We start from the raw sequence: 72089 nt of genomic DNA on the forward strand, positions 1-72089 counted from the left end.
TAAGTCTCTGGTTGTATCCATTTGATCTAAAGTCAAATTTAAGCCCAATGTTTCTTTGTTGATTTTATGTCTCAATATTATGTCTAGTGCTGTGAGTGGGGTGTTAAAGTCCCCCAGTATTAGTTTATTGCTGTCTATCTATTTGTTTGGTTCTAGTAATATTTGTCTTATGTATTTGGCTGTTCCAATTTGGAGTATAAATATATTTAGGATTGCTATGTTCTCTTAGTGAATTGATTCCTTTATTGTTACACAATGACCTTGTCTTTTTGCTGTTTTTGATTTAAAGTCTTTTGTCTGCTATAAGTATAGCTACTCCTACTTGCTTTTGATTTCCATTTGCAAGGAATATCTTTTTCTGCCTTTTTATTTTCAGTCTATGGGTGTTTTACAGGTCCGATGAGTTTCTCACAAGCAGAATAAAGTTGGATGATGCTTTTTAAATTTATTCTGCCATTCTATTTCTTTTAAGTAGAGTATTTACTGCATTTATGTTCGAGGTTAATTCTGATATGTGAGGATTTGTTCCTGTTATATTGTTAATTATTATCTACTTGTTTTATAAATTCTTTGTTTCTTTCTTTTTCTGTTTGTTGTTTGGGTCTGGTGGAATTCTGTTATGTTCCCATTTGATTCACTTTCTCTTTTGTGTGATTGTTTTATAAGACCTGTGAAATTTATACTTTCGTGGGTTTTTATGATGGCTAATATTGACCTTTCATTTCCATGTTTAAGACTCTTTTGAGCATTTCTTGTAGGACAAGTCTAGCAGTGACTAATTCTGTCATCATTTGCTTACCTAGGAAAGAATTTATGTCTCCTTCATTTATGGAGCTTTTTCTAGCTTAACTGAGACACAAAGAAAAAGAACAAGATGGAAGCACTTGCTCAAACAACTCTCAATTTAATGAGTGTATAATCATCACAAGTCAGATAAATATACCAATAGAAGAGAATAGAATTCTTGTGACAAAGATAGTATGCAGAGCAATAGAAAGAGAACTGTCTTTAATAAATTATATTATGAAAATATGTAAAAAAAGAATTTTATTCCAACCTTATATTATACACAAAATAAAGATCAACTTAGGTTGTAGATTTTTTTATGCCTTTTTTTTTTTTCCAGAAATCTTCTACTTCATGGTCATAAAAATATTCCTTTTTAATTATCTCCTGGAAACTTTATGGTTCTCCTTTTCTAACTATAGACCTGTCTTCAACCTCTTATGCTGCTATTACAAAATATTTTAGACTGGGTAATGTATAAATAATAGACATTTATTTCTCATAGTTTTGGATGGTGGGAAGTCCAAGATCAAAGTGCCAGCAAATTTATTGTCTGGTAAGGATTAACTTTCTGCTTCTAAGATGGAGCCTTATTTCTACATCTTCCAGAGAGCTCAAACACTGTATCCTTGCATGATGATAGTATAAAATGGCAAAAGGAACTAGCTAGTTTATAAGAGCACTAATACCATTCATAAGGACAGGACCTTGCCACCTAATCATCTCTCAAAGACCCCATTTTCTAATGTCATCATTATGGTGATTAAATTTCAACATAGGGATTTTGGATGGATACATATGTTAAAACCATAGCAAATACCAATATACCAATAGTGAAAAGTATCTTCTTGACCTTAGGATAGGGAAAGATTTTTAAAAACACACACATCCATGTGTGTACACAAACTAAACCAAAATAACAATAACCAAAAAATAAATTTGATAAATTATAATTTATTAAAATAAATAAATCCTGTTTTCAAAAACATTATTAAGAGAGTAAAAGATAATGTCAAGAAGTGAAGAAAACATTTGCAACAAATGCAAATGCAAAAGACTGATATCCATAATATATAAATAATTGCAAATCAAAAGAAGAAAACAGAAAATGAGATAGAAAGAAGGGCAAAATACTTCAAAGTTGCATTTCATAAAATAATTTATACAATTGGCCCACAAACAAAAGAAAAGCTGCTCAATTTAATTTGAAATCAGTAAAATGTTAATTAAAATTATAATGAAACATGTTATACACCCACCAGATTAAAAAAATCGAAAGCCCAACAATATCAAATGTTGGCAAAGATGTGGAGCAACAGGAACTGTCACGTGTACCTAGTAAGAGTGTATTTGACACAAACACCTTGGAAAAGAGTTTGGCACTATGTAGTAAAGTGAAAGAACTCCTTTCTATATATTGTAACACAGCTATTGCAGTTCTTGTGTTGTTCACTGTGAAGAAATATATGTAAACTGAGAGTAATTCAAGTCCATTAACAGTAGCATGAATAAACAAATTTTGGTATATTCATGCAGTTGGACACTATAGAGCAATGAAAAGTAACAAGTTAAATTTATTCACAGCACATCTTACATAATGCTGGATAAAAAAACGTGAAACATAAAGAATACATCATGATTCCATTTACACAGAGTTTGAAAACAGGAGAAAAACTGGAATATATTAGGATTCATGTATAAATCTTGAATCTTCAGAAAGAAGGTTTAGAGTGGTGATCACAATAGACATCAAAATAATGGTTACTTCTAGTGCAGAGTATGATCACAAAAGGAACATCAAAGAAACTTTGGATGCCTAAAATTTCAATTTTGTATGTTAGTGGCGGTTACATTAATGTATATTTTTAATTTATTCATTCATCCGTTATGTACTTTTAGTATATGTTGTACTTTACAGTTATGCAGACCTATATGGGAAAACCATTCCAGACAAAAGCTTTCTTACTAACCTGCTTTCTAGGACTCAGAAAAGGTCTTATTCACTGCAATTGTCCTGCATTATCTGAACTATTAATCTCCTCCCTTTTATTCAATCATCACCACTTCCATAGTTGTCTTTTCTTAGAGAAAACTGTCTATCTATCTCTGTCCATCTGTCTATCTATCTATCCATCTATACATCTTTCTATCTATCTATCTTCCACCCTCTTACTGAATATCACCTTTTAGATGATCTCCAAAAGCAAAAGTTCAAAACAATTCAATCACTTCTCCCTGAATCTACTTTCCTTACTAGATGCTCCTCAATCTTATTTTACCTTTATATGTTCTTGGTTAATAAAGAGCCTGATCTAAGCAGAGCCAAGCAGATTCTTTCCCTGGGATATTCATGAATTAGGACTAAGATAAGAAGATTAGATCTTTTAGATGGGTGGATGTCAAAGGTGGTAAAATTTAGGTATGCTCAGTAACTATGTTTCCTATCCTAGAGGAAGCTAGTCTGCAGGACAAGAGAGCTAAGCTAACATAAAGAGAAAAGAAGGCAGGGCATAGTGGCTCATACCTGTAATCCCAGCATTTTGGGAGGCTGAGGCGGGCAGATCACCTGAGGTCATGTGTTCCAGACCGGCCTGGCCAACATGGTGAAACCCCATCTCTACTAAATACAAAAATTAGCCACGCATGGTGGTGCACACCTGTAGTACCAGCTATTTGGAAAGCTGAGGCAGGAGAATCACTTGAACCCAGCAAGCAGAGGTTGCAGTGAGCTGAGATCACCCCACTGCACTCCAGACTGGATGACAGAGTGAGACTCCATCTCAAAAAAACAAAGAGAGAGAAAAGAAGCCATAACAGATAGCAAAATAGACTCCTACAATAGTCAAGTCCTACAGTCTAGCTGTCTGTAAGATCCAGCTTCTTGCTTTCCCTTTACAAAGATCTTTGAGTGATCTTTCTACTGAAGCCAATTTAACTCGCATTTTTAAATAATAAATAAAACTCTACTTAGAGGATCTAGGTAACCTTGTCTAATGTACACTCTTCAAGGTATATGGCAATGACCAAGAGATATCTGCACTGACAATAAATTACTATAATGTACCTATAAAACAATGATTGTTTTATAATTTATACACAGTTCACGTCTGATACATCCATCAAATTAACATTGAATGTTTTAGATTGAAAAACTACATGTAATGTTTGACCTATTCAATTAAGTATATAATATTTAAAATGCATGTTTCAGTTTGATTACAGGACCTAAATAATGTTAATTCACTTAAGATAATCTATCTAAAAATCGCCTAACATTGTTTGCCTTTATATTAATTTCAACAATTTTATCAAAAGCAGGAAATAGAGTTTTCTTTTTCTTAGTACCATTTTAATGTGTAAATAAAATACATACTTCATTGCAATATTTTAAAAGTTCAGTAAAGCAAAATATGAGGTAATAGGTCAGATTTTAAAAGAAATAAAAAGAAAATAACATCTCTTTAAGAAATACAAAATAGACTTCAGAATGTATGCCCATCCACATCATATCATCTTATGCAGATCTATGTGCTCTCTAATATTTACTTAAAATGAACAATCTCCATGGCAGCCAGTGGATCAAAGGATACATGAGCTGACTGTGAAGTGTGGATGTTTGTATTTCTTACACTAAAATTGATTATGTAATAACTACAATCAATAATGGAATTCTCTTGTTTTAACCTGAATATATGTAGAATGACAGAATATTAAACGTGCATTTTGCAGACTATAGTTGATAATGTCAATGTTATTTTTTCATATATTTCTTTTCCTCTTCTAGCCTGACACTTTACTTTGGTAATTTTAAAATGAAGGTTAACAAAAATAAAGCCAATGAGATTTTCTTAAGTTGGGTGTGTGAGGCAGAATAATGGCTCCAAAAGAAGCCCACACACTACTCTCTGGAACCTGTAAAGATATTTTATCTTACCTAGCCAAAGAGACCTTGCAGATTTGACAAAGTCTGTACATCTTAATGTACAGACATTAAGATAGAGAAATTATCCTGGATTATTTGGGTGGGCCCAGTGGAATTATAATCGTGTGTTTCTCAGCAATGGGAGTACATGCTGAGAAATGTGTCATTAAACAATTTCATCATTGTGCTAATATCACAGCATGTACTTACACAAACTGAGATGGCACAGCCCACTGCACGACTAGGACATTTCGTAAAGCCTATTGCTCCTAGGTTACAAATCTGAACGGCATGTTGTTTTACTGAATTCTGTAGGCAATTGTAACACAGTGGTATTTGTATATCTAAACATATCTCAACATAGAAAAGATGCAGTAAAAGTATGGTATTATAATCTTATGGGACCACTGGCATATATGTGGTCTGTCATTGGCTGTAATATTATGCGGCAATAGCTGTACATGAGTCCTTAAAAGCAGAAATCCTTTCCCAGCTGAGGTCAGAAGAGATGATGATAGAAGTCTCTAAGATGCTACATTGCTGGCTTTGAAGGTGGAGGAAGGGGACACGAGCAAAGGAATTCAGGTGGAAGATAACGGGGAAGCAGGCACCTCTTACATGGCCAGAGAAGGAGGAAGAGGAGAGAGAATCAGGGGCTACACACTTTTAAACAACCAGAATCTCATGAGAACTCATTCACAGTTACAAGAACAGCAGGAGGAATGTCTGCCCCCAATATCTAATCACCTCCCACCAGGCCCCTCCTCCAATACTGGGGATCACAATTCTGCATGAGATTTGGATGGAGACACAGAGCCAAACCACATCATAGGTTTTATAGCAGCAATAGGAAACATATAACCTAGGTATGACATTGGTATGACTTCATAAAGAATGACAGGAACCAATTAAAGGAAAGGAAAAGAAGAGCCCCACACTCGGTCATCCTTACTGCAAAAAAAAAAAAAAAAAAAAAAAAAAAAAAAATGTAATTTGACGTATCTGAATAAAGCACACATCCCTTCAAAACAGTGGTGGGCCCAGCCAAAGTATTAGCAAGTTACCATCAGCACCCAAGACTCAAGGAGTACTTCAAGAGATTCGTGAGACTTTATGTCCCCTGCCAAACTCTGTTAATACCACATTAGTCTTCCTTCAACTCATAAGCGACACTGAATTATAATTCAGTGTGAAAACAAGCCCAAGCATGCATATATTCCTTAAAGAGCCTACTCAGTCAGTTAAACAGAACATTTATTTTTCCTAACATTTTTTGGGTGTGTATATATTTACATATATTTTTCATAATAGGAAAAACTTTTCCTCAAAATAACATTTTTTTTTTTCTTTTCTGAAGGACTTTTCTTCTCAAGTGGCTGTTAGGAAAGGGAGAGGAGCGAAGATTAAACACTTTCACATTCATTATTACGTTTGAATATAAAATGGCTTTTAAGTAAAGACGTTTTATTTTCTAAAATTAAGCAATGGGTGTTTAACAGATTTTATGAATAATATCTGACAGAACTCTTGGCTTTCTCAGAACAGTACAAGCAAACTTTGCATTCTGGAACATCACTTTAAAAAGAAGAAAACAGGTGCTAGTATAATAAACCATGCTCTAAAAATGGATGAAATTGAATCTTCTAAACAAATAATAACATATTTATTGATACAAATTTTGTTTACATTTACAGCAAAGGAAATCCTAATTGGTTTTCTTTATTGATTTTTAACACTTTGTAGCTACATATTAACTTATCTCAACAATTCTCAACATGTAGACCCATAAGCATCCCTGAGATCTTTTCAAAAGGTCCGTGAGGTCCTCTCATTTCAATAACATTTCTATGTGAGGCAAGATGTTCTTCATATACCTCAATCTAAACAAATTTCCCAAAAGACTGAATGCAGAAGCAGATATGCTACCTGGTTCTTCAGTTTTGATGGACATTAAAAAAATTACAAAAATGTAAAATGATGCCCCTCTTCTCATTAATTATTTTAACCTTACAAAAAGGTAAAATGATGTCACTCTTCTCATTAATTATTTTAACCTTAGAAATATAGTTACTTTCTTAAAGATAGTATTTATTTCGATATTTAGTAGTTTATTAGTGCTATTTTTAAGTGAATTAACACATACGTACATTTCAAACTTTTCAGTGTTGATTTCTAGTATCTATTGATATGATCCACATACATGAAAAACTGTTTGAAGTCCTCAAAATTTTGAAGAGTTCAAGGGGTTCCTGAGTACAAGAAACTTGAAAACCACTGTTTAACCTCAGTAATCCTCTCAAATCTCTGAGGAGATAGGGAATGAGGTCAAAGGTCGGGGAGGTGGACGGGAGTGTTGAATAAAGTTTATTCTATGAAACATCAGCATGTAAAGGTGTGCAAGATGATCCACTGTACAGTAAGATGAAAATAATAACATTTCAGTAATGTATATTTTATATCATCCTTTATTTAATTTCTATATTAATGTAGTTTTGTAACATACGTAATAAATGTAGAAATAAGAATTAAATATATTGAAGAAAGTCAAAAATATTTTACTCCTAGGGCTCATAATTTTGAAACTTGGAGACTACTGATTTTAGAAACTGTTAGATTACTTTGTCTACAGTGGATAGAGTGCTGAGCAAAAAACTTTCGAAAAGCTTTTTTTAGTGTGAGGACTCTGATATTAAACACACACACACACACACACACACACACACACACACACACACCCCAAACAAACATAAACTATTTAATGAAGCAAACAAAAATCCAAACAGGGCTCTATCAAAAAAGAGAGATTTTTGTATAAAATGTCAAATGTGTTGTTCTCCATTTTAAATTATTGAAGGAAATATCCCATGTGGAAGGGCCATTTCTTCATAAAGACTTCCTGATAGCCAGAGTTCCATCAGCTAACTTTTCCTATTTTCCAAATTAGCCCAGGATAATTCAATGTTATATCTACTTACTCCGTTTTGGGAAAAGTGAGACTGTTAGCTGTTACTGTATTAACGTACAAATTTCAAAGGAAATTGAGAAGTAATTTCTAAACAGGTAACGTCTTTCATAGAAATTGAAGTAAATGCTTATAAGTTTTAACAATGGTATATTTACTTCTTCTTTACTTTTATAATCTGACTTTAATCTACATTATCTTTGTATCTCCCAATACCCCAGAGCACATATCCTCTGATCCCATCTAGTTCTCTATCCTCCTATACTTTTAAACATATACCTTTAAACATTCACCTTTAAACATATACCTTTAAACCACATACCTTTAAACCATATACCTTTAAACATATACCTTTAAACATTTATAGATTTTGACCATTCTCTCAAGAAATTAGAAACTGGTATGAAGAAAAAACATTGTCACAAGTAACCAGTATGAAAAGAAGATAATGATAAATGTCCCAAGAAAGATGCAAAGAATGCACTCGTGATAGAGATTGACAGTTACCCACACAACATCCATGCTTCTTAATACCAGACCCCAGTTTTATGATAGCCGGCAAAGTTCTCAACCAACTTTGTAGCTAGGTATGGCTTTGTTATTTGTTACTAAGTTCACTTGCTGCTGATGTCGCCATGTGATGCTCTGGTTAAAAGCCAAGGTTGTTGAGCTGAATTCCTTGGAAAGCTCTTTACAGAAATGCATCCGTTTTGTTCTTTCCTTCCTATCTCCTGCTGTCTGAAACTTGAACAAGGTGGTTACAGCTCCAGCAAACCACCTTGGATAGTGAAACAATCTAAAATGAAAGCCAGGAAGGAGCAGAAAAATAAAAGGAGCCTAAGTCCTTTATGATTGTGGAGTCTATGTACATGTCTTAGAATATTAGGAAGAGGAGGCAAGGAGAAGAAATTCTGTCATAAAAAGTTGAACCTGATCCTAAACAATGTGATACTTTTGGACTTTTTTTTTTTAAGAGGGAAAAAAAAGGAATATGTCCATTAGGTGTTTTTAGTAGCATTTGAACTAAACCTAGAAGATTAAACGGGATTTTGTCATCTGGTCATACTACAGAAATTCATTAAGGAGAAGATTCCAAAAAGGAAATTATATACACAGTATACAAAATTTATTGGAAAAAAGCATGGCAACTCCTTCCTGAGCCTCTGCACACACCCACTTAATTAAAAGATTATGACCCTTCATATATAAATCTCCCCTATCTAAGGCCTAGTTCAAATCCAGCTTTGGAGTCTGCCCACTTTGGTATGTTTGGTAGTAACTACCGTAGGACAAAAGTCCCCCTCACTCACAGTCTATCCTACATCATTTGCTGTTCCAAGATTTTTTTACGTCTTGTCTCACAAGATGATAGGCTTTCTGATGTCAGAGAGTGATCTTTAAATTCCTGATGATGTTTATAGTTTTTACACATCTTATAGGCTTAATCATCAAAATGTGTAATTTTAAATTCTCTCCCAAGTGTGTTTAGAGTGGTCTGGCTTGATTTGCTGACCATTTAGCTAGAAAATGTATAAATATATAAATATCAATTCTATAGTGTCTGATAGCTTACAAAGGATTTTATGTCCATTGTTTTACATAGTTTTACAACAAGTTTGTGAATTAGACATCCCCCATGCAATTTTTATTCAATAAAATATGAGCTAGGCTTAAGGCTCACTAGGAGAGTAACACTAAGCCTGTAAATTATTACAATACCATGGAGAAGTGCTAACATGGAAGCCAGGACAAGGTTCCAGAAGGCTTAACTGACTGAGAACATTGAGCAGCTTTCTGATGGGGAGGGCCTAAGAGCTCCAAAGAGGGAGCGATAAGTGAATGGAGTTGTAAAGAAAAAAAAAGTATCTGGAAGTCAGAAAGAAAGGGCATTGCAGACAGACCAAACAGCATGTGTACAGCACATAGACCTAAGACAGCATGGCCCATTTCAGGAATAACAAATAATTTTGTGTAACTGAAGGAGTTAACCAAACTCTGGAGTTAGCTAGAGACTAAAATACAAAAGACATTGTACACTAGCTACAGCATTTCTCTTTTATCTTGCAAGCAAAAAGAGTGCTTAAAAAGAATTTTAAGCAAGAGACCTCAGATTTACAATCTGGAAAGATAATTCTAAATGCAGTGTCACAAACTATCAAGAAAAAAGTAGCAGAGCAAAGTAATGCTGAGTTTCCAACCACAGAGATGCATAATTCTGAACCTGATTTTCTATTTTTAAAAATGCACTTAGGTGTTAGCAATACAATTAAATGCAGAAACGTAAATAAAATTTTTCAGGATTTTGAAACAGCTGTCTTCTTGCCCCTCAGAAAAGAAAGAAGAGATTCTACAATTCACAAAATGCCAGGATCTTTGACAAGTGACATATATTTCCTAATTTTTATTTTTGATATTATTGTCCTGTTTATTTGTCTTTATGCTCCCCCATTAAAACTGAGAGTTAACTGTTTACTACTTACACATTGACCAAAAAAGTTTACATTTTCTTTCTCAATTGCTCTTTTCTTATTTCTTCCATAAAGAATGTAAAAATTGGACTTGTATCCATTTTAAAAGCCATGAGCAATACTTTAGGCAGAAGCAATATTAATCAAATGTGAAAATGTATTTCACTATTTTTTAATCCAGGAGAAATTTAATGTATTTTATTACCTTCACTCGTAAAAACAACTTAATATACCATGAGAATTTATTCAAGACTGGATAAAATGAATTAACTGTCTAAATAAGGCAGAAGACAAGGTAGAGCTTAGGTATTTCCTTTGCCAACAACTGTTTCTAAGCTAACATGCTAATGTACTTTTTGGAAAAATGCCAAAGATGATACTATGGATCTTTGTTTTTTTCTTTCTCTCTACTCATATGTTTCTAAAAATAATATACCATGAATATATAGATTAAGTCTCTTTTTGCTTTATAAAAAAAAGGGATAGATCGCTGTAGGTATGTTAGGAACCTGAGGATGAATTGCAACTCTCCTCTTAGCTGGTTGTGACCTTGAGCAAGAAGCGTTACCACAAAGGGCCTGTTCTTCAACAGCAAAATGCAAATAATGGTAAATAAAACACAGGATTATATTAAGGATTAAAGAATATACTAAGTTTACCGGTGCCTGGCATAGAGTAAGTGTTCAATATGTAGAACTTTACTGTTATTAATATTTCTATTAATATGCTTTGAAATTATTTACTCTGCCTGGTGGGATGTGAGGCCATCCCTGTTGGGGAGAAATATCTGTCAATTCATTACTTCATTTGTCAAAATTATTTTTTAAGGAGGCACGATGTCATAGTAGTTAAGATATCTGCTTTTCTAAATTCTCATCCCTGATTTTTTATACAGATTTGTTACTTTAAGCTTCAAATTTAGTTTAAGGTGGTCTTAGATTGCAACTACCCATTGATATATAAGCAAATTGTCTCACAAAAAGAGATGCCTAGACTTTAAACTTGGGGTAATATCCAAAAATGATTTTTCAAGGGCAATGAAAATCAAATGTAATCAAACATGAGAAAAGAAAAAGAAAAAAATTATGAATAACAAAGACAACTTCATGTATTGACATTATCACAGATTAAAAAATGACTATGTTACTATAAAGAAACAGCTACAAGCTCAAAAACACCAGTAGGATATGGAAAGCTAGAAAAAGTGACATAGACTAAAAAAAAATCAAATATAGTTTGAAGAAATAAAAATTATAATAAAATATAATGAAATAAAATGAATCAAAAACAAAATAATTATAAGATTCAATACAATAAAGTATACAAAATAAAATAAAAGTATACAAAATAAAATAAAATAATTCTCGGTGGACATATTTGGCAGCAAACCAGGCATAGTAGTAAAGTAGTAGTAAAGTAGCAGATCTGAAGACAGATCTGAAGAAAATGTCCAGAGTGCTACAAATTGAGATAAAAACCATGGCAAACACAGAAGAGAAGGTAAGAGACAAGAAGGGTGTAGGAAAAAGTCCCAGGAGGATGTGACAGTATTTCTAATATTTCACGTACCTAACCACAAGGCCTCAAAAAAAAGCAAATATTGACAGTACCAAAAGGAGGGGCAAATTAATAGACTGGAAAGTTGTAGTATATCTCTCTTAGTTGGCACAATAAATAGAAAAAAAATAAGTAAGGGTACAGAAGATTTAAAAATATGATGAACAAACCTGATGTATGGACATTATACTTCAATTGCACAATAATATTTTTTTAAACACACATGGGACACTTAGAAAATTTACTGTATATTGTGCCATAAAGTACATGTCAATAAATATCAAGGGATTGAAATCACACAGAAAATAAGAAAGGGGCATAAGGAAGCTTCTGGAGTTTAAGCATTATTTTGTAGCTTACTTTAGATGGTAGTAACATGAAATTTATGATACTTTGTTGTTATATAGCTACATTTTATGCACATTTTTGTATATAATTTATGTTTCACAATATTTTTAGAATAAATAAGAACCATGCAACTAAACCCTCTGATTACAATGCATTAATATAAAAATTCAAACCTAGAAAATTTCTCAAATCTTCAGAACTCACAGAACATATTTTTAAATATCACGTGGGTGAAAGAAATATTATAAAAGTAATTACAAAATATTTTGATGTTAAATAAATGCTATAAAGAAAAACATATATAATAAATTTAAAGAAGCATGTAAAATAATATTAGTATGAAATGTATGTATTAGAAAAGAGAAATGTTGTAAGTATACTAAACACGAATCTAAAGTGGTTAGAAAAATAATCACAAAATAAAGCCAAAGAAATGTGGAGTAAGAAAATGGAGACAAATGCAGAAATTAATAAAATGTTTAAGACTAAAATACAGAAGACCAACAGAGCCAAGTTGTGTGTGTGAAATGACAAATCCTGTGGTAAGACTGATCAAGGAGACAGAGAGAAAGTGATGGAAACAGGAAGGGAGGGAAAGAGAATTTCGGGGACAAACAGGAAAAAGCACTGCAGATGCTGCAGACATAAAACAGACAAAAAGATATATTACAAATAAATTTATAGATAAATTCCTAGAAAAATGTGTCTCTAACAAAATTTGACTCAAAAAGAAGTGGAAAACCCAAATAATCCTTTAAAAAATTGAATCAAGTGCTAAAAAATTCTCCCATAAGGAAAACTACAGGCCCAGATAGCTTTATGAATGTTTACCAAGCAATCAATACAGAAAAATCATATATTGCTTTGGAGTGGAGTGAATTTTGCACACACACACGCCCAGCAACGCCACTACCACAAATTCCTTTGTTGAAGCCCTAGCTCCAAGTGTGATGGTATTTGGAGATTGGATCTTTGAGAAATATAGTATTAGGTTTAGATGAGGTCATGAGAGTAGGGTCCTCATGGTGGTATTATATACTAAAGATTATGATGAGTTTGCTCACCGGAGTCTCTGCCCCCTCTTCCACTGTCTTACTCTTATGCTTGTGCTTACTCTCTCTCTACCCCCCACCCACCCCAGTTCTCTCTGCATATGTGAGGACACAGAGAGAAAGTGGCTCCCATCTGCCAGTTTGGAAGAGAGCCTTCACCAGAACCCAACCATACGGGAACCCTAATTTAGGATTTCCAGCTTCGAGAATTCCAAGAAAATAAATTTCTGTTGCTTAAACCACCCAGTCTATGATATTTTGTTACAGAAGCTAAAACAAATAAAGACAGATTTATATACATTCTTTAAGAAAACAAACATGTTATAATTCTCAAGTCATTTTAAAATAAACTTAATACTAAATATGAAAGACAGCATGGGGAAGGAAAATTAAAAGCTAGTTTCACAGTCTCATTCAGAATATAAAAGTTTGAAAAAGTTAGCAAATCTTATATGAAGAACATAATATATTGTGACCAACTTGATTTTATCTCAAAACTAAATGTAGGCTTAACATTTAAAAAAATCAATTAATGTAATTCACTCCAACATCAACAGAGAAAAGGAAATAAACATATTATCAACTTACTGTAAATAGAGAAAGCACTGATAAAATTTAAAATTCATTGATGATAAACATTTATACCATGCTAGAAACAGAAATGAGCTTTCTTACCTGACAAGGTTATCTTACAAAAAACACCTATAGCAAACACCATATTAAATGGTGAAACTTTGAAAGCTTTCCCTTTGAAATGAGGAAAAAGGTAAAAATATCTATAGTCAAAACATCTATTCAATAAGAGAAAACAGTGAAGAAATGAGGAAATCAGTTTCAATAATTCCTATGTTACTGTAATTATACAAACTTTTTAGGGTGCATAGGAAAATATTTCAGCATCCTTATAAAGGTAAGGCGTAGTTCAAAATGCAATTTTAGGAACTGGATACGCTAGTCACAGAAAAATATTTCGTTTTCTTTTGCCATTCAAGCTGAAGTAAAATCTGAAAGGTATGTGATAAATCTCTGAAAGAATGAAATATAAATATTTATTTATCCAAATAGTTGTTGAGTACTATACTGTGTGAGGCTGGTAGATTCTGGGAATCCAGACAGGCAAAGCATAGACTCTGTCCTTTAGAACTTTACTGTCTATTGGACAAAATGGGCAAGTAAAATAATAACAATAATAACACTAAATTTTGAAAGGGAGAAGTTATTGGATCATTGATAATAATTCCAGGGGTCATGGAGGGAATATATGCCTAGTAAGGACCTATTTCTTAAAGATCTATCACTTTAATTTTGATGAATTAAATATGAGAGATAGAGATAGGAAATTTCCCATACTCTTATCATGTAAAGATGTTATTTTATCATGTGTCTGTTGGCTGTATGAATGTCTTCTTTTGAGAAATGTCTGTTCATATCCTTTGCCCACTTTTGGATGGGGTTGTTTGTTTTTTTCTTGTAAATTTGTTTGAGTTTTTTGTAGGTTCTGGATATTAGCCCTTTGTCAGATGAGTAGATTGCAAAAATTTTCTCCCATTCTGTAGGTTGCCTGCTCACTCTGATGGTAGTTTCTTTTGCTGTGCAGAAGCTCTTTAGTTTGATGAGATCCCATTTAGAAATGCAAATCAAAACCACAATGAGATACCATCTCACACCAGTTAGAATGGCGATCATTCAAAAGTCAGGAAACAACAGGTGCTGGAGAGGATGTGGAGAAATAGGAACACTTTTACACTGTTGGTGGGATTGTAAACTAGTTCAACCATTATGGAAAACAGTATGGCGATTCCTCAAGGATCTAGAACTAGATGTACCATATAACCCAGCCATCCCATTACTGGGTATATACCCAAAGGATTATAAATTATGCTGCTATAAGGACACATGCACACGTATGTTTATTGCGGCACTATTCACAATAGCAAAGACTTGGAATCAACCCAAATGTCCATCAGTGACAGATTGGATTAAGAAAATGTGGCACATATACACCATGGAATACTATGCAGCCATAAAAAAGGATGAGTTTGTGTCCTTTGTAGGGACATGGATGCAGCTGGAAACCATCATTCTTAGCAAACTATCACAAGAACAGAAAACCAAACACCGCATGTTCTCTCTCGTAGGTGGGAACTGAACAATGAGATCACTTGGACTCGGGAAGGGGAACATCACACACCGGGGCCTATCATGGGGAGGGGGGAGGGGGGAGGGATTGCATTGGGAGTTATACCTGATGTAAATGACGAGTTGATGGGTGCAGCACACCAACATGGCACAAGTATACATATGTAGCAAACCTGCACGTTGTGCACATGTACCCTACAACTTGAAGTTTAATAATAATAAATAAATTAAAAAAAAAAAAAAGATGTTATTTTATCCATGGAACATTCAAGATCTCATTAACTGTAAGGCAATTCTTTTTTACATGTAAGAAAACCTAAGTTCAGAGAATTTATTATGCTATGTAGCACAAGGCAAAAACTAATAAATGCTTAGCAAGAGTTAAGTGCAAGTCTAACACCGAAGTTTATGCACATATGCACATTCATGTAAATGAAACTGTGTAGCTAGCAGCTCAAAAATTTTATTCTACTAAGGCTAGATAACGATTGACAAAAAGTTATATATGTACATATATACACATATATGTGAGCTAATGTAATAATTATTAACAATAATTTCACAAGCAAGAACACTTGAGGAAAAATTACATTAGGGAATATTTACAATGAAAACGCATATGCAACTTCCATTTCTGTTAGTGGCAACTTAATTTAGACATACTTTTCCACTGAAGATAACTAAAAAAAACTCAGATGAAACATTTTTAAATCTCTTTTTAAAGTTTTAAATATAAGAAGTAGTTACCATTCCAAGATTCAGAGAAGTTAGTATGGCCCTTGGATTGTCTTCACTCTATATTTGCCAAAACTGAAGAGGTAGGTAATAAATCGAGTAGTTCTTTTTGTGAACACTCAGGACTACAGACAAAAGTTAAAGTACAGAGCTAATGAAGGGTGGTGCATTAGGACTTTTTTTTTTGTATTGCTATAAAGAAATATCTGAGACTAGATAACTTATAAATAAAGAGGTTTAATTAGCTCATAGTTCTGCAGGATGTACAAGAAGCGTGATGCTGGCATTTGCTTCTCGTGAGGACTCAGGACACTTACGATTATGGTGCAAGGTGTTCAGGGAGCAGGTACAACACATGGCAAGAGCAGAGTCAGAGATAGAGTGGGGAGATGCAGTACACTTTTAAACAGCCATGTCTCACAAGAACTCACTCACCATCATGAGGACAGTACCAAGCTATTCATGAGGGACCCACCCTCATGATCCAAACTTCTCCCACAGGGCCCCACCTACAAAATTGGGAATTACATTTCAACATGAGATTTGGAAGGGACCAATATCCTAACAATATCATCAGGACATTTGGATAAACTAATGCCCACTAAGCTACCACTCAAGAGTTGCATTCTAGGAGTTACTTTGCACCTGAAGTAAGCCATTTTTGCAATTAACTGATGCCTGGCTTCAAGTCATTTCTGCATATCGGAATATATGAAACTCTGAATTTGGATTAAGGTGGTCATGGATTGCCAGTATTCCCATGTGCCAGGAAAAAGTAAATCCTTTTAAAAAGAACATATCAACCACAAACTTTTTCTACAAATAATTTTTCAAATGCAATGACCAGCATAAAACAGACGATTGCCAAGACATACATAAAGACATAAAACTGGCATACCTACTTCTCTTGTTATTTCTAAAACCAGAAGGAAGGCACAATGGAAAAAATAAAAGCACAAAAGTGCATCATAAGTTTTACTGGTAATTGGATTTATACTGAAAAATTAAATTACCATTGGCAAAAAAAAAAAAAAAATGCACAAAGCATATTATCCAAGGCCTCCAGACAGAATACCTCATAGCTTTAAATAGTAAGCATAATACTCTAAGTTTCTTGGTTATATATCACCACTAAAGAGTCCTGAAATATGTTATTATCATTATATTTCTATCAGAAAAACAGTCTCTGTCTCCAAGTAAAACAATGTTTCTGTTAAAAATGTACAGTTTTCCAAATGAAGTATGAAGATTTCCCTTACATTCCAAAGAAACTACAAAGAAATCAAAGTTTATATAAGCATTCCATATATGGATGTAATCGGTGGACACATGATAAAAGTTTTAGAGAACTATTCTTCCACTTACTTTATGAGATAAGATAGATACTTAGCATGGAATTTCTTTGTGATGAAGATTTTGTGATTAATATTATATCTAGCTTTTGCTAAATAATAATGGAAACTTATTTTGTTTTCTATTATAAGTAACTTCACTTATCTTTGATCTATGGAAATAGCATATTGAAGTCAATATAATATGAAGTGAAATCATTCATCAGTTTCCATGGTAAACTATTTTTTAAACAAAAAGAAAAAGCAAGAGAAAAATCCTGGATAGTTTATTTTCTAAGTGACTAAGAAATAAAAGCTACCCATTAGTCAGACAAGAGAATGACCCAAACAATTTCATCTTCTGTTAATTCAGGTTAATTAACCTTGTGTTATTTCAGCTCATTCAAATTACATGTCAATTAATCAACTGAGTTTTTACAAATCATAGATTTTTTTTTTTGCTAGTTAACTAACAAATGCCAATCAGAAGAATCACTGATTTACAGAGCCCTTAAGTCCTTAAATTTCTTATATCATTCCACCCACATTACAATTAACTTTCTTTTTTATTTTTATTATTATTTTTGAGATGTGATCTCACTCTGTCGCCAGACTGGAGTGCAATGGTGCAATCTCAGCTCACTGCAACTTCTGCCTCCCGAGTTCAAGCGATTTTCTTGCCTCAGCCTCCCAAGTAGTTGGGATTACCGTCGCGTGCCACCATGCCCGGCTAATTTTTGTATTACAAGTGGAGACAGGGTTTCACCATGTTGGCCAAGCTAGTCTTGAACTCCTGACTTCAAGTAATCCACCCTCCTCGGCCTCCCAAAGTGCTGGGATTACAGACGTGAGCCACCACGACCAGCCGACAATTAACTTTCTTTCAACTCAAAGATCTCTGTTTATAAACGCCTGTTGTTTCAATCCCAATATCAAAGCCTCTATGTTGTCCTGTTTTCATTCAAAGCGTGTCATCAATCTTTTCATCAAGGACACACTATAAGTGGTGCAACCTATTTAGAAGGAAGTGACTGTGGTATAAATGGAAAAAGGTACATTATCAGAACAGAAATAATTAGTAAAAAAATTAGTGAAAAGAATCTGGAGAAGTTTTGTCAACAAAACATGAGAAATTTTTTAAATAGCCCAGAAATACTAAAACATAAATTACTCAATATTGTTATTACCTCATGAGTAACTATTTACCTAAAATTGATTTATTTTCATGCTGAAGTAGAATTTCTCTCCAAAGAAGTTGACATAAAACAAGATAAAATTTAAATTTACAGAATACTAAGTGTTTTACTTTTTCCTGAAAAATTATACAGTACTTATTTTGCCTAGCAAAGTTAGGGGCAGAATTCTTGGTCTACTCAAGACATTTTTTATTTCTTTTTCAACTTTTAGATTTGGTGGTAAATGTGTGAGTTTGTTACCTGGGTATATTGTGTGATGCTGAGGTTTGGGGGACAAATGATCCTGTCACCCAGGTACTGAGAATAGAACCCAACAGTTTTTCAACCCTTGCCTCCCTCCCTCCTTTTCCCTTGTAGTAGTCCCCAGTGTCTATTGTTGCCCTCTTCGTGTTCATGAGTACCTGATGTTTAGCTCCCATTTATAGGTGAGAACATGCAGTATTTGGTTTTATGTTCCTGTGTCAATTTGCTTAGGATAATGGCCTCTAGCTGCATTCATGTTGCTGCTTTAAAGGACATGATTTTCACAATACTTTTATTTATTTATTTATTTATTTTGAGACAGAGTTTTGCTCTTGTCTCACAGGCTAGAATGCAATGGCATGATCTCGGCTCACTGCAACCTCTGCCTCCTGGGTTCAAATGATTCTCCTGCCTCAACCTCCCAAATAGCTGGGATTACAGGTGCCCACAACCACACCAGGCTAAATTTTTTGTATCTTTTAGTAGAGACGGAATTTCACCATGTTGGTCAGGCTGGTCTCGAACTCCTGACCTCAGATGATCCACCTGCCTCAGCCTCCCAAAATGCTGGGATTACAGGCGTGAGCCACCACACTCGGCCTTCACAATACTTTCATAATTTGCATTATAGAAGTGAATTCCATTCATGTTGAATGATACTGCTGTGTTGCATTGTAGATTTCATTTATTCATAATGTAAAATTCTTTAAGAATGTTTTTTAAAATTATCTTTCTACTTTCTACTGTTTTCTGCATTCCAGTTTTTTTCTACAAGATAATAAGTGTTTAATCTTGAAACCTGGGGAACTATGATAGCTCAACGATTCTGAGCTCAAAAATAGAGAAATCCACTACAACTTCCATTTGCTCCAAGTTGTAAATATATTCTTGGAATTTGTTACTAGCACTTCTGTTATTAAAACTAGGCTTTTATCAGGACCAACTGATGGAAAACCAGCTCTATTTCTAACTTTATTAGCACATTCTAGCTTCCTTCAGAAGCAAGAATTTAATATATTAACAACTTAAAATATTTACCATTTTTCTTATCAAAAATAAATTCCCAAGAGTTAACAAATTTGAAAATGAAATATAGGACTTTATTTTGGATAGGACTTTCACTGGGGACATTGCAGCAATTAAAAGAATAATGTATCAATGTTACTTAGGAAATGGTATAAAACAGTAAACTAAATTCTTCAGAACTAAAGCAAAACAAACAAAAAGCATAGTTGTAGTCATACTTCTGTAAAATACTACCCATGTTTAAATAGTTACCTGAACAAATATCAAAGCAGCAATCTTGGCAATTCAGTTTGCCTTTTGTATCACTATGGGGGAGATTTAATTTTTTAAACCCTGCAGAAGTTGCACAAATAAAATAGTATGCCTAATCAACATTCCCATGGAAATTGAGATTGAGTACAGCAAATGAACAACAGTTCCTTAATTATGGTAAAATTTCCTTTCATTTAATATTGAAAATAAAGTATGTATTGTTACAACATTTAAGAAAAGTTTGTTTTACAAAATTAAAATAGATATAGGTTTTCAGAGTTTTTGTACATATACTCATTGTACAAAGTTCAAACAAAAGAGTATAGCAAAAAATATTAACATTAAACATTACTTGTAATTCTGCTACCAAGGAAGATTCACTCAACATTTTAGGAAACATAATTCCTAACCTCTTGTAATACATACATATATAATTTTTAATGGGTTTAGTCTAAATGCTGTATTTCAATCTACGTAGTTCATTCAAAAACATTTCATAGCAAACTTTTCTTGTCAATAAATATAAAAATACAATATTTTTGATAATCAGAGTTTTCTATTATATGAATATACCATAATTTATTTGACTAATTCACAGATTTTTTGGTTGACAGGTATTAGGATGTTGCTATTCCAATATTTAAGTCATCTTTGAACACATTTCCAGTCATTTCCTGAGAATAAATTTCAACAATTAAATTTGCTGAATCAGAGTGTGTATGAAAGTTAAATTTTGACATGCAGTATCAAAAAGATTGTACCAATTTACATAATCATAGCAGCTCAGAATGGACACTTTAATTACCAGATTTTTAAAATATCATATTAATTTTTACTAAACAAAGCTAACAACATATTTTTTACTAATTTGTGCTTTTGTAGAAAGGTTGAGTATCTTCTCATATTGTGTGCATGTGTGTGTGTGTGTGTATACACACACATAAAATACAGCCCATCTGCATTCTTCTTATGAAATTTTAAAATAAATTTTTGATGCATGTTTTACCGAGGCAATTTTCAAATCTAGTAAAAAAAAAATTTCTACATAAGTTGTACACAAATCTGGCCTAAGTAGAAAGACACAACCCTGTGCAACTGAAACATGAGGCTAGACCATCGTTATATCTGATTGCCCTATAACTCTGTTTTAAATCAGTTACTTATAAATTAGCTTGTTTCATTCATATTTCTTCACCACCTAACTTGACAGGCAATTTTTAAGGAGAAGAAATGAATGACTGCACTTTCAACTTTTAAAATTATTTCACAATTGAAGGCATCCCCCTTAGTATTTCTAAAGAAGTTTTGACTACATTTTTTTCTCTTAGATGCAATATACCTGTCTCTTGTGTATGATTACCACTCCATGAGTAATACTAATGACCAAATTGACACAGCATCCTCAAAGGCAGAGTGACATCTTTTCATTCATCTCAAGCTGGAGTCAAAAACATCAGGAAGAGATATATTATTTCCATGTCATTTGAGTGATCTGTAGCACTGCTAACCCTCACCCATCAATGTGTACCTCTAGGGACTGCTAGTGAACTTGCCTGTTTCCTCCATAGTACAGATGTTCTTTCTGGCTTCAAGCCCTGAAATACCCACTGTACCAGCCACACTCCAGACACGGTTCTAATATTTCCTAGATGTCTCTTGCTTAACTAAGACCTAGCATTTTTACACCTGTTAGTGGGTAGCAACTACTCATGGTTTAGATTTTTGAACTGCTAGCTTGATCTGTTTTCATTTCAACCATTTAAAAATAATTCCACCTTGTCTGAGGAAGGAAACAAAACTAGAGCCTCCTCATGGGGCCAGAGCACTGCGCAATTTCTGTTATTAGGCTCCTTCTCACAGCAGACAGAAGAAACAACAAGGCTTCTTCTCCAGGCTTCCAAAAATATTGCTTCTTGAAAGTTCTGAAAACATAAGAATTCACAGAGGAAAATCCCATTCGCCCACCACTGTTGTTTGAGTCATTACCTTAAAGCTCTAGCAGGAGTCCAGGAGGGGTGTAGGGGTGGCCTTAATCGCCTCCTGGGGCTTCTTTGTTATAGAAAAAAGAACCTGGAGAATAGTCTTCTCCCTTTCCAAAATCCCATTTCAACTAAAATATGTCAGTTTTTGCAGACATCTCTTTCTGAAACAAATGCCTATTCCAACATTTACCTCCCATTCACATCTCCCATGAAAAAAGAGGTAAAAAGATTCACTATATAGTGTATATATTTTAAAAACTCAGTATTTAAAACACACTTTCTATTCTCTATGTTTCCCCCTGTGTTTTCTCTATTTCTTTATATTGAGGTAAATATTTTTCAGAACTGAATTAATTTTACTTTTAACCTGGAAAGTTTCAGTCTAATTAAAGAACGTATATATTAAACATTTATTCTGCTTTTTTTTCACTTCTAGAGAATGAAAATTTTACATTTCAAAAAGTACATTGGATAATACAATTCTGAATAACTAATTTCTGTTAAAACTGTAATAAACTTCAAAAATTTGATTATTTAACTGAAATATAAAACTCCATTAACCTGGATTCACCATTAAATTGTCTGTCTGCTTCATGGGAAACGATACTCCAGAGAAGAATAGTTTTCTTTATAGTATGAAGAAAAGCCTGATTTCTGAGTTCTTATTCCCAAGAACATGAATGTTCACTTTGACTTCCTAGAATGCTTTACTGTGTCTGTTTATTCATGTGGCTTGGTTTAATTGCTAATTCAGTTTGTTTCTGAAGTACTTAAAATTCAGTAATGAAGTCTCAGATAATGAAATATTATATAGACTAATTAATGAATAGATAAATGCCACATAAAGTTTTTGCAAATGCCAACTGTTATCATCATACATGTCAGACTTAATTTTGTCTCTGATTCCACTGAGCTGAGCACCTAATTCTATATTCACTACTTCATTTAGTATGGCAGTGGCCCTTAGTTCTTCCCTAGCTCCTCAGTATGAGAATCTTCTATTTAGAAGAAAATCAGAGACATCACCTGGATTTTGAATTAGAAAAACTATATATTCAATTTAAATGATAAGCCAGGCATGATGACTCATGCCTGTAATCCCAGCATTTTGGGAAGCCAAGGCAGGCAGATCATTTGAAGTCAGGAGTTGGAGACCAGTCTGGCCATCATGGTGAAATCCTCTGTCTACTAAAAATACAAAAATTAGCCGGATTTGGTGCCATGTGCCTGTAGTTCCAACTACTCGGGAGGCTGTGGCAGAGAATTGCTTGTACCTGGGAGGCAGAGGTTTCAGTGAGCTGGGATCACACTACTGCACTCCAGCCTGGGTGACAGAGTGAGACTCCATCTCAATAAATAAATACATAAATAAAAATTAATTAAATGATAGCTCTGCCATTTATTAGCTGTCTGATCTTGCCTAACACTTTTGAAACTCAGTGTGATGAGTTTTAAAATGAAGATAATATCCATTGACTCAACAAATATTGCTGAGTATACAACATGTTTCAGCCCCTGCTCTGGCACTGAGGATACAACATAGGCCCTGCCTCAAGGAACAGGAAGGTACAGTATGTTAAGTGCCATGATGAAGACAAGAATCAGTTACTATGGAAACATATTAAAGGATTAACTCCTGGCATTCTGGAGAGGGTTCAAGTAATAATATTTATAGAGCAACTGACACATTGCCTAACACATTGTAGATACTGAGAAGTATTAGTCAACTCCCCTTTTTGTTTACAAAAAAATGGTATGTTTATTCCACATTAGAAAATGAGGAATGTTAGCAACACCTTGTGATGTGGGATGAACAAATATGATTTCTTTTTTTTTTTAACTTTTATTTTAGGTTTGTGGGTATGTGCAAACATTTGCTACATAGGTAAACATATATCGGGGGACTCGTTGTGCAGATTATTTCATCATCCAGTTATTGAGCCCAGTACCCAACAGTTATCTTTTCTGTTCCTTTCCCTCCTCCCACCTTCACATCTCAAGTAGATCCCCCTGTTGTTTCCTTCTTTGTGTTCATAAAGTTCGTATCATTTTGCTCCCACATGTAAGTGAGTACATGCAGTATTTGGTTTTCTATTCCTGCATTAGCTTGCTGAGGATAATAGCCTCCAGCTCCATCCATGTCCTCACAAATTACATGATGGAATGACACGGTATGATTCTTTTTTAAGATTGAATAGTATTCCGTGGTTGATAGAGAGGCTAACAGTCAAATTCAGGAAATACAGAGAACTCCTACAAGATACTAAAAAAGAAGATCACCCCCAAAATACATATCACCACATTTTCCAGGGTTGAAATGAAAACAACAAGGTTAAAGGCAGCTAGAGAGAAAGGTCATGTAACCTACAGAGGGAATCCCATCAGGCTAACAGCATAACTCAGCTGAAACCTTACAAGCCAGAAGAGATTGCAGGCCTATATTCAACATTTTTAAAGAAAAAAATCTTCAACCATAATTTCATATCCAGCCAAACTAAGTTAAGTGAAGGAGAAATAAGAATGTTTTCAGATAAGCAAATGTTGAGGGAATTCATTACCACCAGACCTGCCTTACAAGAGATCTTGAAAGGATCACTAAATATAGAAAGGAAAGATCAACATCAGCTAATACAAAAACACACTTAAACACATGGATCAGGGCCACTGATCAACAACACAAACAAGCCAATGTAATAGCCAGCTGACAGCAAAATGACAGCATCAAATCTATGCATATAAATACTTGAATGTAAACAGGCTAAACGCTCCACTTAAAAGGCACAACGTGGCAAGCTAAATAAAAAAGCAAGACCTAATGGTATGCTGTCTTCAAGAGACCAATCTCACACATATGACACTCATAACCTCAAAGAGATGAAGGAAAATCTACAAAGCAAATGGGAAACAGAAAAAAAAAAAAGCAGGGGTTGCAATTATAATTTCAAGCAAAACAGATTTCAAAACAACAAAGATCAAAAAAGACAAAGATGGCATTACATAATGGTAAAGTCTTCAACAAGAAGAACTACCTATCCTAAATATATATCCACTCAACACAATAGCACCCAGATTCATAATGCAAGTTCTTAGAGACCTACAAAGATACATAGGTTCCTACATAATAATAGTGAGAGACTTCAACCTTCCACTGACAGTGTTAGACAGAACACTGAGGTAGAAAATTAACAAAGATATTCAGGACCTAAACTCAACATTGGATCAAATGGATCTGGTAGAACTTAAGAAAACTCTCCACCCAAAAACAACAGAATATATATTCTTGTCATTGCCACATGGCATATATGCTGCAATTGACCACATAATTGGACATAAAGCAATCCTCAACAAATGTAAAAGAACCAAACATATCAAGCACAATTTTGGACCAAGTGCAATAAAAATAGAAGTGAAGACAATATAAATGGCTCAAAACAATGCAATTACATGAAAATTAAACAACATGCTCCTGAATGACTTCTGGGTAAATAATAAAATTAAAGCAAAAATCAAAAAATTCTTTGAAAATGAGAACAAAGATACAACACACCAGAATCTCTGGGACACAGCTAAGGCAGTGTTAAGAGGAAAACTCATAGTATGAAATGTCCACCTTAAAAAGTTAGGAAGATCTCAAATTAACAACCTAACTTCACAACTGAAAGAAATAAAGAAGCAAGAACAAATCAGCCCCAAAGCTAGCAGAAGATGAGAAAAAACACAAATTAGAGTTGAACTGAAGGAAATCAAGACATGAAAAACCATTTAAAAGATCCATGAATTCAGAGGTTGGTGTTTTATATATAAAAAAAGATAGGCCACTAGCTAGACTTATAAAGGAGAAAAGAGGGAAGAGCCAAATAAACACAATTAGCAATGATGAAGCAAATGTTACTACTGACACCACAGAGATAAAAACAACCATCAGAAACTACTATGAACACCTCTATGCACACAAACTAGAAAACCTAGAAGAGAGGAATAAATTCCTGGACACATACACCCTCCCAAGACTGAGTCGGGAATAAATTGATTCCCATTATTGGAGCCAATAATGAGTTCCAAAACTGAATCATTAATAAATAGCAACCAACCAAAAGAAGCCTGGGACCTAATGGATTCACAGTCAAATCTACCAGATGTACGAAGAAGAAATGGTACTACTCCTACTGAAACTATTCCAAAAAATTGAGGAGGGGTATCTCCTTCCCAACTGTATGAGGCCAGCATCATTTCGATACCAAAACCTGGCAGAGACACAACAAAAAAAGAAAACTTCAGGCCAATATCCTTGATGAACATTGGTGCAAAAATCCTCAACAAAATACTTGCAAACTGAATCCAGAAGCACATCATAAAGCTAATCTACCATGATCAAGTAGACTTCCCCCTGGGGTGCAAGGTTGGTTCAGCATATGCAAATCTATAAATGTAACTCATCACATAAACAGAACTAAACACAAATGCTACATGATTATCTCAATAGACTCAGAAAGGGCTTGCAATAAAGTCCAATACCCATTCATGTTCAAAACTCTCAATAAACTAGGTACTGGACGATCATACCTCAAAATGGTAAGAGCCATCTATGAAAAACCCACAGCCAACATTATACTGAATGGGCAAAAGCTGGAAGCATTCCCCTTGAAAATCAGCACAAGACAAGAATGTCCTCTCTCACCACTTCTATTCAACACACCTCTATTCAACACAGCAATCAGTGCAGCCTTCCGTCTGTGGTCAAAGGCCCAAGAGTCCCTGCCAAACCACTGGTGTAAGTCCAAGAGTCCGAAAGCTGAAGAACTTGGAGTCTGATGTTTGAGGGCAGGAAGCATCCAGCATGGGAGAAAAATGGAGGCCTGAAGACTCAGCAAGTAAAATCCTTTCAACTTCTGCCTGCTTCATTCTAGCCTCTCTGGCACCTGATTAGATGGTGCCCACCCAGATTGAAGGTGGGTCTGCCTCTCTCAGTCCACTGACTGAAATGTTAATCTCCTTTGGCAACACCCTCACAGGCACACTCAGGAACAATACTTTGCATCCTTTAATCCAATCAAGTCGACACTCAATATTAACCATTACACTGCTCAAAACATTTTGCAGATTCAATGCTATGCCTATCAAATTACCAACAACATTCTTCACAGAGCTAGAAAAACCTATTTTCAAATTTATATGGAACCAAAAAAGGGCCCAAAGAGCCAAGGCAATCCTAAGCAAAAAGAACAAACCTGGAGGCATCACACTACTCAATTTAAGAACCCCCACGTTTTTTTTAAACATATATAGCATTGCCCAGAAAAAAAATGACACTACGTATCATATATCGATTGTGAACAGATGGTTATACAGGAGTGTTTGGCTTTCTTTATGAATATCTTAGAGTAATATTTTATACTTCATTCATTTGGCATGAGAGAAACAATTTTCAATCTGTTTAATCTGGATACCTCTCAAGAGTAGGTCCAGAGAAGAGTTTAACTTAATACTTTATATACTTCACTATGATTGCCCTTTTCTAAAACAACAAATATGTCACTATTATGCTTTTGTGAATTGTGGTATTCTATATTTAATGGTAATTCTATTTTTAATATTTTGATGAATCTTCATACAGTTTTTTATAGCAACTCCACCATTTTACATTTCCACAAATACTGCACAAATATTGTAACTTCACCACCTTGCCAACACTTGCTATTTTCTGGCTTTCACTTTTGTTTTTGTTCTTTGTAGTAACCATACAAATGAGTGTGAAGTGATATCTCATTGCAGTTATTTTTAACCTTGGTTTGAGGTTCTGGGGTACATGTGCAGGTTTGCTATATAGGTAAATTGTATGCCGTGGGGGTCTGATGTGAGATTATTTCATCACCCAGGTAATAAGCATAGTACCCGATACGTAGCTTTTTAGTTTTTACCCTCCTCTCAATCTCCACCCTCAAGTAGTACCCAGTGTCTTTTATTCCCTTCTTTGTGTCTATGTGTACACAATGTTTAGCTTTCACTTATAAGTAAGATCATTTGGTATTTGGTTTCCTATTTCTGCATTAGGTAGCTTAGGATAATGGCCTCCAGCTCCATCCATGTTACTGCAAAGGACATTATCTCATTGTACTTTGATTTGCACTTTGCTAATGATTAGGAATGTTGATTATCTTTTCTTATGCTTATTAGCCATTTGCACATCTTTTTTGGAAAAGTGTCCAGTCAAGCCCTTAGTCCATTTTTTAATCAGGTTATTTTATTTGTTTGTTTGCATGTTTTAAGTTTAGTGCTTTAAATATTCTGGATTTTAAACCTTTACTAGATTTTCAATTTGCAAGTATTTTCTCCCATTATGTAGATTGCCCTTTCACTCACTTATTGTGTCCCTTGAAGTACAGAAGTTTTTAATTTTTATGTAACCCAATTTACCTATTTTTACCTTCGTTGCTTGTGCTTTTGGTATTATATCCAATAAATTATAAGTCAAATCACTGTTACACTTTTTAAATCAATAATACAAAAGAAAACAAGAAGTAAGCTACAATGTCAGATAATATTTTCATAATCAATGAGACAAGTTTGTTGATAGGCAAGAGACATTTGAATCCCATATTTAAAAGCCAATTCTGCCTCTGGCACACCTTCACAAAATCTCCTGTTGAAGCAATATAAGAAGAAGGCAGATGCAAGCTTAACTTTGTGATATTTTGGGGGCAAACACCTGATACAGAAAGTAAAGACACTAAAACAATAAATTTTTTGCCACTATTTTGGTACTCCAGATGAAGACCTCTGCCTGGAGAAAAAAGACTCGGGAACCAGATTATTCAACAAACAGCACAAAACAGTCTCTTGGCAGATGAGTTCAAAGAGGTCTGTCACTGACTTTCTGAAGTGAGTTTTTAAGAGATACAGATCTAGCTACTACATGTGTGCTTCACTAAGATATGAATATAAAACAAAACAAAAAAAAAGGAGTTCAAAAATTGGGGACTTCTGTGTCACTTTCTTGAACATCAGATGCCATGTAAATAACTCCAAATTTTAGTGGGGGTCAACAAGAAAGTCATTACTAATCAGAGAAATGGTAGAGCTCTTATTACTAATAAGGCAGTAAAACTAGGTTTAACCACCAGAGAATAATTTTCTTACCACCTATTACTAAACATTAAAATGTGCATATGTGCGGCTCAACTAAGTTTAAAGAAAGTTGAATCAATAGAATCTTATCTGAAATATTATTGAGAAGCATATAGCCATCATCACAAATAACCTCCTAGATTTTGTGATATACACATGGAATTTGGATATTTGAAAGACCACACTATGGTTTATTTAGCACCACTGATAGAGTAAAAAGCATTTAAGACGTCCAATACTGTTTTTCTTCCTAGAAAGAAAGAATCTAAATTATCTAAGACTAATCTTATCAAAAGACTATGGTATCTATTAATCAACTATCAATATACAATCATTTAAATACTACTTGGTAATCATCAATATGCTTTACTTTCAGATGGTTTTGCTTAATAAAATGTATAACTATATACTACTTATTTCAATCATTCAATTATAGCATAAAGCATATTAACTCATCAAACAACTTCTTGTTATATGGTCAGCATTCTTCTAGATCCCTTATTGGTAACTTTCAAGGATTGTTTTTCTTTCAAAAACTGATAACATGTCAATATCTCAAGAACAACTGCATCCTTCTGGAGTGCTCTTTTAGTACTCAAGAAAGGCCCAAGATGTAGACATTTTTTTTTCTGTTATAAATGTTATTCAACTCAAAAAATTATTGTTAATAATAACTTTAGAAAAGAGGACTATATAGTTTATAATTAATTACAACAGGTTGGAAATTCTCATTAGATAATTTATAATAAACCTTGATATTATTGAATATGAAATTTCAATAATCCACCACTAATTGTCCATCAAATGAATTGTAATATCTAAAAAGGCAAGATGGTTGTACTTTATGAAGTCAAACAATTTACATATGAGAGTGGACCTTAAAAGAATGAGATTGATTTTGACAGATATGCCAGAATATATGTTTTTCATGTGGGTTTGTTTCCTAAAATCTGAGGTCTAAGGAGAGTTACTTAATAAAACTCAGTTGCATTGACTTGCAGACATTTTATTTCCAGATCTCTTCCTCATTTCACCAGGTAAGGCCAACGAATGATTTCTGACATTTCTAAAAATTGAATCCAGACTCAAAGTACAAAACTACATCAATAGTCGTTCATATACATGTCAGAGGTTCGGAAGGAATTTCAAAGCAGAATGCTAAAACTGTCTAGAGCCAGTTGGTAGTATATCCAACGTGTTAAGCATCGTGTCAGTTGCTTAATAAGCCATACTTAATTTAGCTATCCCCACAATGCCGAGTCGATCTTTTAATGTGCTTCCATGGTAACTGGTTCTTGTCCTTATCACGGCACTTAACACACTGTACCTTCCTTTAGGTTTCTTTAGGCAGGGCTGATGTTGTATCTACTGTTGTATCTCCAGTGCCAGAGTAGGAGTCGGAACATGACATACACTCAGCAAAATTTGTTGAGTCGATGGATATTATTATCTTCATTATAAAACTCATGACACTGAGTTTCAAAAGCATTAGGCAAGATCAGACAGCTAGTAAATGGCAGAGCCATTGTTTAATTTCAATATATGGTTTTAATTATTGAATATCCAGGTGGCATCTGATTTTCTGCTAAGTAGAAAATACTTCTACTGTGAAGCTAGGGAAGAACTGAGGGCTACTGCCATACTAAATGAAGCAGTGAACATACAATTAAATATTAGGTATTATGATTAATTCAATAATTAAAACTCCAGTTGGGGAGCAACTGGAGCTCTGCTGTATTGCTATGGGAATAACAAATGGTACACTTACTTTGGAAAAGAGTTTGGCACTTTCTTATAAAGTTAAGTGTACACTTACCTCACAACCTAGCAGTCTCCCTCCTAAGTATTTACCGAAGTGAAATGAAAATTTATGTTTACATAAAACCCTATACATGAATGTTAATAATAACTGTATTCACAATCATCAAAAGCTGGAAACAACTCAAATGTCCCTCAACTGATGGATGTATAAACTATGCTATATTTCTATAAAAGAATACTTCCCAGGAATAAAAAGGAATAAACTGCTAATACATACAACAATGTGGATGAATCTCAAAGACATTACACATTGTGAAAGAAGTCAAATCCAAACAGTTATATACATATCAAATAATTTTATTTATATGACATTATGGAAAAGGCAGTATAATGGGAACAGAAACCAGAAAAGAAGTTGCCAGGAACTGGAGATGGGGAAAAGGTTGATGGCAATTTGGGATGAGAAAATATGGGGGGTGGGGGAGATGAAACAATATCTGATTGTGATGATGGTTACATGACCATATACTTTTATTAATGCCCACAGAAATGTACACTAACAAAAACCAATTTTGCTGTAGTCTTTAATTTTAAAAACTTAAATAAAGCAAAAAATAATAAAAGTAAATAGGCATATGAGTTCCGTAAGATCCAGCAATTCTACTCTTTGGTTTTGCCCAAAATATATAAAAATATATGTCTCAAAACACTATTATAAGAACATTCATAGAAGTTTTATCCAAAATAGCAAAAACTACAACCTAAGTGTCCATCAAAAGGAGAATATAAACAAAGCGGTATAGTCACACAATGAATACCATCAGAAAAAATAATAAACTAAACTATCCATACATGAATCAGTATGAATGAATCTCACAGATATCATGCTGAGAAGACGTATCAGGATACAAAAAAAGTTCCATATATGAATGGAACAGCTTTAGGTAATTACTCTATGATCCCATTTATATAAAGTTCTAGAACAAGCACAATTAAACCACAGTTAAGAGGATCGGAAAAGTTGTTGCCTCTGCAGATGAGAGAGGACAGGCTGATAAGGTGTATTAGGGAACTTTCTGGAGTATTGAAAATATTCTTGATTTGATAGGGTTATGCACTCCCCAGGTATAAGCACTTGTTCAAACTTTACATTGTACATTTCAAGTGTGTATGTTTTATTATAAGCAAATTTCACTTCAAAAAACCTCTAAATACATTTTTTTGCATAACAAAATTAAGCAATTAATAATTCATTTTCTACATCAATAGTATTCTCTTATTAGCACAAAAATGTAATCTTAGCACAAAATGTAGGTATAGTAAATGCTATTTACATAATGACAATGGAAGTTTTATTTATTAGGCTTTCAACTTTTAGGATGAGCTTATAGTCAAAGCAGAGAATATTAACTCATAATTACAGAGAGTAAGTGTAAACAACTTTGGCAAAACAGAATGTAAATGTTAATAAACTTTAAAGGCAAAAGCAAATGTTAACAACTTTGACTAAGAGAATGTGAAAGATAAAATTAAGGAGGGATAATAGACTCAAAAACAGAAGAGAAGTGTTACTGGTGTTATTTTATATACAGGGGATTTGAGATACCAAAGTTGATGGAACAATCAATAACTGGAGTTATCAATATATTATCTTAGGTCCAAAATATATCCAATAGGAGAATTAAAAATAAACTATTTGATAACGTTGGATCAGGGAGAGAAGGAAGATAGGATTAGTGTCAGCTAATTCTTATCTCTCATATAAAAATTGATATTGTCCTAATAAATTGAGAAATTTGAGGTATCTGCATATTATCTGGTGTTAATGGAGTTAAATGAGAGAGGTACTTAAACAGAAGCAATTTAAAGTTTGCCTCTAGGGACGGAGACCAAAGGAAGGAAAGTATGGGAGAGAGAACATATTGTATGTGTGTGTGTGTGTGTTCTTTACTACTGGTTGTTTTCATTGGGCCAACATATTACTTTAACAATTAAATCAAGAAAATTTAATATGTTTCTCAAATGTTATATTAAACTTAATAATATTTTTCCAAATGGAATCTCAATAGTATACCAGATCTAAGGATATATTTTTAAATGATAAATAAAATTATCCACATTAAATTATCAGCCATATTTGAGATGTCAATTGGAAACCATCATTATTTACGACTGTCTCTGGGTATTTAGACTTGTACTAAGCACCATACAGTAGAATGATTATAGCATCAGAGGTAATCCCTTCAAGGAGCTCACTTTCTGGAAAACATTTTAGGCAAATTTTTGCTGAGCATCATTCTCAACCAAGGTGATTGATGTCAAGGAAGGACAAACTTCCTCTTAACCTGGAAGGATGAGTGAAGCAAGTTTCTTTCTCCATCAAAACAAGCCAAGACCAGGAGAGAAGGAAAATGGGTTCCAGGTGAGAATGCTCTTAGGGAGTTTTATATGACACAAAGGAAAGCAGAACACATTCATTTTCCTCTCCTCCCAGCTGTTCTAATGGCATAAAGTGCTGCTGTCCTGCCCATATACATCTGCTTGCAGACTGGCATCTGCAGATGATTGCCTCCAGGTGTTTACCTGAAAGAAGATCCTGAAAGTCAGTGCAAGCTGGAAGCCTCACCTCCAGGAGCAGATGCCGGGCTGCAGAAACCTGCAGACCTCTGCAGATATATTTTTAAAAATCAAGTTGAAATCAAGTTTCTAAAAACAAAGGAGGCATAAATTAAGAACTTACTTACAGGACATTTTATGTTTACATCCTTTGAACATTTTTTAATAAAGCTTCTGTGTGGCTCACAAACAAAGCTGTGGGTTCTATTTCTTCTCAAAGAAGAAACAGCCTGCTAGATATTTTCCATGTACTATGACAACTGGTTTAGATGCTGAAAACATAGAGATCCCCCTAGGACAAATTCATTTAGGATAAAGGAACTATGAAAAACTGAAAGACTGAATGATGATAGAAATCCACTGCAATGTATTTTTCATTAAGGACTTACTCCTTTAGTTTAAAAGTTACTGTCCAAAATACAGAGGTAAATATCAAAATATCATACTTACAAACACCTGAGTAAGCTTACTTCTTGAAAAATGTTTCTCCAAAGAACACTCCTGAAATGGGCTAGATTAAGCTGGAGAGAATAAAGCTGAATAGATGATTAAGTTTTCTGTTAAATAGACACTTTTGCCATTTATTTTTGCATCCTAGTTGTCCTCGTGGGAGTGCTCTTATACTGTTTTTCTATTCTGTCACAAGTTCTAGTAGAGTTAATTAATCAAAACACAATGGTAGTCAAATTTTGTTGCAGAATGTTAATTTTATATATATGTATACTCATGGCCAGACACATTTTTTAGGAATGATAACAAGCTATCACAAAGTAATAAGTATATGTTTCTTTTATATGCCTCTTGTCTAATAAACTTTTTTTTTTTGAGATGGAGTCTTGCTCTGTCACCAAGACTGGAGTGCAGTGGCATGATCGCAGCTCACTGCCACCTCCACCTCCCAGGTTCAAGTGATACTCATGCCTCAGCCTCCCAAGTAGTTGGGATTACAGGCATCCATCATCGCACTGGGCTAATTTTTGTATTTTTAGTAGAGATAGGGTTTCACAATGTTGACTAAGCTAGTCTCGAACTCCTAACCTCAGGTGATCCTCCTGCCTTGACCTCCCAAAGTGCTGGGATTACAGGTGTGAGCCACCACACCTGGCTTCCTAATAAACTTTAGATCTTTTTGACACTTAGTTCCAGATATTATTTATTCTTTCATTCATTTATTTATTATTTGTTGAGTACAAGTTTGCTAGTAGCTGAGAGCAAGAAAGGAAATTCTAAATAAAACAGATGCCAATCTTTACTTCAAGAATCTTAGGATCTGAGTAGGGATGACAAAACATGTATAAAATGGATACTGTAATTTGGAGTATAAATAAGAGAAATTCTAATGAAGTGTAAAGGAATAAAGACTGCAGATTTTACTTCCAGCTAAAAGAAGCCATAAGTTTCATGGAAAAGGTTGCATTTAAACTGGGTTCTAAAGGTAGGTAGGAATTGAAGAGGTAAATGTTACAGAAGGATAACATTGAAGGAAGGAGGAGGAAAAATAATATATGGGTCCCTTTTTTGACAAAATGTCTGAAATAAACAAAAAGAGCACGTTACAACTTCTATGGTAATTAACCATTGGCAAAGGAGAAACTGACAAAAATGTTCTCTGAAACTCTAACTTTTTAAAATAAAGACATAATAATGTGCTTATACACAACATTAGAAGTCTTAGCCAACACAATAAGCCAAGAAAAAAAATAACCTGAATAGGAATTTAAAAAGAAAAAGGAAGTCATCATTCTTCATGCATGTTATGATTTTTATCATAAAAATCAAAAGTAACTAAATACCAGCATATAAAAATAAATAATATCCTTTATAACAGCAAAAACTAAAGCATAGGAGTAATAGGAGTTGGAGTAGAGTAGTGCTAATAGGTCAAATATACTAAGTAGTATAGTGTAGGCATTTGTTATCTCAATTACTCTTTACAACAACCCCGTTGAATGACTGCTATTATTGCCCCCAACATAGAGTTAAATCAACTGAGACTCATCTAGAAAGTGGTGGAGACAAAATTTGAACTCAGGCACTGGATCCAGAACCCAAATTTTTTTATTGATACCTAATAATTGGACATGTTTATGGGGTACATGTGATATTTTGATACATTTGTACAATGGTAATAATGAAATCAGGGTAATTAGGATATCCATCATCTAAAACATTTATTCTTTCTTTGTGTTAGAAATATCTAAATCTCCTCTTCTAACTATTTTGAAATATACAATAAGTTATTGTTTACTACAGACACCTCACTGTGCTACCAAACGCTAGAATTTATTTCATCTATCTAACTATATTTTTGTACCCTTTAACCAATCTGTCTTCGTCTCCTCCTCCTTATCCTTCCCAACCTCTGGTAACCATCATTCTACTCTTTACATCCATGGAATCAACTTTTTTAGCTCTCACATATGAGTGAGAACATGTCGTATTTGTCTCTATGTGACTGGCTTACTTCACTTAATATAATAACTTCCAGTTCCATCCATATTGCTGCAGATGACAGGATTTCCTTCTTTTTTTGTGGCTAAATAATATCCCAGAATCTCTGTGTGTATGTGTATGTGCCTGTGAACACTTAGGTTTATTTTATAACTTAGCTATTGTGAATACTGCTGCAATAAACATGGGAGTGCAGCTATCTCTTTGACATACTAATTTTCTTTCTTTAAGATATATACGCTGCAGTGGGCGGAGCAAGATGGCCGAATAGGAACAGCTCCAGTCTCCAACTCCCAGCGCGAGCGACACAGAAGACCGGCGATTTCTGCATTTTCAACTGAGGTACTGGGTTCATCTCACTGGGGAGTGCCAGACGATGGGTGCTGGTCAGCTGCTGCAGCCCGACCAGCGAGAGCTGAAGCAGGGCGAGGCATTGCCTCACCTGGAAAGCGCAAGGGGGAAGGGAATCCCTTTTCCTAGCCAGGGGAACTGAGACACACAACACCTGGAAAATCGGGTAACTCCCACCCCAATACTGCGCTTTAAGCAGACAGGCACACCAGGAGATCATATCCCACACCTGGCCGGGAGTGTCCCACACCCACGGAGCCTCCCTCATTGCTAGCACAGCAGTCTGTGATCTACCGGCAAGGCAGCAGCGAGGCTGGGGGAGGGGCGCCCGCCATTGCTGAGGCTTAAGTAGGTAAACAAAGCTGCTGGGAAGCTCGAACTGGGTGGAGCTCACAGCAGCTCAAGGAAACCTGCCTGTCTCTGTAGACTCCACCTCTGGGGACAGGGCACAGTAAATAATAACAAACGCAGCAGCTCTGCAGACGCAAACGACTCTGTCTGACAGCTTTGAAGAGAGCAGTGGATCTCCCAACACGGAGGTTGAGATCTGAGAAGGGACAGACTCCCTGCTCAAGTGGGTCCCTGACCCCTGAGTAGCCTAACTGGGAGACATCCCCAACTAGGGGCAGTCTGACACACCACACCTCACAGGGTGGAGTACACCCCTGAGAGGAGGATTCCAAAGCAAGAATCAGACAGGTACACTCGCTGTTCAGAAATATTCTATCTTCTGCAGCCTCTGCTGCTGATACCCAGGCAAACAGGGTCTGGAGTGGACCTCAAGCAATCTCCTACAGCTACAACCTACAGCTGAGGATCCTGACTGTTAGAAGGAAAGCTATCAAACAGGAAGGACACCTACACCAAAACCCCATCAGTACATCACCATCATCAAAGACCAGAGGCAGATAAAACCACAAAGATGGGGAAAAAGCAGGGCAGAAAAGCTGGAAATTCAAAAAATAAGAGCGCATCTCCCCCGGCAAAGGAGTGCAGCTCATCGCCAGCAACGGATCAAAGCTGGACGGAGAATGACTTCGACGAGATGAGAGAAGAAGGCTTCAGTCCATCAAATTTCTCAGAGCTAAAGGAGGAATTACGTACCCAGCGCAAAGAAACTAAAAATCTTGAAAAAAAAGTGGAAGAATTGATGGCTAGAGTAATTAATGCAGAGAAGCTCACAAACGAAATGAAAGAGACGAAAACCATGGCACGAGAAATACGTGACAAATGCACAAGCTTCAGTAACCGTCTCGATCAACTGGAAGAAAGAATGTCAGCGATGGAGGATCAAATGAATGAAATGAAGCGAGAAGAGAAACCAAAAGAAAAAAGAAGAAAAAGAAATGAACAAAGCCTGCAAGAAGTATGGGATTATGTAAAAAGACCAAATCTACGTCTGATTGGGGTGCCTGAAAGTGATGGGAAAATGGAACCAAGTTGGAAAACACTCTTCAGAATATCATCCAGGAGAACTTCCCCAACCTAGTAGGGCAGGCCAACATTCAAATCCAGGAAATACAGAGAACGCCACAAAGATACTCCTCGAGAAGAGCAACTCCAAGACACATAATTGCCAGATTCATCAAAGTTGAAATGAAGGAAAAAATCTTAAGGGCAGCCAGAGAGAAAGGTCGGGTTACCCACAAAGGGAAGCCCATCAGACTAACAGCAGATCTCTCGGCAGAAACTCTTCAAGCCAGAAGAGAGTGGGGGCCAATATTCAACATTCTTAAAGAAAAGAATTTTAAACCCAGAATTTTATATCCAGCCAAACTAAGTTTCATAAGTGAAGGAGAAATAAAATCCTTTACAGATAAGCAAATGCTTAGAGATTTTGTCACCACTAGGCCTGCCTTACAAGAGACCCTGAAGGAAGCACTAAACATGGAAAGGAACAACCGGTACCAGCCATTGCAAAAACATGCCAAAATGTAAAGACCATCAAGGCTAGGAAGAAACTGCATCAACTAACGAGCAAAATAACCAGTTAATATCATAATGGCAGGATCAAGTTCACACATAACAATCTTAACCTTAAATGTAAATGGACTAAATGCTCCAATTAAAAGACACAGACTGGCAAACTGGATAAAGAGTCAAGATCCATCAGTCTGCTGTATTCAGGAGACCCATCTCACACGCAGAGACATACATAGGCTCAAAATAAAGGGATGGAGGAAGATTTACCAAGCAAATGGAGAACAAAAAAAAGCGGGGGTTGCAATACTAGTCTCTGATAAAACAGACTTTAAACCATCAAAGATCAAAAGAGACAAAGAAGGCCATTACATAATGGTAAAGGGATCAATTCAACAGGAAGAGCTAACTATCCTAAATATATATGCACCCAATACAGGAGCACCCAGATTCATAAAGCAAGTCCTTAGAGACTTACAAAGAGACTTAGACTCCCATACAATAATAATGGGAGACTTCAACACTCCACTGTCAACATTAGACAGATCAACGAGACAGAAAGTTAACAAGGATATCCAGGAATTGAACTCATCTCTGCAGCAAGCAGACCTAATAGACATCTATAGAACTCTCCACCCCAAATCAACAGAATATACATTCTTCTCAGCACCACATCGTACTTACTCCAAAATTGACCACGTAATTGGAAGTAAAGCACTCCTCAGCAAATGTACAAGAACAGAAATTATAACAAACTGTCTCTCAGACCACAGTGCAATCAAATTAGAACTCAGGACTAAGAAACTCAATCAAAACCGCTCAACTACATGGAAACTGAATAACCTGCTCCTGAATGACTACTGGGTACATAACGAAATGAAGGCAGAAATAAAGATGTTCTTTGAAACCAATGAGAACAAAGATACAACATACCAGAATCTCTGGGACACATTTAAAGCAGTGTGTAGAGGGAAATTTATAGCACTAAATGCCCACAAGAGAAAGCAGGAAAGATCTAAAATTGACACTCTAACATCGCAATTAAAAGAACTAGAGAAGCAAGAGCAAACACATTCGAAAGCTAGCAGAAGGCAAGAAATAACTAAGATCAGAGCAGAACTGAAGGAGATAGAGACACAAAAAACCCTCCAAAAAATCAATGAATCCAGGAGTTGGTTTTTTGAAAAGATCAACAAAATTGACAGACCACTAGCAAGACTAATAAAGAAGAAAAGAGAGAAGAATCAAATCGACGCAATTAAAAATGATAAAGGGGATATCACCACCGACCCCACAGAAATACAAACTACCATCAGAGAATACTATAAACACCTCTACGCAAATAAACTGGAAAATCTAGAAGAAATGGATAATTTCCTGGACACTTACACTCTTCCAAGACTAAACCAGGAAGAAGTTGAATCCCTGAATAGACCAATAGTAGGCTCTGAAATTGAGGCAATAATTAATAGCCTACCAACCAAAAAAAGTCCAGGACAAGATGGATTCACAGCTGAATTCTACCAGAGGTACAAGGAGGAGCTGGTACCATTCCTTCTGAAACTATTCCAATCAATAGAAAAAGAGGGAATCCTCCCTAACTCATTTTATGAGGCCAACATCATCCTGATACCAAAGCCTGGCAGAGACACAACAAAAAAAGAGAATTTTAGACCAATATCCCTGATGAACATCGATGCAAAAATCCTCAATAAAATACTGGCAAACCGGATTCAGCAGCACATCAAAAAGCTTATCCACCATGATCAAGTGGGCTTCATCCCTGGGATGCAAGGCTGGTTCAACATTCGCAAATCAATAAACATAATCCAGCATATAAACAGAACCAAAGACAAGAACCACATCATTATCTCAATAGATGCAGAAAAGGCTTTTGACAAAATTCAACAGCCCTTCATGCTAAAAACGCTCAATAAATTCGGTATTGATGGAACGTACCTCAAAATCATAAGAGCTATTTATGACAAACCCACAGCCAATATCATACTGAATGGGCAAAAACTGGAAAAATTCCCTTTGAAAACTGGCACAAGACAGGGATGCCCTCTCTCACCACTCCTATTCAACATAGTGTTGGAAGTTCTGGCTAGGGCAATCAGGCAAGAGAAAGAAATCAAGGGGATTCAGTTAGGAAAAGAAGAAGTCAAATTGTCCCTGTTTGCAGACGACATGATTGTATATTTAGAAAACCCCATTGTCTCAGCCCAAAATCTCCTTAAGCTGATCAGCAACTTCAGCAAAGTCTCAGGATACAAAATTAATGTGCAAAAATCACAAGCATTCTTATACACCAGTGACAGTCAAACAGAGAGCCAAATCAGGAATGAACTTCCATTCACAATTGCTTCAAAGAGAATAAAATACCTAGGAATCCAACTTACAAGGGATGTAAAGGACCTCTTCAAGGAGAACTACAAACCACTGCTCAGTGAAATCAAAGAGGACACAAACAAATGGAAGAACATACCATGCTCATGGATAGGAAGAATCAATATCGTGAATATGGCCATACTGCCCAAGGTAATTTATAGATTCAATGCCATCCCCATCAAGCTACCAATGAGCTTCTTCACAGAATTGGAAAAAACTGCTTTAAAGTTCATATGGAACCAAAAAAGAGCCCGCATCTCCAAGACAATCCTAAGTCAAAAGAACAAAGCTGGAGGCATCACGCTACCTGACTTCAAACTATACTACAAGGCTACAGTAACCAAAACAGCATGGTACTGGTACCAAAACAGAGATATAGACCAATGGAACAGAACAGAGTCCTCAGAAATAATACCACACATCTACAGCCATCTGATCTTTGACAAACCTGAGAGAAACAAGAAATGGGGAAAGGATTCCCTATTTAATAAATGGTGCTGGGAAAACTGGCTAGCCATAAGTAGAAAGCTGAAACTGGATCCTTTCCTTACTCCTTATACGAAAATTAATTCAAGATGGATTAGAGACTTAAATGTTAGACCTAGTACCATAAAAATCCTAGAGGAAAACCTAGGTAGTACCATTCAGGACATAGGCATGGGCAAAGACTTCATGTCTAAAACACCAAAAGCAACGGCAGCAAAAGCCAAAATTGACAAATGGGATCTCATCAAACTAAAGAGCTTCTGCACAGCAAAAGAAACTACCATCAGAGTGAGCAGGCAACCTACAGAATGGGAGAAAATTTTTGCAATCTACTCATCTGACAAAGGGCTACTATCCAGAACCTACAAAGAACTCAAACAAATTTACAAGAAAAAAACAAACAACCCCATCCAAAAGTGGGCAAAGGATATGAACAGACAGTTCTCAAAAGAAGACATTCATACAGCCAACAGACACATGAAAAAATGCTCATCATCACTGGCCATCAGAGAAATGCAAATCAAAACCACAATGAGATACCATCTCACACCAGTTAGAATGGCGATCATTAAAAAGTCAGGAAACAACAGGTGCTGGAGAGGATGTGGAGAAATAGGAACACTTTTACACTGTTGGTGGGATTGTAAACTAGTTCAACCATTATGGAAAACAGTATGGCAATTCCTCAAGGATCTAGAACTAGATGTACCATATGACCCAGCCATCCCATTACTGGGTATATACCCAAAGGATTATAAATTATGCTGCTATAAGGACACATGCACACGTATGTTTATTGCGGCACTATTCACAATAGCAAAGACTTGGAATCAACCCAAATGTCCATCAGTGACAGATTGGATTAAGAAAATGTGGCACATATACACCATGGAATACTATGCAGCCATAAAAAAGGATGAGTTTGTGTCCTTTGTAGGGACATGGATGCAGCTGGAAACCATCATTCTTAGCAAACTATCACAAGAACAGAAAACCAAACACCGCATGTTCTCACTCGTAGGTGGGAACTGAACAATGAGATCACTTGGACTCGGGAAGGGGAACATCACACACCGGGGCCTATCATGGGGAGGGGGGAGGGGGGAGGGATTGCATTGGGAGTTATACCTGATGTAAATGACGAGTTGATGGGTGCAGCACACCAACATGGCACAAGTATACATATGTAGCAAACCTGCACGTTGTGCACATGTACCCTACAACTTGAAGTTTAATAATAATAAATAAATTAAAAAAAAAAAAAAAAGATATATACGCTGCAGAGGGGTAGCTGGGTCATGTGGTAAATCTGTGTTTAGTTTTTTTGAGGAATCTCCTTACTGTTCTCCACAGTGACTGTACTAATTTACAGTGTACAAACACAGAACCCAGACTTCTTAAGACTTGTCTATTCTAGAGCATGGAAAAAATGTCACTTCATCATGCATAACAATCCAGAAGAATCAATAAGGTTGTTAGAAATAAAGTTAAGAATGAGGTCTTCATAGAGAAAATTAATAAAATTTAATGAAGGACATTAAAAAGTCTTTAAAACCTGGAGACACATACAGTGTTCAGGTTGGAAACAATAGCATAAAGATGCCATTTTTCTCTATAATTTGTGTATGTTTTCAATGCAAGTCCAGTCAAAATATTAACAAGTTTTACTTTAATAGGCTCATTCAAAAATTCATATGAAAGAACCAAGAATGGCCAATACAAAAATGTAGGACTTTTTTTTAGCACACATTGAGGCATAATATAATAATGCAATAATTAAAATGATGTGGTATTTATGCACAAATAATTTAATAAATCAGTGAAACAGAACTGAGAGGCCATAAACAAACTCACATGTATGTGAGAATTTTGCATGTGACATTGCAATGCAATGAATAAAGAATGTTTTTATTTATTTTTTTTATTATACTTTAAGTTCTAGAGCACATGTGCACAATGTGCAGGTTTGTTACATATGTATACATTGCCATGTTGGTGTGCTGTACCCGTTAACTCGTCATTTACATTAACTATATCTCCTAATGCTGTCCCTCCCCCCTCCCCCACCCCACAACAGGCCCCTGTATGTGATGTTCCCTTTCCTGTGTCCAAGTGTTCCCACTGTTCAATTCCCACCTATGAGTGAGAACATGCAGTGTTTGGTTTTCTGTTCTTGTGATAGTTTGCTGAGAATGATGGTTTCCAGCTGCATCCATGTCCCTACAAAGGACATGAACTCATCCTTTTTTATGGCTGCATAGTATTCCATGGTGTATATGTGCCACATTTTCTTAATCCAGTCTGTCACTGATGGACATTTGAAGAATGTTATACTCAAGGAAAAAGACCAGGAAAATTAGCTATCCTTTTCAGACAAAATAAAATAAGATCTCTAACACACTCCATATACCAAAGTATATTCCAGATGAATTAGACTTAAATGAGAAAAGAAGAAAATATAGTGAAAACTTTTGTGACTTCCTGGTATGCAAAAGTTATTTAAGTAAAACAGTAGTATCTCCTATCAGAGAAAGATCTAAATTTATCTTCTTAAAAGCTAAAATGAATCCCACAACTCCCGGGTTGAGCACCCAAAGAAGCATCACAGCCCCATTCCCACTATTAAATTCCCCCAGCCAACACACATGCATCCTGCCATGCTGCTGCAGCTGCTGGCACATGCAAGTAAGCATGGATCCCACTGCCACCACCCCAACAAAATGCTTTAGCCAGCACCACCCATTTGAATGTTGTGGCCAGCAGACCAGGAACATCTTGACCCCTCCAATGCAGCAGATTCCCAATCTCAAGAGGCCAGAAAACAAAACTGAGAGACCAGTACCAGGCTTTCAGAGATACAGCATGCAGCCTGGAAATGCTGAACTGATCCTTGACCCCCTAATATCTTTCAGAAATGTAGTCAATTGACAGAATTCACCTTTACCACACTCAAACCCCCAAGGGCATCAGAGAAAATAATGAAAGTGCAAAAACCCATTTAAAGGATAGCAACTTCAACGATTGAAGGACCTTCAGCCTACACAGAAGAGAAATAACCAGCACAAGAACTCTGGCAACTCAAAAAACAACAGTGTCTTTTCACCTTCAAACTACCACACTAGTTTCCTGGCAATGGCTCTTAACCAAGCTGGAATGGCTGAAGTGACAGAAATATAACTCAGAATATGGATAGGGATGAATATCATCGACATTCAGGAGAAAGTTGAAACCCAAACCACGGAACTTCAGAAACACAATAAAATGATACAGGAGATGAAAGATAAAGTGACCATTTTAAGAAAGAACCAAACTGACATGATGATAGAGCTGAAAAACTCACCTCAAGAATTTCGTAACAAAATTGCAAGTATTAATGCAGAATCAACCAAGCTGAGGACAGAATCTCAGAGCTCAAAGACCAGTTCTCCGAAATAACTCAGTCAAACAAACATTAAGAGAAAAGAATAAACGAGAATGAACAAAGTCTCCAAGAAATGTGGGATTATGTGAAAAGACCAAATTTAGGATTCACTGGCATTCTTGAAAGGAGATAAAGCAATCTTGGAAGCAGAGAAAGCAAGCAACTTGAAAAACATATTTCAGAATGTCATCCATGAAAATTTCCCCAACCTCACTAGAGAGGCCAACATTTAAATTCAGGAAATGCAGAGAACCCCTGAAAGATACTATAAAAGATGACCATCCACAAGGCACATAGTCATCAGATACTCCAAAGTTGGAATAGAAGGAAAGATGTTAAAGGTAGGTAGAGAAAAGGGGAAGTTCACCTACGAACGGAATCCCGTCAGGCTAACAGCAAACCTTTCAGCAGAAGCTCTACAAGCCAAAAGAGATTGGGGACCTACATTCAGCATTCTTAAATAAATGAATTGCCAGCCTGGGCATGGTGACTCATGCCTATAATCCAGCACTTTGGGAGTGTGAGGCAGGAAGATCACTTGAGGCCATGAGTTCAAGAATAACCTGGCCAACATAGTGAAACCCCCGTCTCTACAGAAAATGCAAAAAATTAGCTGGGCATGGTGGTGCACATCTGTAATCCCAGCTACTCAGGAAACTGAGGCATGAGAATTACTTGAACCCAGGAGGTGGAGGTTGCAGTGAGCCATGATTGTGCCACTGTACTCTAGCACCTAGGAAACACAGCAAGACACTGTCTCAAAAAGAAAAAAGGAAAAGAAAATAAATGCCAACCAAGATTTTCATATCCAACCATACTAAGCTTCGTAAGTGAAGGAAAAATAAGACCCTTTTTAGAAAAGAAAATGGTAAGGGAATTTGTTACCACCAGACCTGCCTTACAAGAGGTCCTCAAGAAAGTGCTAAATGTGGAAAGGAAAGACCATTACCAGCCACCATAAAATCTCACACAAGTACACAGACCAGTAACACCACATATCAACCACACTATCTTGTCTGTATATTAACTAGCTAACAACAAAATGACAGGATTAAATCTGCGTATGTCTATATTAGTCTTTAATGTAAACAGGTTAAATGGCTCAATTAAAAGGCACAGAGTGGTAAATTGGATAAAGAAGCAAGACACTAATTTATCCTGTCTTTTAGAGACCCACCTTATATGCAGTGATATCCACAGGCTCAAAATAAAGAGATGGAGAAAAATATACCAAGCAAACAGAAAACAGAAAAAAGCAGGAGTTGCTATTCTAATTTCAGACAAAACAGACTTTAAACAAATAATGATTTTTAAAAAGGGACAAAGAAGGGCATTACATAATGATTAAAGATGCAATTCGACAAGGAAACCCAACTACCATAAATATTTATGCACTCAACACTGGAGCACTCAGATTCATAAAGCAAGTCCTTAGAGATCTATGAAAGAAACTTAGATAACCACACAATAATAGTGGGAAACTTCAACACTTCACTGACAGTATTAGATCATTAAGGCAGGAAATAAGAAAAATATTCAAGACCAGAAACCAATACTTGACCAAATGGATCTAACAAACATTCTTAAAAATTCCCACCACAAAACAACAGAATAGACATCCTCACCTGCATGTAACACATACTCAAAAATTGGCCACACAATTGAACATAAAACAATCCTCAGCAAATTTTAAAAAAAATCATACCAAACACACTCTGAGACCGTAGTGCAATAAAAAAAAAAGAAATCAATACTATGAATATCACTCAAAACCATACAATTACAAGGAAATCAAACAACCTGCTCCTGATTAACTTTAGGATAAAAAATAGAATTATAGGAGAAATCAAGAAATTCTTTCAAACTAATGAGAACAAAAATGTAACATATTAGAATTTCTGGGACACAGCTAAAAGAGTATTAAGAAGGAAGTTTATGGTGCTAAATGTCCTCATCAAAAAGTTAGAAAGCTCTCAAATTAACAACTTAACATCACACTTAGAAGAACTAGAGCAAGCTTGTCCAACCCACAGCCTGTGGGCTTCATGCAGCCCAGGATGGCTTTGAATGCAGCCCAACACAAATTCATAAACTTCCTTAAAACATTCTGATATTTATTTGCAAATTTTTTAGCTCATCAGCTACTATTAGTGTTAATGTATTTTATGTGTGGCCCAAGACAATTCTTCCAATATGGCCCAGGGCAGCCAAAAGACTGGACACCCCCGAGCTAGAGAAACAAGCAAACCAATCCCAAAGCTAACAGAAAACGAAAAATAACCAAAATCAGAGCTGAAGCTGAAATTAAGGAAATTGAAATGTGAAAAACTATTCAAAAGATCAATGAATCCAGGAGTTTCATTTTAAAAGGATAAATAAGATTGATAGACTGCTAGCTAGACTAATAAAAAAGAGAAAATCTAAATAAACACAATGAGAAATGACAAAGGAGACATTACCATTGACTGCACAGAAATACAAAAAAAAAAAAAAAAATCAGGGACTACTACAAACACCTCTATGCACACAAACTAGAAAACCAAGAATAAATGGATAAATTCCTGGAAACATACAGCCTACCGAGATTAAACCAGGAGGAAATTAAATCCCTGAACAGAACAATGTGTGTTCCAACATTGAATCAGTAATAAAAAGACTACCAACCAGAAAAAGCCCAGGACCAGAAAAATTCAGTCAAATTCTGCCAGTTGTATAAAGAATAGTTGGTACCATTCCTACTGAAACCTTTCCAAAAAATAGAGGAGGAGGGCCTCCTCCTTAAGTCATTCTATGAGGCCAGCATCATCCTGATACCAAAACCTGACAGAGACACAACAAAAAATTAAAACTTCAGGCCAATATCCCTGATAAACATTGATGCAAAAATGCTCAACGAAATGCTATCAAACTGAATCCAGCAGCATATCAAAAAGTTATACACCACAATCAAGGAGGCTTTATCGCTCGGAGACAAGGTTTGTTCAACACATACAAATAAATAAATGTGTTTTACCACATCAACAGATCTAAAAACAAAAACCATATGATCATCTCAATAAATGCAGAAGATTACTTTCAATAAAACTAAACATCCCCTCATGTTAAATACCCTCAACTAAGCATCAAAGGAACGTACCTCAAGATAATTAGAGCCTTTTATGACAAATCAACAGCCAATATCATACTGAATGGGTAAAGCTGGCAGCATTGCCCTTGAGAACTGCAACAAGACAAGGATGTCCACTCTCACCACTCGTATTCAAAATGGTACTGGAAGTCCTATCCAGAGTAATCAGACAAGAAAAAGAAATAGAAGGCATTCAAATAGGAAGAGAGGGAGTCGAACTATCCCTCTTCACAGACATATTATTGATTTATTGACATATTGATTCTATACATAGAAAATCTCATGGTCTCTGCCCAAAAGCTCCTACATTGATAAACAACTTCAGTAAAGTTTCAGGATACAAAACCAAAGTACAAAAATCAGTAGCATTTCTATACATCAATGTCTAAGCTGAAAGCCAAATCAAGAATGCAATCCCATTCTCAATAGCCACAAGAAGAGTAAAATACCTAGGAATACAGCTAACTACAAAGGTAAAACATGTCTACAATGATAATTACAAAACACTGTTCAAAGAAATCAGAGATGACACAAATAAATGAAAAAACATTCGATGCTCTTTGATAGGAGAATGAATATTGTTAAAATGGCCATACTACCCAAAGTAATTTATAAATGCAATGCTATTTCTATCAAACTACCAATGACATTCTTTGCAGAATTGGAAAAAAAATAATAATTCATTTGGAATGAAAAACGAGCTTGAATAGCCGAGGCAATCCTAAGCAAAAACAATAAAGCTAGAGGTATCACATTACCTGGCTTCAAACTATACAACAAGGCTACAGTAATCAAAACAGCTTAGTACTGGTACAAAAACAGACATATAGACCAATGGAAAAGAATACAGAACCCAGAAATAATGCTGTACATTTACATCATGAAAAGGGAATGCTCATACACTGCTGGTGGGGTTGTAAATTAGTTTAGCCACTGTAGAAAGCAGTTAAGTGATTTCTCAAAGAATTTAAAACAGAATTACCATTTGACTTAGTAATCCCATTATTGGGTATGTACCCAAAGGAATACAAATTGTTCTACCCTAAAGACACATGTACATGTATATTCATTGCCACACTATTCACAATAGCAAGGACACTGAATCATCCTAAATATCCACCGATGATAAACTAGGTAAAGAAAATGTGGTACATATATACCCTAGAATACTACTCAGTCATAAAAAAGAATGGGATGATGTCCTTTGCAGGAACATGGATGAAGTTGTAGGCCATTAACTTAATTGAACTAACATAGGAACAGAAAATCAAAGACCACATGTTCTTACTTATAAGTGGGAGGTAAACATTGACTGTACATGGACACAAAGAAGGGAACAACAGACTTGGGCCTACTTGAGAGTCAGGGGTAAGAGGAAGATCAAGATCAAAAAACTGTCTATCAGGTACTACGCTTACTACCTTAGTGATGAAATAATCTGTACAACAAACCCCCATGACATGCAATTTGCCTATACAACAAATCTTCATGTTTTCTTGACCTAAAAGTAAAAAAAAAAAAAAAATATTAAAGTACCTGTACAATAAAGGCACTATGGATATTTACAGACAAAGCATATTGGAAGTGATTACTGGCAATGCATATAACTCATTGTTTTGGTTTGGGGTTTTTTTGGTACAAAATTGGACAAAGGATATGAAATAGCAATTAACAATAAAACATACAAACGAACAAACCTCACAGGGAAAATAAATCTTTATTAGTTTGCTCACTCTCACTAGAAATCAGGGAAATGCAAATGTAAGGAAAAATAATAATGAGAGACTATTATATATACTTTAAATTCACCAAATGTGGAAGGACACAAAAAATCAATGCCTTTTATTTTATTTTATTTTATTTTATTTTATTGTATTGTATTTTTTGAGACAAGGTCTCACTTTGTTGCCCAGGCTGGAGTGCAGTGGCATTATTATGACTCACTGCAGCCTGAACTTACCTGGGCTCAGTTGATCCTCCCACCTGAGCCTTCCAAGTAGCTAGGACTACAGAAGTGCACCACCATGTCCAGATAATTTTTGTATTTTTTTGGAGAGACAATGTTTCACCATGTTGCCCAGGCTGGTCTCAAACTCCTAACTCAAGCAATCTGCCTGCCCTGGACTTACAAAGTTTTGGGATTACAAGTGTGAGCCATGGTGCCCAACCACTGGACTCTTTGTGTCTAATGCCATTTGTGTACATTTTTAAGCATGGAAAATAATATACTCTTTTGTTTATAGATTACATCTTAAAATGTAAAAAAAAAAGAAAAAGAAAAAGAAAAGAAAAAGAAGAAAGTAAAAACACCAGTATCAGAACAGTGATTGCCTTTGGAGAGGAAGAGAGGTGAAGAGGATGAAAAAAAAGTGGAAAAAAAAAAAAAAAGAAGTTTTAACTATTTTTTAAAATGATTTGTAGCAAATATGACCAAATGTCAACATCTGTTACATATATGTGTTTGCTACATACGTATTTGTTATTTTATTTACATACTGCTATGTATCTTTGAAAAACTTTTAAATTTTATTAAAAGTTCACTGATGAATATCCAAAACTACTATATTTTCACAGATTTTTCTTATCTTCTGATTATTAAAAGACTTACATGTCTTTCAATCCAGGGACATAAATAATGAAATTCAATGCCTACCCTTACGGGTTAATAATGAAATTCAGTGCCTACCCTTAGAAGTTTATACTGTGGCTGGAGAGCTATATATGTTTAAAAAAAATCAATTAGGCGGTGGGAAGTTTCTGCAGGTAATAAAAACAGAAACAAATTTAACTTAGCAGTTAGGTTCATGTTGATTACTTATATCTTTTCTCTACTTGCTTAACTAAATTTCTTAAAGGAGTTGTATTTATCTATTCTCTCTCTTCTCTCACTAACCCCATAATTTTCAATACTCTCTACTTCTTATTGCATCTATAGCAGGTCTATTATCATTGGCCATTAAAGATATCCACATTATTTTTCTGCACTCACATTTTTGTTTGACTGGGCCAAACCAGACTTACTAGGAGTAAGACAGATGATTTGCAAAACAGTGAGTCATTTCCATGTGTATGAGTAATAAGGGATTGCTTTTTATGATTTAACAGAAAGCTGCATTTTCCAAGTATAATAATAAATGATAGCTACCATACTTCAAAGCACCCCTACAGTTATTCATTGATCATTCCTTTTTGGAGTAAGCTCAAAGTGAAGACAAATGTTTTTAAAGGCAAATGAATATGCATTTATAGCACACATATAATTATAACTGGAGAAGGAGAGAAATAAATTATTTGAAAGAATTTTTTAAATACTTTATTTTTCTAAGTAAGTATGAGTAGGTGTTTTGTAAAAATAAAGAACTCCTGAAAAAAAAAGTTGGAAAAAAAAGAAAGATTAAAAAAAAAACAGATAATTGATGTTCATCTAAGAACAGCAAAAATTTTGGATATAGATGTGACATTTGTTATAAATTTTAGGGTCTGAATAAATGCACCTCTTGTATGGTGGCCCATAAAATTGCTTCTCAGAGAAACAAATTTATTTTTTGAAAACGTACTATTATGGAACAAGACACATAAAAGTGCCTCTTGTTGTTATTGTTCTTGACAATATCTTAATAACCAGTAGCTATCTCAATATAGGTTAAATCTATTAGATTGAAATTTAAAGCATGTTTATTACAGAGCTTGGTTTTCAAATTTAAAACATCTGTATATCCTATAAATATATATAGCTACTATGTACCCACAAAAATAAGAATAAAATAAAATGAAAACATATTTATATTTACAAACTATTCATCTGATAAGGGATTAATAACCAGAATATATAAGGAGCTCAAAGATCTCAACAGGAAAATACCTAATAATCCAATTTTAAAATGGGCAAAACATCTGAAGAGACATTTCTCAAAAGAGGACATACAAATGGCCAAAAGATATATGAAAAAATGCTCAAATGATCATTAACCATCAGAGAAATGCAAATTGAAACTGCAATGAGTTATCATCACACCCCAGTTACAGTGGTTTGCATCAAAAAGGCACGCCGTCACAAATGCTGACAAGGATGTGGAGGAAGGGGAACCCTTGTATACTGTCGGTGAGAATGTAAATTAGTACAGCCACCATGGAGAGTGATGTGGTGGTTCCTCAAAAATACTAATAGAACTACCATAGGCTTCAGCAGCTCCACAGCTAGGTACATATCCAAAAGAAAGGAAATCAGAATCATGTTTATTGCAGCAGTGTTCACAATAGCCAAGATTTGGAATCAACCTAAGTGTTCATCAACAGATGCATGAAAAAAGAAAATGTGATACATGTACACAGTAGAGTACTATTCAGCCATAAAAAAGAATGAGATCCTGTCATATGCAATGATATGGATGGGACTGGAGGTCATTATGGTAAGTGAAATAAGACAGCACAAAAAAGACAAATTTCACATACTTTCACTCATTTGTGGGAGCTAAAAATTAAAACAATTGAACTCACGGCAACAGAGAGTAGAATGATAGTTGATACTCATCCCAGAGGCTAGGAAGTGTAGTTTGGAGGGAGGGATGGTTAATGTGTACAAAAACCTAGTTAGATAGATTAAATATCGTCTCATATTTCGTAGCACAACAGGGTGATTATAGTCAACAATAATCTACTGTATATTTTTAAATAACTGAAGGAGTGGAATTGGAATGTTCTTAACATGAAGAAATGATAACTGTTTGAGTCAATGGATACCCCATTTACCCTGAAGTGGGTATTACACATTGTATGCTTGTATCAAAACTCACATGTATTCCATAAATGTATTTACTATGTACCCGTAAAAAATATAAATTAACAAAATTAAAACATATTAATGTTTCTAGAGTGAAAGAGAATATTTTAAACTACGTAAACAGCAGCATAGAATTCATACCTGGCTTTTGGTAAGAAATTGCCATTACTGAAATTTCTCTATAACTGTATTTATTGTGGTATAAAAGTTACTTCAAAAACTAAGGTAGAAAGGTATTTTAAAAATGAACTTAGAAGTTGATTCCTAATGTTTCAATTTCTCAAATTAAAAGAGACCTTCAAATATTGAAAAGAAAATATATAGTACACCAATATTCACAAAGATGTGAATATTATTATAACCCTTTATCCCATTTTATGTTGTACTGTGTTACAAAAGCAACAAATGGGACTTTCTTATGCTGGAAAGACAAAGATTTTTGCGACAGGTCCTCTCCCCAGAACTCTGGCACAAGTCTCAGCGTGTAGGGAAGAGGTGACAGGATGACTGGGCCTGAGGACCAAATGAGTAAAAAGTATATGCTATCTTCAAAACTACACTTTGAAATCTCAATCAACCACTCTCCTTAGATGGACCTCACACTCCCTTCCCATGATACATTGTAATTCTTTAGAAAAAAAATAATGAACTTGCCTTTCTGAAAGTTATAGCTGGCCAAATACAATTGAATTTAACAGAATTTTTGCTATGTATTTATAAAGGAGGTAAGATATTGTAGGGAGAGGTATAGAACTCAGGCTGGAGTAAAAGTGGATAAAATATTTGAATACAAAATGTTAAAATCACTCATGTTTCTAAGATATGCAAAATTAAGGAACTACATCAATTTCAGTTTTTTTTCCTAGTGAAAACATATATAATTTCTATGAGTTTTCTTAGTATTTTTCTTCCTATGTGTCTGTTTTCAAACTGAAAAGACACTACCTGGCAAAATAGTTAAAAATCCGCATAATAAGTATGCTCATTAAATAAATATTTAAGGAAAAAAGGTAACACAATTTTTATAACGAAAAAGTGCCTACTATTTTACATTAAGCAGTAATTAAGTAGAAATTAAGTAGATTTCGGACAAAAATATATTACTAAGATTTTTATAAAGATATTCTGTTTTCCCATCAAAATTTCTCTTGGGATTTTTATTGTTTAACTGGGTGATGATGGAATTTGATGTAATGCAGGGTTTCTTAACTGTGGCATTATTAAAACTTTTGCCTGTGTAATTGTTTCTTCTCTTAGAATCTACTCTTTTTCATGACTTTTTTTTTTGTCAAAAAAATCCCCTAAAATCTCAGTAGCAAAAAATAGATGGAAAAGTTAATGCCTAATTATAGTGAATTCTTACAGTTTTATGTTGTCTTGGCATCTACTTTCACTATAAGTTGGACTTTCTCATAACAGAAGCAGAGCTCAGTCACTCTTGACACAGTTTTCAATTCCATACCTCCTCCCAGTTTCTCAATGTGTTTGATGCAGATATCTGCCTTATACAACATCTTCTTGGTGATCACCTGGCTTTGAAACAACTACATGCAGCCTACATGACTGGCCCCGCTGATTCTCACACCCTGCATGGGCTACGCAGATATGCCATAGAGACTACTTTTCAGTCACGGCAGAACCTCCTGAAACTTGTACCTGCTTGTTTCAAACCCATCAATTAAAACTCCCTGTGGAAAACCTGTTTGGATAATGCCCTGGACCCAATAAAGGTGTAGGCCCATGGGTTTCTCTGTCTCTCCACACACTCCCTAATCTCTCTCTTTCTTTCTCTCTCTCACTCTCTCTCTCTCTCTCTCTCTCCCCCCCTCGTGTGTGTGTGTCTGTCTTCCAAGTGTGCTGTGTGCCCCCCAGGATCTGTAAATAATGAAACCTTAATTTCCATCTTGTGTCTCTCCTAATCATTGAAGGTGCACTTTTCATTGTAAAGATTCGAAATTAAAACACTAGTGAACTCGTGTAAGAGTAGAGTAAGGAAACAAGCGTCCTGTGCATTGTAGAATGTTTAGTAGCAACCCTGGCCTCTTTCCCTGATGCCAGTAGCACCACCCCCAATGCCTCCACTCCACCCAGTATTGTGAAAACCAAAAATGTTTCCAAATATTGCCAAATGTCCACTGAGAGGCAAAATCACTGATGCAATGTTTCATCAAGGATATAGAAGTAACAGATACTTGTCTGCCCATCATGTACAAAGTTATGAGTTATGAGCTATCAAATTGTTAAAATATAGTGTTTGGTTTTAATAAAGGTATAATGTACTTAGAGATGCCAATTATACTTATATGGATTATCTAAAGAGTAGAAGACCATAAATATAAATATAAAACTACCCATATGTCACATATATGTACGTATGTATATATTTGTGTATGTATATATATATGTATACATATACATATGTGAATGATTACTCAGTGAATTTCTAAGACAGTCCCAGTTCTCCAAGTCCAAAGATGAAAGGACTTGTAGGGGAAGAATTAGTAAATAGTATTATTTATGGAATAGTACAATATTCGCTTCATCTTCAAGGTTGTGTTTAGAGAGAAAAGACTGAGTATGAATCATTTGGCCAACCTCTGCAGAGGCTTAGGTAATAAAATTCTGGAAGGTAAAATTGTAAAAAACAGGAAAACAAATGGGGAAGGAATTTTTCTCTTTCCATTTTTAAAAAGAATTTATTCATAATTATATTTGAAAACTAAGAATATTTTTCTATTGATATTCATTCATCCTTCATATTTTAATCACATAATTTTTAAGGAGTCTGATATCCTATTTTGTATTCTAAAAAAGCTTTCAGTTTAGCAAAAAGCTGAAAATCAAGCTAACAAATCAGTGTTTTAAATAGCTATCAAAATAGAACATAATATAAAGTCTCTGGTAGTTTGTTATTTTATCCTTACATAGATGGAATTCATATTACACATTACACATACCAATTATTAATCTATTTGGGTTTTTTTTTAATTTCTTTAACTTTCTGAACGTTGTTGTTCTTATAATAAATAATTAACAATAAACATCCTAAACAAAATTAATTATACTACAAAAGAAAGATTCTTCATTATTTGGTCTTAATTGCTACCACTTATTGAACCTTTATAGACTACGTATTATTCTAAAGACTTTTCATCAGCCGGGCACAGGGCTCATGCCTGCAATCCCAGCACTTTGGGAGGCCAAGGTGGGTGATTCACGAGGTCAAGAAATCGAGACCAGCCTGGACAACAGGGTGAAACCCCGTCTCTACTAAAAATACAAAAATTAGCCGGGTGCAGTGGCGAGTGCCTGTAGTCCCAGCTACTCGGGAGGCTAAGGCAGGAGAATTACTTGAACCAGGGAGGCGAAGGTTGTAGTGAGCTGAGATCTCACCACTGTACTCCAGCCTGGCGACAGAGTAAGACTCTATCTCAAAATTAATTAATTAATTAATTAATAATACTTTTTATCTTCTCCACCCTCAACTCATTCTGATAGACAACAAGTGTGAAAACATGAAATATTTGAATAAGGTAATCATAATGTGGAATTTTCACATGAAGAAAAATTACTTTAAAACATAATAACAATTCAATATCTGAGCTTCCTTGATGATAAACTTATAAATAAGTGTTTAAGAAAAAAATCAAAAGTTTAGAAACATTATCTAATAAATGGTGTCATTATAATACATTTTAATATACTTATGCTTTTTATTTTGCCTCTATCCTTTCTTACTTTATTGCATTTTCACTGTACCTCAAAATATAATATGAAGAATTTTTTTATTTGCAGATATACTAAAGCTGGCTTTGTTTTATCTATAATTATTAAGTAACTCAAAATTAAAGTATTTTTAAAAACAAAAGAACTAAGACTAGTAACTTAATATCTTCGTCTATTTTAAATAACACACCAATGTGCATAAACCTAAACAATAGTTTATTTGAGTTTAAATCTTTAAAAGTTGGATCAAACTTTATCAAATGATACAATGTCCATTACAGCCTATATAGTGTCAACTTTCTTATTACCTGCTCAGCCTCTCAATTTTAATATGACCACAATTGCAAAAGCGGGGCAAATTATGTCTTCTCTTGCTAAATGCAAAACATATACTAAAAAAGTTCACACTACGCAATAATTTTGATCAATTTACATAATACATTCAGGAGGAGATTGAAATATGTTGACGAGCGTTATCTAAATCTTCTAAAATTAGATTTACAGATATATGTTTATTTTGTATTTGAGTATATGCCTCCCTATAAGCAGGGTGATAGTAAAATAACCTCAGAAGGACTAATTCACATGTAACTTCATTCATTACATGTGAAATATTTGTTACATGGGGGGCATGATAAAGAATACAAAGAAAAAATTAATATTTTGTAATATGCTGTATAATGACAGAGTGTATTGCACATGTTAGTATACGTTTTTCAATAAATAATTTATCACGATTACCAATGGAATTTTTAACTTCAGAATAAGTAACTATGAGTAACTATGTTTTAATTGTATAATCACTATTCAGTCTTAATTATTTATTAACAAAATTTAAAAATAACTTTGTGTTGCCTAGCTAGTTTTCAATGCGCAAAATATGTAACCACAGTGAGATTAAGAACACTTTGGGTATTTAATATTAAATACATTGACCCTTAATTATTATTTTCCTATTAGAACAAGAAAGTACCAATGATTGGGCAAGACATATATAAAATGTTTCATGTAAAATGCTGTCTTACTGTTGCATCTTTATTCAACATCAACTTCCAGATGGGAACTATTTTTCATGGTTCATAAAGCTAAATCCAGCTGCTACATTTGGACCTACATAAGGAATTCACATTTTATTGCCTTCACAATGCTTGTAAAACAATTGCTGTTGTTTTCGTTAGCCGTGGTGCAACTCACTCTTCTCCGTGCAAATGAGGTATCCAAAAAGAACTTCTAATGTCTTTATAGTTGATTACTTAGCAGTCCTATGCGTAATACGATCCTGATTTTACAACATTTTTTTAGATATTTAAACTAGTTTCAACAAAAACAATCTTCAAGGGTAACTATAGATTGAGTGAATTACCAAAAGTGTTCTTACAATTTCCTATTAAAACCCACAATGGTTATTAATACTTCTGTAATCTTAGCTTTATTAAGAGACAGGAAGTGCACAGTTTCCTTTCCCTCCTCGTTCAGCTAATCTGGCTCTTTGATGGTCATGCGTTTGGAATAACCATGGGGTTTCCACCACAGCATAGTCTTCCCACAGCTAAATGGAATTAACCCTGTCAAGCCTCAAAAAAGAAAGAAAAGAAAAGAAAAGAAAAAAAAAAAAGCATCTCATTGTTAGAATAGAAATATATTTGGAACTTCGAGTGAATAGCGGTTATATTAAAATACAGCAATTTGTGCTTAGGACATTTTCGGTAGGGCCACCAAAAAAAAAAAAAAAAATCAATTTCAGAAAATGAGAATAACTCGGCTTGCAAAATTACCCATCGTCATTCTTTTTTGCTATCTATAGATGTCAAACGTTTGGCGTCTTCTCAATTATATTTATTAACTTACTTTTTAGATTCTGAATTAACATCTGCTACTCTGTTTTTGCCAAAAGACCTAAAATCCTAGAAAAAATATAGAGAGATAGATGGAAAAGTTAGTACCTAGTGAGTTAATGTAAGAGTATGACAAGGAGGCAAGTTTTCTATGAATTGGGAAGCACAGACTATAGTAAACCACCGGATAATCCCTGTCCTGCTGAGCGGTTGCCCTAGAGGTCTGATACAGCGCCAAAGCCTCTTACGCATACTGAGACAAAGCTTATTTCAAGCAGAATTCAGCTCCTAAAGCCACCATACTGCTCCCTGACAACCTCCAGTTGCACTGACTCCATATTTGTGTTTCCCGCTGTTTATATTTACTTGTTCCCAAAGCCGCGATAGCTACAAAAACAAATACTTGTTATGCAGTGCTTTGTATCAATACAGGTAAAGTGCTCTGCTCCCTTTTTCACTTGTACATAGTTTGTGCAAATAGGTTTTTAATATATTCTGAGATTAATTTGGTAATTATAAGCCAGTTTAGAAACACACTTTAAACAACAGGTCATATAGTCACCATTTCTGTTCCAGAATAATTCTCAGTTTTTGACCCTTGAGCAAAGATGAGCAAATGTGTATTCAAAAAGAAATTCATTTGAATCGTCTACTTCTTTTGCTTTGTCAGGTCCCAACTGATATTCTGTTTGGATTTTTACAGCAATCTTTTCAGCCTTTGGCAAGGGATTGTGCTTATTTCTCTGATTTAAATTTTTGAATCAAGCTTTTAGGATATTTTTTTTAAATTGGACAAAATAGAATAGAATAGGTGATTTCAGGAAGGTATTTTTATTTTAAGTCAATTATGTTTATTCTTCATAAAAATAGGATTATGCCTACTGTGGCTGCATAAATACATAGCCTGTAGAAGTGTTTGTAGTTTCCCTGGTACAAGAATGTCACCTAAATCCTCTAATGTAATCTGACAGAGGTAACAGAGTACCTTTTTATAAAACGAAAACAAATAAAGAAGATTAACTTAAATGTAATCATATGTAAAATTTAAAAATGGACTTTAAGCTTTTTATTATTCAATACCATTATAAGCACTAAGAACACTGGGTGGTGAATGTATTTCATATTAACTCTGTACACAAAAAATTGTGGAAAACAAAAAGAAAATAATATTCTGGCTATTAAACTAAGATATAGATTTCTTTAGGGCTCACATTTTTACCTCTTCTGTAATTAGACTATTTTAAATTAGAAAATGTACATTTGGACATTTCATAAACAGAAGATATTATGTCAAAATGTTGAATTATTCCAAGTACATCATGGATTATGCTTTGACAATCTAATTGGTTATCAGAATAAAAAAGCTTCGTCTTTTTATTTATTTTTTCCCCTTTATTTAAGGAGTTACTCAAATCTAGAGGAAGTTGACACAAATTTTAAAATTTTACTATGTTCCTTTCTAGAAGTGAATATTCAGTCCTGGAGACTAAAAATGGAAAAAAAAAATAAAAATTAAAATAACAATCTTATAATTCACATTTTTAGTCTTGATTGCACTAGTAAACAAGCAGCTTATTTTTGGACAATGTTTTCCAATCTATCAGAAACTGCCTCATTTCTAGTTTTGTAACAGTCTCAAATATCAAAAGAAAAGAAACTATTGAGAGAGAGAGAGAGAGAAGTGTAAAATGTATAGCCCAACAGAATGTCAAAATGTAAATAGATGGGGTATTGTACGCTATCCTCTTCAATTTAGCTTATAGTTTTAATCAACGTATTTGGCAACTACTTGTTTTATTTATATAATTAGTGTTTGTTGATACCTGAAAGATTATACCAACCAGGAGAAATTCTAAATCACAGTTTTTGTAACTTTCTTCTTAAATATTTTAAGGCAAAAGTGAAAGTTTTGCTAATGTCCTTTTAAATAGAAATGACAATCAGTTGGGGCACAAGGATAAAAAAGTAAGACAGCTATGTCGGCTAATAGGAGATTAGAAAGTGATCCCATACTTCTAGAATGAGACTCAGAAAAAATGGTTTTAAAAACCCACTACACAATTGTTATTCTTCCTGAAATTATTTGCAGTTTTATTGTATAATCACGTGAACATACATAACACAATACCCTTGAATTTTCTATACTCATCATTGAGTGCCAAAGGGAGGAAATATTATAGGAAAGGATTAGATCAATAATTCTCAACGCGGGGTGGTTTTTCCCCCATCAGGAGATATTCATCGAAGTCTGGAGAGCTTTTTAATTGTTAGAAGTTGGGGGTGAGGGACTACTGGCATCTTGGGGTACAGGCTAGGGATGCGGCTAAACACTGCGGTGCACAGGATAGTCCTTCACAACAAAGAATTATCTGGTCCAAAATGACAGTAGCATCAGTGTTGAAAAACAAAAACAATAAAAAACAAAAACATAATTATCTACTGAGATTTTCTTTTTCTATTGTTTCCCTTCTTCCTGGGACATGATTAATAGAACACATGATAATAATTATCACTTACTACAGACACAATTGTATAGATATCTCTAATTCTGTCTCTAAAATTGTATTTCAAAGTTCCAAGATAGTTCTTGTGGAAACTGACTTTCATTTGGAGTGTCTTCTCTTTGTCTGCATGTGTTAAATCCCAGATGCCCATAAAAAAAGATGATTTCATGTCCTTTGCAGGGACATGGATAAAGTTGAAAACTATCATTCTCAGCAAACTAACGCAAGAACAGAAAACCAAACACCGCATGTTCTCACTCATAAGTGGGAGTTGAACAATGAGAAAACATGGACACAGGGAGGGGAACATCACACACTGGGGCCTGTCGGTGGGTGGGAGGCTAGGGGAGGGATAGCATTAGGAGAAATACCTAATGTAGATGATGAGTTGATGAGTGCAGCAAATCACCATGGCACGTGTATACCTATGTAACAAACCTGCATATGTACCTCAGAGCTTAAAGTGTAATAAAATAAAATAAAATAAAAATTCCAGGTGCCACCTTGGTCTAGTTCTCCATTCTCAAGATCAGATATTCTCAGAGGCAAGCCCAGCATTTTTCTGAACCTAGCATATAGATAACTTACACTTTTAAAATGCTAGAAGAAAGAGAAAAGCCAGGAGCCACAATCTTTCATTATTAGAAATTGCATTGTAAGGTAGTTATACAAGAATGTCCCCAATGGAATTGATCAAACAGGGTGAATATGTGGTGGAAAATTCTAAACTCGTATGTCATCTTAGAATTTGTATGAATTTTGTTTTCCCTAATTTAAAAAAATGAAGACAAGAAAGTATAATCATCTTCCAGCCCAGTATTTTTCAAAATATATTCCTTACAATAACTTCTTAAGAAAATGATTCGATGATCAAATATTAGAAAACACAGCAAACATATTGCCAACATCCTTAGAGATTCTCAATACACCTTGGTATAGTAAAGATTCTGAGAAATGCTGCAATGAAAGCCTAATTTATTTTTATTTATTTTTTATTAATCTAGTGTTTCTACAACTTGACCCAAGAAATACTGTATTGTGCTTGATTTTATTATCTTCATTGGAACTGCTTACATCTGGGAAGTACTATATCAGAAAAACCCAGTTATTCTAATATACAATAAAACTATTCTCTTTCATCCCATCTTAAAGAGCATATGAGCTTGCATATTTTACATATATCATAAAACGCAATTTTTTTTACTTAATAAAGAATGTCCCTGAATACTCAGATTCCAACTAGCTAGTGCTACATGCACTAGTTATCGAAGATCTTAGGGAAATTAACTCCATCAGCTAAAGCAAAATACTCTTCAATTGAAAACACTTCCAGTTAAAGTGAAATTCTCTAAAGCCATCATGTCTTGTTTTCATTTAAGACTGTCCAAGGAACATATAAATCCAAGTGATCAAAATTACTTCACTCAGTTAATACTTCTGTAATTTAAATGATTTTATTATGTGTACATGCAGAACTTATAAATCATATATTCAGAACTTATAAATCATACATTCATAATTATTTTCCTTTTCATTTTATTTTTAAAATTAATCTCATTTATCATTTTTTCTGTCTATAATAAATACGTCCATTTGATCTGCTTCTGAGTGAAAACAAGAGTTGGTGGATTAGTAGTAACAAAAAACACCAAAATGTATCAAGAATTGCCCCACCTGTTCTATCTAGTAGCTCCCACCCCACCACCCTGAACCAATGGAAATAATTGTGCCACCCTGAATGGCAGGTATAATTGCTATTTCCATTCTTGAGTCAGGATTCAAGTCAATAACATGTTTTTATCAGGTTTCAAGCCAATAATGTTTTAACTGACACGAAAACTTTAAAGGAATAAGCATTTTACACACAGCAAATATTTAACAATTTTTTTTTCTTCTCACAGAAAAGTTTGTAAAGTAGGTATTACTCCTCTCATTATATATGTGAATAAATGGAGGAAGATAAGCAACTTGCCCAAAATCACAAAGCCAGAAGATGAATCCCAAAAGAACATTAATCCAGGGCTGTTTCTTTTGCTAAACGATGCTATTGCGTCCTTTCGGGGCTTCTGGGAAACTCTTCAGACTTGCTGACAGCACTTTCTTAGGACAGCTGAGATGCATTCGCTAATCTCTGAGCTGCTTGTCCTTTGTGGTTTAGTTTGGCCAAGACATAGAAGAGACAGTTGAGAATAACAGTTATTTGCATGCCTGGAAATACTTAGTAAAAATGATTTCTACAAATAATGTATTTACTACATGGAAAAGGGTCTTCCTGCTTTTCTCGCTCATTTTCCTGCATAAATTAATTGTGTTTTACCTTTGTTCAGTGTTCGCTGCCATTTAGCAATGTATTGTTTCTATGAATTCCAGTGATACTACCATAATATTAATGAAGAAAAAGAGGAAGATAAGGAAATAGATATCATAAAAATGATAAATATTTTTCATTGAAAATTTATCTCAGATTTTATATTAAAACAATATAGCAATAATTGCCTTTTTATTTGCTGGAAGTTGCATTTTTAATAATTTGCTTCCTACATCTGGCATAGAATTTACCAGAGAAAGTATGCACGATAAAAAGAGATAAGTAAAATTTTTGTTTGTTTTTAACATTTTGTGTAAGCAGGGTTACAAAATGCCAAGTGAAATCTGAAATTTTATTTTTCTCATCTAATCTAATTTCTTACAGAGGATTATCCTAGGAAAAATGCAATATATATTGGCTTACTTCTTAAGCTACCTCCTCCTTTAAGTAATATTTTGGTGCCTTTGAATATTTTATCTTATTATAAAACCAAGAAAATGAGATGTTTTTGCACAAAACTGAATAAAAAGTGACTCAAGATATATTGTCCTGTCTCTATACAAACTGGTGATGAATATTTTAAATTCCAGCACCCACATGTATTTTTAAATAATTTTCTTAACTTCTTACTTTTTTGTGTTTTTTTTGTTGTTGTTTGTTTGTTTGTTTTTTATAGAGACAGGATCTCGCTCTGTCTTCTGGACTGGAGTACAGTGGCATAATCATGGCTCACTGTGGTTTCAAACTCCTGGACTAAAGTGCCTTTCTGGCAGCCAGGACTACAGGTGTGTGCCACAATACCCAGCTAATTTTTAAATTTTTTGTAGAGACAAAGTCTCTCTATGTTGCCCTGGCTGGTCTTGAAATCCTGGCCTCAAGCAATCCTCCCCCTTCAGCTGTCCAAAGTATGAGGATTATAGGCGTGAGCCACTATGCCCAGCCTCCGTATGTATATATTTATCACAACTGTTCTATAAATTATTTGTATAATTGATAATACAAGAAAATCCCTAGTAGTTACTCAACTGTGGCCAAATTATCTGCTGAGGCTTAGAATAACAGCATAATAACAATAACAACAATACTAACAGATAACATTTAGTTAATGTTTATTTCCTGCTAGGCTGTGTTAATTTAATTTAATCTTCACAGTAATTCCATTGAATATGAGTATTATTATTATTGTCATCATTATATTCTTAATACCATCAATGAGAAAATTGATGTCCTGATTGTGCAGCCAGCAAAGGTGGAATTAGGAATTGTACCCAAACAATCTCAACCTCAGAACTACAGCTTTTAACCAGTATGTTATACCACACCCAGGAAGGCCTCAACTTTGCTATTTCTCTTGTTTTTGTTTCTCTGTTTGTACTGTCAGAGTAGATGGGTTTGCCAGGAAAGTTTTAGAACTCACCAGACCTGCTGGAAGAACTCCAGACTTAGGGATGCCTTGAGATTGTGCCATATCAAACCTAGCTCCTGAGAGTCATTCCAGTTTAAAGTCACATCTTAGAGCTACCCAGGAGCTGTCATACAGAGGGAGGAAACCATCAGTCAGTCACCTGAACATCTGTAACACCAAACAGCCATTTCAAGAGGCAGAGCTTTGCCCAGTGCATTTTAGGCCCTCTCTTGGGAACATAAGGTCACCCCGCTGGTTCAGAAAGTTGAAAACAAGCTCTTAGTTAAGTGATGGATGTGGCATCATTGCACAAGATGTTCCCTGAGTAATGTTTTCCTGTTCTTGGACCTTAAAAGGAAATTAACTAAGAGAAAAGAAAAAATTCTGGGATTCAGGCTAGCCAGTGGTCTGTATATTTACTATATTCATACAGAATAGCAAAAATTTCAGGTGAATTGAAGATATCCTGGAGCCATAAACTGAAAACCTCTCACAGTGACTGTAATTAGTGAGCATAAGAAAAATCAGAAGGGTAAAGAAGAGTGAGTATTGGGGGGAGGGAGGGAGGAAGGGAGGGAAGGAAGGAAGGAGGGAAGAAGGAAGGAAGGAAGGAAGGAAGGAAGGAAGGAAGGAAGGAAGGAAGGAAGGAAGGAAGGAAGGAAGGAAAGAAGGAAGGAGGGAGGGAGGGAGGGAGGGAGGGAAGGAAGGAAGGAAGGAGGGAGGGAGGAAGGGGGGGAGGGAGGGAGGGAGGGAGGAAAGGAAGGAAATAGTTAATTGAAATTTTTAGAAAATTAAAATTCCATAATACCATTATGGGCTCAATTTTCATTTTGCTAATTCTCACATAAGTTGAAAATTTTGTCCAGTTCTGAAATACTCCTAGGAGGGATAGTATGTAAAGGTGACCAATGTGATGTGGTACACTATCAGATAACATATATGACATGTTTTTTGAGATATGTTAATGATTGATATGAATCTTTTAATGAATTTATAGAAGCTTTGTAAGTCTAATTTTGATATATGTTAACTAAATTTTTACTTTTGTATGTTCCCACTTTTAGAAAACTGTATTTTTGTTAGAATTGGATAAATTTTTTGTGGATGTAAGTGTGTGTTTTCTATATTATAAGTCTCTCTCCCATTATAAGTTTTACTTGCTATATGTTTGTGCACTGACTCACATTCAATACACAAGAAGGTGTATTGCATATTTCTGAAATATATGTACAATCACGTGTTACTTAGCTACAGATATACATTCTGAAAAATGTGTCTTTAGGCAATTTCCTCATTGTACAAACATGGTATAGAGTATACTCATACAAAGGTAGCTGTTGTAGCCTACTACACACCTAGGCTATTCATTCTAGCCTATTGCTCCTAGGGTACAAACCTGTACAGCATGTTACTGTACTGGATACCATAGGAAATTGCAACCCAAAGGTAAGTATCTGTGTATCTAAACATAGAAAAGGTACAGTAAAAATACAGCACTAAAATCTTGCAGGACTACTGTCATATATGCAGTCCATAGTTGACCAAAATGTAGCTATGAAGCACATGACTGTAAGTGAGGGCTTGTATGTTAAATTATATTTGTAAATAAAATAGAAGAGCTTACGACTTAATGAAATTCAATCTTTGTATATTTATAAAGTGAAAATGCCTCCTTTATGTCTCCTGTTACATAATAGATATAAAAAATCATTTGTTTAATTAATTAATATAGTGTAAGTTCATCCTGTATTATGTTTGACAGAAAATAACTAGCCATTTTCTAAGTTGAACACTCCCTCTGATATTTAAAATTACTGAATCTTCTCTCCCCTTTCCATGAATAAAAAATCAAGATGCCTATTATGACAGATATAGAGAGTTTGTATATAAGGATTTTAATTTTTATTAGAAAATATAGGTATTGTTTCAAGGAATTATTAATATATAATTTCACATTTTAAATCCTCAACAAATATTAAATGTTACTTTTGAATGCTAATGTTTGTTTTTAAAGTTAAATATCAAACATCTAAGAAAACTCACTAAATAATCTAGAACAATGAGAGGCAGTGTGAGAAAACAAGTGAAGGGCAGGCAGACGCAAGTTCACAAGAGGCCTCCTATACCACAGTTAGGGCTATGGAGGTTCAGTCTAAGTACAGGAAGGCCATTGAATGCTTTTTGATGCTTAAGTCACATTTATTGGGGTATAATGTACCTCAAGTCCATAATTTGGAGCAGAAACTTCTCACAGTCTACAATACATATGCACAATTATTGGAGTCAAAGGAGGCACTTAATGAAAATGTGTTTATTTTCCGATTTTTATTTCTAGGGGGATACCATGCATTGTATAGGATTGGAACTCCCTATATACATATACGTGTGTGTGAGAGAGAGAGAGAGTGTGTGTGTGTGTGTGACAGAGACAGATACATACAAATATGTCATGTCATATATGAATGTATTAAAATTCACTATTTTTACATAAAACTGATTATTATAGACAAATGTATAAACATGTGCAACTATCACAATCAAGAAACAGATCATTCACCTCACACCAAAAAGTTATCTTGTATCCACCACTCCCTAGCAACTACCGGTCTGATTTTGTCCCTCTAGTTTTTCCAAAATGTCATATAAATGGAATCACATAGCTTTTGTGTCTTGCTTCTCTTACTTAGCATAATGCCTTCCAGACTCACCGATGTTCTGGTATGTATCAGCTCATGATTGCTGAAATAATTCTATTGTATGAATTATTAAGATTTGTTTATTCATTCACTAGTTGATGAACATTTGGATTATTTTCAGTTTGGGCAATTGCAAATAAAGCCTTGAAAGCCTTTTAAAGAGGGAGAGACACAATCTGACTTACACTATAAAAAAAAATTCTGACTCCTGTATGGAGAATGAATGTCAGGGCATTTAAAGTGGGAGGCTAGAGACAGGGAAGTCAGCATGCAGTCCAAGTGACAGAAGATGGTAGCTGGTACAAGCAGAGATGTAGAGAAATCAATAGAATTAAAACAGTTATTTTAAAAGCAAAATGTAGAGGACCTGAAATAATAAAGAAGTAGGAAAAATCACCGATGCCTGGAGCAACTAGATGATTGTTTGCCTCTTCACTGCCGGTTATCTCTCCCCATATCAATTCAGTATGAACACTCCGTGGGTATCAGTTAGTGAAACTAAATTTGGGACATCAAAAATTTGAAAACATAGAGTTTTGTGTGAAATCTACAATATATCATTCATTCCCATAAAAACAAATCTTTCATGACAGACAGGTAACTTCTAGAGCCTTATAGTAAGTTTCTACAATACTATCTTTCAACAAAATACGATTTAATTTCCCTTCAGAGTTACACATGGAACACTAAGATTAGATTGGATAATCTGGGGAATTTAAAATCATGTCACATTCACATTTTGGTCTATATATCAATTTAACAAAAATATGAGAGACCTGCTTTCACTGGCATACCTGAAGCAGCACATAATTCTGTGAGAGATTACTTCAGGGGTGACCTTAATTCCATAGAATGAACTAAGTGTTCTCCCAGAAAAAAATAAGAGAAAGAGAATAAGCACATGTTCATAAAGCTCCTCTCTTTAACTCTGAGAATTTTAGACTTGTACCATACAGTATATAAGGAGCTTCTACTAAAAATCATCTTCTACTCTTAATTAATAGAAATTGTGGACTAAATATTTTTTTACTCTGTACTCAGTAAACTGCTGTGTAATTACTGAAGTTGTACCTACTACATAATTAATCATATGCTTGTTTTTTCTAATATCTGAAATACAAAACCATATAATAGCAATATTTTGTATTCAAGTCACCTACGTTTATATCTAGACCGTTTCTTCACTTTGAGCTGCAAGAATCAAATATGTGTAAACGTTACAAAGCATATTGAGTATGTTCTACTGTCTATGTACCTGTGAACACATAACCATAACATGAATTACCAACAGTGGGGACTGGCCTTCACCTTCATCATTCCATAGGAAGATAAAAATATACTTTTGCTTAATTTTGAAGATCAAGTCTTATAATCAAAATAAAATTCTACTGATCTTTTAAAATAAAAATAGTAACAGCTATTTATTTGTTGTTTTCCCTTGTTATTGATGCTGTTTTTTAAATGTGGAGAATGTAAAAAATCTTAGGGGCTCCTATGCTATGCATCACCTTAGTGATGAAGTTGCTTTGTTAAATTTTGGGGTTTTTCTTAAAGCATTTAGTAGGTGTCTATATTGTATCATTGAGGCCACAGAGATAACAGGAAATTGCCCGTGTCCTCCAAAGTTCATTTTGTAGAGAGGAATAATAGTGTGTGCTACTCAGCTCATAGCTCATAGTATCAAATAACTATGCAAATATTTACACATATGACATATATACACATACACCCATCCCAAACTTTAACAAAATACATATCCCTGACACTTCACACCCAAGCTCCACTAAACATTCAAAAGAATATCCCACTGCCACATAACGAGACACATATTAGACATATAAAGTAGCCATTTAATAAAGTTTTAATTTGAAATTTTACAGTATTTTTATTATCTATAATAAACTTCATGTAACTCAGCACACATAATAATATGACAAGGCCGGTGACCAGGCAGTTTTTTATTCTGAGTTTCAATTACACATTTATAAAGTGGGTCAATAAATATCTATCTGATAGGGTAGTTGTCAGGATTTGATAGAACAATGTAAGTAGTGGCCAATAACTAACACTGGAAAAGGCTGAAAAAAAAAAAGGGTAGATATTTCCAGCAGTAGCAGTAATGTTGTCATTACTAATCAACTTAGCTACAACGTTTTCTACGAGCAATAAGCACAAGTCAGCTAGCTGGTTTGTGGGAATTTGGTAAGTTCTGCCACTTAAAGACAATATTTTGCTCTCAGAACGTCAACATGTAAGTGAAAAATTCCCATGTAATCAGGTCAGAACATTGTAACTGAAATAAAGTAAAATCCCCACTATCACACACATCTATCAAAACAAATTTGATTTGCTTGGAAATATAAAGATGTTAAAGGAGAAACACTGTCAAGGAGCAAAATCCAGAAAGAAATATGTATTTGTATATAACTAATGGCAATGCAATGTGGGATGCACTATAACAGAAATATGTATAAATTATTATGACAGAAGAAGAAGTAACAACTTTTGAAGACAGTGATTAAAAAGGACTCTGGAGGGCTTTATATCCAAACCTTTGTAATAAATCATTTTATAATATTGGGCTGTTTCATTGTCTATGTTATATTTGGTAAAACAATAATATCAACAGCCTTTTACATATATGTCCCTACATCTGTGCACAGACTTTTCAATATGCTAGTTGCCTTCTATCTCCAATTACAAAGAGCATTTTTCTTTCATTTTATGCTAAACACTGCACAAGGCATTGCAAATACAAATGCATATTAAGAAATAAATGCTTACATAAATGCAGGTAGCATATGTGTTTATTGATACATGAACATGAAAACTTTCCCAGAGAAGCCTTTCTGTCTAAACAATCTAGTTGTACCTTTCCTCCATACTCTAGCTCACATTATGTTCTTCATAGAATATAACACTCACTGAAATTATATTTTTTCCTCTCTTTCTTTCCTTTCTTTCTTTTCTTTTTCTTTCTTTCTTTCTTTCTCTCTCTTTCTCTTCCTTTCTTTTCTTTCTTTCTTTCTTTCTTTCTTTCTTTCTTTCTTTCTTTCTTTCTTTCTTTCTTTCTTTCTTTCTTTCATTTTATTTTTTGTCTGTCTCTCCAGTTAAAATGTAAACGTCAGGAAGGCAGGAATTTCCCATGCTTCCCAGCTATGCCCTCAGTGCTAAGAATCCTTTCTGTCACTCACTTGGTGCCCATGATTTTTGTATTAGGTGAATAAGTAATTAATGCACAAAGAAGTATCTATGAGTATTAGTCTCATATGCCCATATGTACCAGTTCCATTCTTAACAGCTGCTAAAATTTAAAATTTACTGGATTTCCAGAAAGCTTGTGAATTTGATTGCCAAGGGTAAATCACTGAAAACATGCATAAACAAATGAGATGACAAGTTCTTCTGACAGACATAAATGAATCTTGTCTTCTGTTGATCAGGACCCTTACATGCATCTTTTCTGCCTGTAAACATAGTTATATCATTAAATCCACAGCAAATATGACAATGGCTAATGAAACTTAAATACAGATATGAGACTATTTCTTCAGTTCTAACTCACAATTAAATATCTGAATTTTTGTTTTATTTAGCAAGGGGAATAATCCAGCTTGACTGAAATTATGATCACATATTTATCCATATCTTAATTATACTGCAATAATATCAAAGCCTATAACATAAGCAGAATTTTCATCACATCTCTAGTTTAAAAATATTTTTTCTCAACCAATCCTCAGGGAAATATTCATGAGGTAAACCTGGCAATACGAAAATAATTATTTGGAAAACATTATATGAGGTGAGTTGTTGCTTCTCTACTGGATGCCAGTTTAAATTGAGCTAATTTGTTTTACCACTAGCTTAAGAAAACCCCAGCACAGCGGCACAACAATTACATCCAGGTGCAAGGACTTAATTCAACAAATTCTAGGTGGATCCTTCCAGTCAGCACGGTGGGCCCCACTCTCAGCTGTGGCTAAGAACAGATGCCTTGAAAAGTCTCTGTAAACATGATCCAGTCAGTCCTTGAACGGAGATGTTGAAATATTTCCAAAACAAAATAATGAAACTGATATTCTTATGACCACAATTCCAACATACAGATCAATGAGGAAAAAGACATAGTAGGAATTCTTTTAAATTTGTGAGCAAAATAAGGAAAGTAATTTATTCCTTTGAATTTTTAATGTACCAGGTATATGTACATACATTTTAAATTTTTCAGTTATAAATATGAGCATTTCAATTGTAAATGCTCATATACATTTTAAGAGAATTTGTAAAGATATAGATATAAACCAAAACTGTTAACACAGTTATACACGTAGCAAATGGTTTTGGAAAAACTTCACTAATGCCCCAAACACAAAAAATATAAAACATTAGATTTTTAAAAATATGAGCCTCTAAATGATGAATTCACTTGCTTACATTCATGATGCAGTTTGGTAGAAAACATGACTATGGTGTAAGTGCCCACAACCTCACTTTTACAAAGTCATAATTTTTAAAATTAAATAAATTTCAGATTCTTGCTTTAATTTGCTTCTTAAATAACTTTCCTTAAATGGTCTTGAGAAAAATGAACAGAAACACTCCATTATTTCAGAGGTAGACACACATAAACATGTATTTTTCCAGCATACTTCTAGATAATATTTTTATAATCAGTTGTGTTTTTCACTCACTACTGAGGAAGTAAGAACTGGAAACAATTTATAACAATAGTATTGCAAACTGTTTTTTTAGTTGCTAAAATGCATACCGATGTGCAGGCATATGCTGATTTGGACACAATTAAAATTTGCTAATTATTGGTATAGCAAAACTAGCTTCTGAGTATTCTCCATATACATCTCTATAACTGTCAGTTTGCCAATGATGCTAAGTCTAAATATATTAACGGATTAGTACCAAATTTCAGATTGGGAATTATATCATAAGAGATAATTATTTTGGCTGCTTGTCATTTCTTATTACACTCCAACCAAGAATTTTCTATTAAAATCAATTTTTAAAAGCTTAAATTTTTCTTTTAAGCTTCTAATCATTTCTCTAGTGAACTCCAGGCGCAACACTTTATTTTATTAATAATAATCTGTAAGCATTAACAATACTAATTAGAAGTATGCCAGACAATTTGAATTAAACCAGTGGGTAGTGCTTATTCAGATGTGGTGT

The sequence above is a fragment of the Chlorocebus sabaeus genome, chromosome 15 (assembly GCF_047675955.1).
Source record: "Chlorocebus sabaeus isolate Y175 chromosome 15, mChlSab1.0.hap1, whole genome shotgun sequence".
In the NCBI taxonomy this organism is placed as follows: Eukaryota; Metazoa; Chordata; class Mammalia; order Primates; family Cercopithecidae; genus Chlorocebus; species Chlorocebus sabaeus.